At 34.0% G+C, this 72,089-nt stretch overlaps 1 protein-coding gene across 3 annotated transcripts; it reads left to right on the top strand.

Moving 5' to 3' along the window:
* Nucleotides 1-15,045: 15,045 nt before the first annotated feature.
* Nucleotides 15,046-68,026, top strand: LOC124353002 (neurofibromin-like). Of its 3 annotated transcripts, none has more exons than XM_046802785.1 (27): nucleotides 15,046-15,081; nucleotides 15,498-15,631; nucleotides 16,989-17,163; nucleotides 19,124-19,363; nucleotides 20,398-20,589; nucleotides 25,315-25,437; nucleotides 26,388-26,526; nucleotides 26,649-26,813; nucleotides 27,257-27,496; nucleotides 29,321-29,501; nucleotides 29,651-29,834; nucleotides 31,805-31,940; nucleotides 33,372-33,533; nucleotides 35,397-35,655; nucleotides 35,974-36,112; nucleotides 36,531-36,633; nucleotides 48,147-48,270; nucleotides 48,548-48,681; nucleotides 48,910-49,050; nucleotides 49,602-49,689; nucleotides 49,796-49,966; nucleotides 52,235-52,326; nucleotides 54,305-54,427; nucleotides 61,421-61,626; nucleotides 62,488-62,674; nucleotides 64,131-64,317; nucleotides 66,897-68,026. In XM_046802785.1, exons 2-27 carry the CDS (start codon nucleotides 15,520-15,522, stop codon nucleotides 66,980-66,982), a joined length of 4,089 nt encoding a protein of 1,362 aa, XP_046658741.1. In that variant the 5' UTR covers nucleotides 15,046-15,081; nucleotides 15,498-15,519; the 3' UTR covers nucleotides 66,983-68,026. The 3 variants fall into 3 exon arrangements, with proteins under 3 accessions (XP_046658741.1, XP_046658740.1, XP_046658739.1); XM_046802784.1 differs by having other exon boundaries at nucleotides 20,386-20,589; nucleotides 66,900-68,026; XM_046802783.1 differs by having other exon boundaries at nucleotides 20,386-20,589.
* Nucleotides 68,027-72,089: the final 4,063 nt, after the last annotated feature.

Here is a 72,089-nt window from a genome sequence, read left to right as displayed (position 1 = left end):
CTGTAGACCACTCTTTGTGTAAAATTATCAATTCTGCCTCCACACTGCCCTCTATTTTATTTGCCCCTGGTCTGTCTTTGTTAATCATAAAAAAATCGATTTATTCCTATTTTTGAAAGAACCAAATCTCTGGACTTGAGCATAACAGTAAATAAAAAAAGTGCTAAACACAAAAACTCTAACACAAAATTAGGCCCTAATTCAAGGTATAAAAAATTGTTCAATATACAGTGTCTTCGAATAAATAAGTTGACATAGACTTTAATAATAAATTATAACTATCAAAAACCCTTTCTTTGTTTAAATGAGTAATTCTTTCTATCTGGACGATAAAATGGTGACACGCACAAGTTTTTTGTTTTTAGTTCGGCTCTGATTGTGTATTTCCCCTGGTCTTGTGTGATGTCAGCAGGGACAAACTGCGCCACAATCGTCAAGGTTCAGCCGGCCACAGACGACGCCGCGCCCCGTCAGTACGATGTTGACCGTTTATATGCAAAAATCAACAAAAGCACCAGTGCGTTGATTTGGTACGAGGTGTCAAAGTCAAATTGTCAGTGTTCATGCGGGGCTTCTCTTTCGCGGACGAGGAACAGATTCCGGGTCAAACAGCCACCTTGATAACAAAAGCTCATCGCTCGATTGGTTTAAACCCAGGTTGTAGGGAAACAGGGGACCGTCAGGCAAAAACCTCTTAGACACTGGCCGACACAAGAACATCAGAAGAGAAAATTGTTGAGCGTATCCGGCACAACTCTTGTGTTAGGCAGCCCCAAAAAAAAAAAATTCCATTTGGGGCTCGACGAAAGTCCCTTCAACTAACTAAACATTTCCAAAAAAAAACAACAATACATAAAAAATGTACTTTCAACCAAACGGCGCCTATGGACTTCTATGAGTAATTAAAAATTCTCGATATAAAAACAGGCTAAATAAAAAACCTTTTACCGACCGGCCCACACCTAATACGAACTGAATTTGCAAGTTTTATGTTTAAAATGAAATTGAATCTGATAATTCCAAATTTTCTTACAGAGTGGTGTTGTTTTGTGGAGAAGCTTATCGTTTTTCCATAGAATTTGGATGTGTAAATTGTCACACATTGCCGTCGTCCATGGGAGATCGCTAAACAGCCTAACGAGAATCCATACGGAGTATGTGCGTGATTCTCCCACAAACTTCTATGAGTGCGGGTGCGCGGTTTTATTTGCACATTGGACAAAAAGTCTATTGGGACCTTTCTTGTTTTGTAGAAAAAAAACCCCATTAAAACAGGCGGCCTTAGTTATTACCTGGGAACACTGCTTGAAAATGAACTGTTTTGTGTCTCCCCCAAAATTTTAGCGGAGTCGTTAGCGAACAACAGGGACTGAGGACTAGGCGAATCATTTTTTATGCAAGATGGGGCTCTCACTTCCACTACCATCGCGAGGTAACGCGCTTGCACTAAAAAATGCAACGCTTCCCAATACGGTTTTGGATTGGGTAGTGCAGCCCCCTTTTCATGGCCCTCTAGTAGTACCTGGTTCTTACCTACTGGGGTTTTCTTTTTATGGGTGGTAACCATATAAAAAAAATATAGTTTACGCAGAAAAGCGATTGTCGTGGATGATGGATTTGGGGACATTCTTCGGGGATGGGGGCGAATTTTCTTCCGCAAATTCTTTAAACCTGTTTTACGCCAGAATCAGATTTGGGACGCAGCGATGGCCAGGAACGTTTGGGGGACTAAATAGACTTGAGACTCTGCAGCGGAATCGAAACGGTTTGCCTCACATTTGAATAAACTTTTCTTCAAGGTATGAAAAAAAAAATTTTATTTCTTTTCCAGCACATTTTTAAGGGGGTGGACTACATCCAAACCTTTTAAATTACCTTTAATTAGTTTTTTTAAATTGACATTTATTTTAATACAAATTCTAGGCATTTATTTTTTGATGAACCCCTTGTCTTTCATCGCCTATTATTTCAATGTTCTGCTTGGGACAATATGTTCCTAAAAAAAATAATTAAGTTAATGCTGGCTTGGATTTATGCATTTAATGTGTTCACAAAGTTTTTTTGTTGATTGTTTTTTTAATTGTTATTTACTTGGGACACTTGTCCTAACATTGCGAAATGTGGTAAAAATTGGCAATTAAAAGTCTGAAATATATATTTAAAAAAAAAATAATTCTAACAGCGCTAGTTATTTTGGTCGTATTTTTAAATTTCATAACCAACTTTTATAAATGGGTTTTAAATAAATTTACTCAGAGATTAGATCTGTTTAAAAGTGCTTAAATGGTTTAAGTATAAATAACTAATTGATAAATGTTCAGGATATTTCACTCTCTATTCATGGTAACAGGCTGGAATCGGACTGTTACCGATACGTGTGACGGACCTGATATATGAGGGGGAGGAAGAGAGATGGACAATGGCGCGGACCCCCCCCCCCCCCCCCCCCCCCCCACCCCCCCAGAGGCTGAATTGCTAAAGACCAAGCTCTACCAACCCTTCAGGGAATGCAACTAATCCAAGGCCATGTCTAATCACCTGCTGTCACAGCCAATTCTAGGTCCAGTGGGTCTTATGCCCACTCCATAGGGTAAAGTTGAAACAGCCCTTTCCGTGCTCTTAGGTCGGGCTTTTCTGTTCTGTCAGTGTTTATACTGGTGACTGACGTAACTTTCTCAGCTGTTTTCATTTGAGATGATGAGTCTTGTTGATTCCTTATCAGGTTGTCTTTAAAAACTAATTTAAAGTGACCCAGAGCCCATTTACAAAGTACGATTATTAAATAGTGTTTTTGGTTCCTCATATTATATTTGAAATTAGTATTTCATTTAGGTTTGTAATTCTGCCAAGCTGGCCCTTAAGCAGGTTTTTACTTAACATTAACAACATTTTTGTAAATGGACACTATGGTTATTTTCGGACAAAATTTACTATGTTAGTAATATGAAGGTCTCCACGTTTTGTATTTTTTATTTTGTTTGAAACATTAAACATAACATTCCACAAATTTTAATGGATAAAGATCCCAGGTTTTATATTATACCATTAAACAACATTCTATTAGTTTACATTAATTTTTCATTAGAAAAATTTATTCAACTTTTCCCAATCGCGATATAAAATATTCAAAATGCTCTAGTTCGTTCAAAAAATAGCTCTTAATGTTTTAATTTATTTATTTTTACTTTGGATTTGGTGTCGGGAGAAAAAGTAATGTGAAATATCATATTAAATCAAAGATAGAAAAAACTGCTCTAAAGCAATAGTATTGTCACCTGATAAGATGATGAACTGGTATTTTTGTTTTTGGTTCTATTGGTTCAAATCACTGACTTATAAAAATGTTGTTCCTTTAACTAAATTGCTTTTAATGTTTATATCAGTTTTTTAAAAGTAAAAATTCTCAAATTTCAATATATATATATTTTTGTTTGTAAACTAATCTTGGATTAAAAACAAAATGTATTTAAAAAAATAGTCTATGCAGAGAAATTTATATGAGACAGTGTTTTCTTTTTGGTTTAACCCCATATAAAATCGCACCCAGATAGTATCCTGCCATTTTCTTTGAAAATAAAAGATGGGGATTGTTCTAGAAGTTAAGGGAAGCACCGTGATAAAAAAAACAAATTCTAAAGTTTTCCTATTTTTAAAAAAAGTTGAAATAATATGTACATGCGTCCATGAAAACGTTTTGATTGTTAATCTAAAATAGGGTTTACTTATTGTATAAAACCATGTGCACGCAATACGTGTGTGGTGTCAGCACGACCTAAGGGTTAATTTGCTCTCCGCGATTCAAAAAATTCACTAAGTAAATATCTAAGGATTCTCAAAAAAAGCAAATTAGGTATTGAATTATTGCTAGTAATGAATATTGTGAATTGAAAGTTTTGCAAAATGCATATGGTTCTCTTTCAACATCAGGGTATGGACAGTAAAACTATAAGGATTAATAAATTTATACAAATCTACTACAAATTTTAATTCGTAATCTATGAGTTTATTGTACTGTTTTCGCTCGCAGCTGGTTGTTGGGAATTGGACTTGGTATAAGCTGGGATTTTAGAACAGTGGAATATAGTTAATGCCCTAATAGCACAATGATGTACATGATCTTCTAACATTTTCATCCATGTGCTCACTATTTACTAGATTAGTTTTGTCGAGTTTGAGTATGCTGTCCCAGTCCGGGGCTACACTCACCCGCAATTGATCAAGTTCCAGAGCTGCGGCGCTTGGTGAGGTGATTAAACTAAGTTCAACATACAACACGGGGGGGACCCAGAGTTCGACACTCTAGCAGGGACTGTGCGGGGTGACCGGGATGCTGAAAGCCGGGTCCGACGGGGTGCACTTGGTGGGTATATAACAGTTCCGATGGGGGTAAGTGAGGAGGAGCGGCGGGGGTGAAGGAGGGATAAAAGGGGGATGGGTATTTTTTTTTTTTTTTTCTCTTTTTTTTTTCATTTTACTTTTTTTGTTTTCGTCTTTGCTTTGCTATCTTTTTATCTTGTTTCACCATTGATCAGTGGACAAAGGAGAGCTGCCAATCGGCAATAAAAATGGCGTTTGGCCAATGTGGTCCACCCAGCGTTCACCAGATGGTATGGTTGTGTTGTGTAATTTGGCTTAATTTTTTCTGTATCAAATTTATTGGGGGATTTGTGTAATAGCTCACCAAAGATTTTATTTTAAAATCTAGGTAAAAATATTGTGATGAAGTCTCCGAAAGGTCATGGATAACAATAAAACTAAAAATGGTTTGTACATCATAAAACAAAAAACTAAGGAATATTACATGATGGTCCCAAAGGTAGATTTGAATAAGTTATAAAAATGTCCACGTGGCACAAAACAAATACCACTGGAATAACATATCAGTAAAAATAAATGGACCCTTTGTAACCCCACTAAACTCAATTCAATAACAACGGGCATTTTACTGTAATATTTGTGAACGTTCTGTCATTTTGGTTCAACCTTGCGGCCAAATTTTCTTGAATTATTCCAACTAAGTATCCGTTAAGAGAATAACATTTTAGAATCTAAACAAGAAACATAATGTTCATACTAATTTTTCTTTGTGGTTGTTTTATTTTGTTCAATATCAAATGATTGCAGTTATGGCGATAAAGTAAACAAAGTTGCGATATTGTCCTACCAGGACGTAATTTGTGAATTATTTAACATTTAATATAGATAAAATTGATTTTTCTTATGAGGAAATGGTTGATATTGTAATATGTTATCTCTCATTTATACAAAATTAATAAAAATTACAAAATTATTCTGTGTTTTATTGTAATTGGGTATTGTGTGTGCTGTTGATTGCTTGTATCAACTGAACTAATAGGTAAATGTTCCACAACAATAATTTCTGTTCTTCTTCACAATTATTATGTTAGATTTATTGAGCTTCATTATGAGTATTTTGAGTTCAAAAACATGAAGAAGTGGTCAATCAAAAAATTAGCTAAGACATTAAGGCTTTACTAATCTGTTATGTATTTATACTAGCTTTGTTCAAAAAATGTCGTAGTGCAACACGCACAACACATGATACAACCATCATTATAAATGGTTAATTGAAATGTTTTTTTCAATTTTTTTTATTCCTAGTGATGGTTGCTTTATAAAACCTAACTAATTTTTCAACCTTTGTGTACAATCACTTTGTTCCTCTCCAACATATGTTATAATGTATCAGGACCACTAGTCAGGATCACTCAATTTTAGTACCGCACAGCTGTAAAATGTTTAATAAGACCAAGTTAGAAGTAATGCCACATTCATGTGTAGTAAACAAGCTCCTCTCAGATTTACATGCATACATTCATTACAGATATATAGACTTATTATAGCGTTGGTGCATTAAACGGGGTGTCATATCCACTGTTTAAACTATAAAAAATCTATTACTCATTAAGTCACTATAAAATGATATTGTTTGGACCTGAGATAGTTAGGCTACCTATATGAATATGTCATCTTGTCTGAATCTCGTATATTGTTTGTATGCAACTTATTTATTCTATTATCTCGTTGCTATCATGGTTATCCATAAGATCAATGTAAAAATATTCACTAACTATTTTGCTCAGCCAAATGTTGTGGAGTACCATGCACTATCATCAAACTTCAGAGTTCCTCATATAGAAATCAAGTTTGCTTTCTAGATATTGTACAGACAGACAGAAATGAGTTTTTCCAGCCCCAACGAGTCGTTTGACAGGTAGGCTTCAACTAAAGCTCAGCCAGTTACAAATAGATTTTCTTTTCATATTTATCCAAAATATTATAATTTTTGTTGGATTTTTTTTTAATTTGATTTTAAATTTTGATTATATGAAATTTTAAGTGCTTCATTCTTTGTTGATTTGCTTAACAACTCTTTGTATCATATTTTTTGAAATCTCTGTTCTAACTAGAATTCATGGGACAATTCATTAAAAGTAATAGTTATATAATTCATTTATTTGTTTTTTAAATATAATTATATAATTAAAATTTTAAAAAAGGTGTATATTGCCCCCTGTTTGTCCTATTATAAGTATTTTTATTGTCTGGTTAATTTATTTTTTTTAATATAACCTTTTTTCAGTTTACTGAGTAATTAAGTTTCACTTAATATGAGGTTCAAGAGCTGCAGTACTTAAATTAATAAAATACATATTTTATTGTTGCTTTACTCACCCCCTATCATATTAACAAATTTACTTATTTACTTTGCAACAGATTTCTGTAAGAATTGGAGTTTTACTTATAAGTACATTGTTTTGACAACTTTGACTTTATGGAAATATTAGTGTGATTAAAGCCATTTCCTTAAAATCCTTGGTTGGATATTAAAAAAATTTTAATTTGGATTATTATGAGTTAAAGCCCATGAATATTTTTTCATTAAATGGTTAGTGTATTATGTTTTCTTTCCAGTGAATCACTTGTCCGAGATAGAGAAGATAATCAGTAATCATAACATCAACACTTATTTGTATCTAGTGATATTTTACATGGCTTAGTCTAGTTATAGTAATGTTATTTTTGGAAAGCAAGTTTTTGTCTACTAACCGGCTTGCTAGACCTGACGTAGCTTCACCAGAGCCCTGTTAGCCGTCTCTTTGAAGCCATTGCCTGTCCCTCACGACGAGGACGAGGGATTGGACTTTGAGGGACATGGTAAGAGAAGAGAAGAGACTACAAGAAGAGATAGAATAAGAAACGAAGTAACAAGAGAAAAGATTGAAGGTAGTTTCACTGCAAGAGACAATGGAAAGAAGAAGAATACAATGGATGGGGCATGTGAAGAGGATGGGAGATAATAGAATGCCTAGAATAGCACTGGAGAAGGAGGGAAAGAGGAAGAAGACCGGAGAGGAAGATGGGAAATGAAAAATGAAAATGAAAATTTGTTTATTTAAACAGGCAAAGTTAGGGCCTCATGGCCCCTTTTCTTACACTTAACCTGTTCTGATCAATAAGCAGATCAATAAACAACATGACAATTATGAACAAATATTAACCAAATTTAATATTGACACTAGATATACCTTACTACAAATACATTTAAATCAAACATTAATCTAACACTAAAAAAAATTATAAATATGATACTTCTAAAATAAAAATAAAATAAAAAATATAAAGTATACAATCATGACACAAAAATAATACTACAACTTCCACTTCTTTAATAATAACCAAAAACTATAATTAATACCTAATAACAATAATTTATAAATATATAATAAGAATATTTTTGTTAAATAATATATATGCAGTTTGTCTTACTCTCACTCCTCACATCCATAATGCACTGCCACCCACACCCACAGACCCCTAGGACGGACCCGCCCCGACCAAAATCCGTTCATGGTACAAACGTTTCAGTGCCGCCACAAACCGCCGATTCTCCACCTCAATGGAAGTGATTCTTGGGAGGACCAAGTGTGGAAAGACATAGAGAGAAGGGGACTACAGAAAATACAGGTGGAGGAAGAGGAGACCTGGAATGAGACAGACAAAAGTGGAGGAGGCTGTGTACGACGGACCCGTGATAACGGAAACGTCGGATGATGATGATGTGATGATGATGAGTTATAGTAACTGTTATAGTTTCTCATTAAATCTACATTGATGTCAAAAGCGGACTGCAATTGGCATGAGAATTGGAAGAAAGGCACTTTTCAGAAAAACTAATTATGTATAGTTTAATATGGATCGTTTACTCAATTCCCTCTGTCAAAGCCTAACTAACTTTGAGGTTTTTGTATAAACTAACAATTGGATACATTGCTGAAATTTTCATAGAAAGATATAAAATGGGCCTAGCTACTTGTGCTACTCCCTCGCTAGGTACCAAACAAATCTTAGCAACATGGTTTAGGTCCTTCCATCTTGCCTTTCAGGATATTTGACTTTAGTAGGGCTTTCGTTGTTGCAAGTGTAAAATAAATTGGTCAGCCAACTGACTATTGTGTCTACAGTGATCTATTGCTTGGTGTGTGTTAGCATATTAAGACATATAGTGCCAGTATTCACGCTTTTTTCAGGGATCCTCTTCACTGGAATAAGAGAGCAGTTTACCATGTTAATAAAACAGTCTAGTAAAAGTGGGAAAATAGACATAAATTTGATTTGGCTTCAGTGACAAGGAATTAAAACATTGTATCCAGATGTGTTTGTCTCTCAGCTGTGTGGTGTTAGTTCAATGCAATAACAATACCCATACATATTATATTTCAGTTAAAAGATTACTGTTTATTATATTTCAACTTTATTTGGTTTCTTGTAATTCTAATTCCAATTTGTTTTCCCCGCTGTATTCTTCAGTTTTTGTCAGCATTACAATTTGGTTGTAAATATTGCTCCAAAGGTAACTGTGGTGGTTGCAGATGGCTATCCACCAGTTGCGAGGACCTGTATGAGCACAATGTAGGTAGGTTGCAAGAATGAAGTAAATACAAAACTGAAAGATAATTCCGGTGAGGGCGGATTAAAGAAGTAATTTTCAAAATTGGCGGCTCCGGTTGTTATTCATGTTCTTTATTGTGAAGCTCAACCAAAGGTCCCATGAGCAAGGGAGTCCCGTACTTGTTGCCCAGGAGAAGAAACGCAGAACAGACTATGCTCTTGTAGATGTTGTCGTGGCGTGAACCTGACCATCAGACCAGGTGTGACACCGTCGCTCACGAGCTCCCCACAGCTGTACAGGCTCACCAACAGAGCGATGATCATGAGACGAATGGAACAAAAAATTTTTCAACCATCCATTCTTTCTCTGATCATAAATCCAGGCATAAATGGCAGCTTTATATTAGTTTTCATTGTTTTCACTCATATATTTTGAGAAAATTATTAGTCCAAGATTGGCAACTGTAAAGTACACCCAGTGAATTACCATTTCGGTAAAAATTTTTACAGAATAGAATTTGCAGGAAAATTTCATGGTAAAAGAATTTTAAAAATTTGCTATTTCTATAACAAACTAGTATCTAACAATGCTTTAAAAAACTCTAAAGGTACTTTTATATATTTGATTAGTGTTAGCCCTGGAACTGGCAAAGTAATTTATGACGCATTTTTTTCTCCGCCATGAAACTGGCAGAGTCGTAATTTGCGGCACATTAAAAATTTTCTGCTAATTAAAGTCATCTTTTTTTCTTCAATCTTCATTTACATTGTAATAAAGTTATGCCAATGTAATTGGCAGATTTCACGCTTTCTTTTAACCCTTTGACTGATGGGTTTTTTTCTCAGTAAGAGTGCCCTAAAAAGTGAGATTTTAAAATTTTGTATTAGTTTTTTTTAGGTGATTTGGGTTTACTGCAGTAGATGTATCATGAAAAAAACTCAAACATTTTTTTGTATTTATACAGAAATTAATCTAATTATGCAAAAAAGTAATTGTATTTATAAAAATATGAGAATGAAATAATAAATGTTCAGCATTTTATCATAAATATATTAAGGTACAGGTTAGGTACAAGTTAGTAACAGTACACAAGTAAACAGTCGGACCACAACAAGGTGGAACGTTGCAATCCCGGCACGTCACTGCTCGATGACTCTGGTCTATCTGCACATGTGGCATGCTCTCTCTTCGGCTTGTCCTTATCTGTAGCAGGGATGGTGGGTGGGAAAAAAGTCGAGCAGTAAGTCTCAGGGGAGCATCTTAGCCAAAAATTTGGTCTGTAAGTCTTGCGCCAATTTTTACATAATCAGTAGTTACATAAACAGCCACATTTGTCTACTCAAAGTAAACACAACAAATAATTTATAACCAAGGGCAAACAGTAACGTAAAAGTGAAGTTAAACAACTTTTATCCGCTACTCAAAAAGAAATAGAATCAGCTGATTACTTGGAACAACTGACGTCATATGACCTAAATTACTGTCAAATGGGTCTGAAAGAAATAAATAAAATAGTAACTGCGATCTAGTGGGAACAATGAAAACTACTCTTGAAACTTTTCCTTGTTTTATTCCGCTAGATCTCATTCGTATTCAAGCGAGAGATTATTCATCACACGAAGCATTATTATGAAAACGTTTGAGTGTCATAGTGTTTCCCGCACGGGCTATTGGGAATATTGCTGGCCATGTAGGGCGCTCCCACATCTGTTGCAGGATGACTAGTCAAAAGGTTAATGTACTCATTTTTTATATATAAAACCATTTATTTATAATTTAAAGGCCACTAAAAGGTACAGATGTCTGACGTGCTACGCAATTTTGACAGATACTGCAGTTCAAGTCAGCTGGATCGGGTTTTGTTTAGAGTTTTATGTTGTTTTCGTACAGTATATAAGTAGACATTTTCTTGATCAGCACAACAACCATTTTTTTCATGAATGTAAAAGTAAAACTCAATTTGTATTTCCTTTATAATAAACTGTATTTTATTCTGAATAAAATTACATATAACATCTTATGTTTTGAGTAGTAACTGATTTTGTAGTAAAAATTTTGTTTAACTCTGCTCAAGGGGTTAAAAAGCTGTGCCAAGTTAAGGCTAAAAATGCATGCCAGTTCTAGGGTTAATTGTGGATCTGGCAGTTAAACATCCTGTAATGGCAGGTTGTTGTCAACATTAACAGAATTTTCTAAATCAAATCAGTTTCCTCACTCAAATTGCTGCAAAATGGTACTGTGTTGTAGTATTTTCAATAAAACTTCTCTTTCATATTTTTAAAAGTTTTTTTGTCAGTGGAATTTTAAATTAAAATACTGAAAAATTTATAATAAAAAACTGTCCAAAATCATTTGCACATTTTTATCTTCTAGAATTTGAACCATTGACTTCCTATTTAAAGATCCAGAATCTTAACCCTGCAGGGTTTTGTTAACCCATTAGCGACTCAATATTCCTACAGCTCCTTGTACAAATATAATTATGTTTGCATGCCTAGATCATTTACTTCAATTAATTGTTCAAATGTAATTGGAGGGCAAGAATTTTGATTTAATGTAAATGGTATGTGAAGTTATTTATTTTTGTAATTTTGGTTCTCCACATCTTATACCAATATGTAATTATGTCTAAATTCTGTTCTAAGTAATGAGGTGCCCGAACACGATTTTGTTTGGAGTGACAAAACTGCAGCATTATATGGGAAAGTTATAATTTGAGTATGATTGTTCATTTTCTGGGAGGTCAGCGTTATACAGGGTGAACCAAACCATCTGTCCACTGCTTATAGTGGTATAACAAGTGAAGATAGAAACTCTATTTCAACTGAACTCCCCTATTTTGCAGCCAAAGAATTCAATAAAAATTTATTTTGAACCCCCCAACAAATCTGTAAGGGGGTAGTAAAAAACAAAAAATTTGTTGTATTCAAACTTTGGCTTTATCTCAAGCAATTTCGGTTCTGTTTGCAAAAATAACAATTTCAAATTATTTAAAGCATTTTTTTATTCATGCATAAATTGTAAATAAATACAAATAATGCAATTGATAAATTGTAATAGAATCGTTGACATTATTAATACTTTGAAGAACCCTTCATCAAGCCTACCAACATCTTAAAGAACTCAAACTGTTTATCATTGTTGTCAATTCAAAGCTCCACTCGCCCACTGAAGCTATCTACTGAACACTGAATTTCTTCTGGAGAAATGAAACCCACTGCATTTCTTATTTTTTCTGTGTCATATGCTCGCTAGAAGTTTGTTTTGTAGCATAAACCATACTCTTGAACCTCCCCAAAGGTAGTAGTCCAAACAGGTAAGATCTGAAGAACGGGCGGGATATAACCGACTGCTGTAAATTTCTTCACTTTTATTTACCGCTACAATCAGTGGCCCATGTGATCTGGTTCACCCTATACAGTAAGTATAAAAAAAGACCAAGTACAAGAAACAGAGACAAATTCAAGTTATTTCACAGGAACTGATAAAGATTGTTTCAGTCTCCAGTTCCAAGGCCCCAAAAACACTGCTCATTAAACTTAAATATAAAATAATAGATCAGGAGATTGGAATATCTTTTCAGTTTCTATCACTTATGTCAGGAGTGTTTAGAATGTCATATAAAAAGAAATATGCCCATGGTGTCCTTTTTTCAACAGGAAAATTATGTATGAAGATTGTAACTGCTAGTGTCTCTTTTTTATTTTACATTTCATTTCATTATTTCTGAAAACTATTTATAATTATAATTAAATATTTGGCCCAGGTTATAAGTAAATCTCTATTTTATTACATTACTAAATTCTTACTTCTTTCCCTTTTCTGTTGCAACATATAGCACCGTCAGACACTGGTCATAGTCTCTACACAAGATTTGGCTAGCTAGCCAAATGCAAAATTCCTGTTCCATTGTTTGAAATAATTAATTAAAAGACTATATGCTGTTACTTACAAACTTTTATTTGCTTTAAGAGTGTCTTTAGAAAATGCAACTCAAAGTTCCCATAGTTAAATAATATGATCATGGATTTGAATCTCTTTTAAGCTTCAAGACTCCAACTGTAGTTGAAGATATTATTTGGTGAGATGAATATATCATCTTGGACACTAAAACTTATTATTTTTAAGACTGATACAAAGTCATTATATTATGTCAATGCTTGAACAATAAAAATTTTCCCATCTTTGATTTAATTTACATTAATTTGCAAATGATCCTGTATATTTAATTTATCAAGTTTAGTAAACTATTTGAATTTTGCACATAAGACTTTGTTGAACTTAAACATCCCATTGATTCTTTTAAGTTATAATCCTTTGATACTCTTTGTTATAATTCGTTGTATTGGTTTTAGGTATTTAATTTATTGAGTTATACCTGAAAAATTGTCCATTTGTTTACAGATAATCATATTTGACTGTACTACAGGTTGCAGTTTGTGTTACCAATTGAATAGTTGATAAAAACTTGTTTTAACAATCAATCATATTTCCTATGTATGTTTATATCCACCCATTCTCAACACTTGTGACAGGAGAGGTATTTCAGTCACACTTGATGGTCCACCTAGAGCTTATCTAACTCAGGTTTACAAAAATAATAATAATATGATTGTTATGAAAATGTTTTATGATTTTTTTTTAATTTACCTTTTTCAGGACGAACTGGCCCGAGTGTTTGTCACACTGTTTGACGCCAAGCACCTGCTCTCACCTCTCCTCTGGAACATGTTCTACCGGGAGGTGGAGGTGTCCGACTGCATGCAAACACTCTTCCGGGGTAACTCACTCGGCTCTCCAAGATCATGGCCTTCTGCTTCAAGATCTATGGCGCTTGTTACTTGCAGAGTCTGCTGGAGCCCTTGGTCAGGGCCTCTCATTGAAGACCAGGCTCCCAGTTTGGAGGTGGATCCGGCCAGGTAAGGTTGACATGCTTCTATTCAGCTATTCGTCCTTTGTAAAATAATCTTTTATTGTGCTTCTTCTTCTTCTTCTATGGAGCGGCCTACTGCCATGCACTTAAGCCTTAAGGGCCTTTTGCACACACCCCGGAAGCACACCATGAGGCCTACCAGTCTATGATTTCAGCAGTTCCACAAACCGCCGCAAACAACCTATCAGGTCCTCCTGGGGAAATTCACCACCCATGTCCAAACTACCAAAGATGGCATACCACTCCTTTGCTATTGAAGGACAATCAAAGAGCAAGTGTTCAGCAGTTTCATCCTGCTCATCACACATCCTACAGAGAGGATCCTCCTAAAGGATGCTGACTCTGTGAAGATGCTTCCTCAGGTGACCATGTCCCGTGATCAGACCTATAACCTGAGAAGACATTGATCTATTTAGTGAGAGGTCAGACGCCATTCTGGAGCAAGGTGACTGTAGTAAAGGCTTAGTTTCAAACACTAAAAAAAAGTAAAGGTGTACAAGGGTTTAATGTTAAAAAAAATATGTTGGGAGGATATCAATACGGCTGCTTGTACAGTTAGCTCTTGAAGGAAGGAGAACTAGAAATACTGTATTTTATTGCTGCTCTGATTTTACCTCCACACATTTTAATGTTCCATGTTCAGCACTCAAAATATATTTTTGTGGTTCATTTTGTAACCATGATTAGCTCTTGAACAAAGTTAATCTATTCCTATATAATTTGAGTTGACTCCAGATACATGCTACTAATTGGTATTCTATCATCAATACTTGGTCCTGATTAAATATTCTCAGCCCTTCTCCACTCCTTCCTTCACAACAACCAACAATTAGCTAAAAATATTTATCTTGGGGCTTTTTCCTTTTATTCTATTATTATGTACTTCTTGTCAACTTGAGTTCCTCCGCGTTTGTAAAATGTCCAAACTGCCTCTCCCATTACTACTCTGAATACTCTGTAATACTTAGTTTTTTCTTACTTTCCTTTTGATTATTATTCACATATTCTATCCTTTCTGATTAAATCATGTCACTCTTCTTTTAGAAAGGCAAGATTTTCAGTGTTTAATACGTTCACTCATATAATCATGTTCACCTTTAGACATGATTGTATATTTACTTTATTTTATTTTCTGTAGATTGGGAAACTGGAGAAGACATTGAAGAAAATAGAAGAAATCTAATAGCGCTCACACACAAAAAGTGTTTGATGCTATCGTATCATCAGCGGACAAGTAAGTTTATTACTATTTTTACTAACCCTCTGCAAATCACATTACATTTTTCAAGTTATAACAAACAGCAGTGCTTCTTCAGATAAGTTTGAGTAATAACTTCAGAGTAAAAAATTAGATTCCCATTGGCATGTTGTAAACAATTATAACTCAATTAGTACAGAAAATATATTAATAATTTTTCATCAACATTGTTTTACCCTCTTAACTACTTATTTTATAGATAATATTATTATATATTGTAATAAACTGAAATTGAGACAAAAGTGTTCAGTTTTATTTAGAAAAGGTTTGATTTTCAAATTTTATAAGCTATAAAACAAAAATAGTACAATACATTGTGATTTTTAAATAATAAAGAACATAATTAAATTAGATAATTATATTCAGTAACTATATTACGTTTTTTCTCACAGATTTCCACCTCAGCTTCGCAGTATGTGCCACTGCTTGTACCAAGTACTCAGCAAGCGCTTTCCACAGGTTCCACAGAACAATATTGGAGCTGTCGGAACTGTTATATTTCTCCGTTTTATCAACCCAGCAATAGGTAATGTCAACTTATCCACTTCCAGTTGATGACAGTTTATTGACCAAAAACGTTTATTGGAAATGTTTGGACTTATTAAACATTAAATAACTGAAAACGCTACTGTTTAGTGATAATTCCTTAGTTTTGGAGTAATATGGTATACTCTTAATAAAAATGTATTAAAAATGCTTTTTCCATATCAACTTTTTTTGTAACAAATAATGACGCCAAATGTCCAAACTCCTTACTATCATTTCAAATTATTCATTGTCAATAACAAAAGTTTAAACAAAGAATTTTTCATTTCATTTCCCCACCATATACCTTCATAAGTGGATGTGCATCATTGGCTCTGCCCATTTCAGTTTAACATCTCTTGACTGAAGATGGTTCTCCTCAGTGAAGCTTAAATATCTCAGATTGTAATTGGTTAATAATGATTTGAAATGGTGAGAACTGAAAAATGCTTAAGATACAACATATTTGTTCATTCATAAATGCAGCGCATGGTACATTAAATAGTGTCAACAATATGAATAAAACCTTTCATACAGGATATGATAAATTATTATTACAGTTTTAGTCCATATAACCGTTACAGTTATGATTTATCTGTCGGTTTAGTCATTTACAGATAGTCATGGCAATAAAACATTTAAACTTAAGAACTATGATTATTTTTCAATATACTGTAGTAATTAAATGTGTACACAAATATTAAATTGATCTTTACTATTTAAAACTACTATTAAATTATGCAAAACTTTATTCATCAATCTATTATTAATTCAATTCATTCTTGTTATTAAATCTAACATATTTGCATCAAATAACTAGAAATAACTTTCTCCAAAATAGGTGTTTACCTAATTTGGCTACCTGAATTTAAAAACAATTTGTTGAAAAGTACCTTTGCTGACATCAAACTTTATTTTTCTATACAATATTTAGTTTTTTGTAAAATCATTGTTTTTGTCATAATTGTAATTTTGTATAAAAGGAGACAAGGTTTTGTTCTACTTTGTGTCATCCCAATGGCAGAAATCATTGTGTATGCTTTATCAGTTTATGTTATTTAATATATTATTCTATTACACATACAGAATGCAGTATATAAAGTAATAGTGTTTTGGTAAATGAAGATTTTTGTTTAAATTTTGGTATTCCATAAGTAGCTTTATGGGTAGTCAAAAATTATTTGTATAAATAATATATTTTAAAATAATAAAACCTTGTCAACCAATTTCCTTGTGAATGATTTTGACTTTTATTTTTATGCAGTATCCGCCCCAGGAGATGGGAATTGTGGGGAAGGTGGTTACCCAACCAGTAAAGCGAGGTTTAATGCTGATTTTGGCTTTTATTTTTTATGCAGTATCGCCCCAGGAGATGGGAATTGTGGGGAAGGTGGTTCCCCAACCAGTGAAGCGAGGTTTAATGCTGATGTCAAAAATACTTCAAAACATAGCAAACCACGTGGAGTTCAGCAAGGAACAACACATGATACCATTCAATGACTTCCTTAGAGCTCACTTTGAAGTAGGACGAAGGTAATGTATATTTTAATCTCTTGAATATTAATTAACAGACAAGGGATGTATTCTGTCAGAGCATTAAAAGAATTTCAAACTTTGGTGATAGAAAGATTATTGTCAAAATAATGGTATGTTAAAGTAAAAAAGCTAATAGTTACACCAACAGTATCACATACTATTTGACTGGCGCTGCCAAACTGGATAAGTGTATCATATTTTACTGTAGTAAAATGTTTATATACCATTTGTTAAAAGCAATATAGATGCTTTTATTTTCTTGTCTTAAAATATAATATGAGCTTAAAATTAATGCTTGTGCTGAATAAAATTGAGATACGAGTAGGCATTTTTAGTAAAATAATCTTTTCAACATTGTAGTGTTACAGCTATTTTATATTATAATTAAATTTAAATCATAGAAACTTTCCAAAGTTTGGTACATACAGCAAGTAGTGTTTTTGAGCAACCAAACAAAATTAACTCAGTAGTTCTTTTATGCGCTAGTCAAAACTCAATAAAACTAATTTAATTTTGTGTATAAAAACACACATATACAAGAAAACAAATCACAGGTTTTTGGACTTAAACATTGTTAAAACTTACAAAAATGATAATGTAATAAGATTGTAATATTGTAAATAAATAATACTTATATGACATGACAAATATCTGTAAAACTGTTTTCCTTTCAAATCGTCCATCATCAATGATAACTTCAATCAAAGAAAACAAATAATTTTGTATTTCTTCTGTGTGAAATATATCAAATGTCTTGATATTGCTTTCAGTCCCAAGGGACTACTCTCCAGTTAGTGTAAATACCATAATCCTAAATCTCACATGGGACTGAGAGGGTTAATTTGTGGTAAACATAGTTTGCTTCTTCCAGTAACTAAAAATATCTTTTTAAATACAAATGTTAGTTTCATTTAATATAAATCTATTCTCTAAGTTTATAAGGAAACATTAACAATCTGTCTTCCTTTAAATTTATTTTTAAATAAACGGTGTTGTGTAATTGAAAATAAATTGCTCTGATAGAAAAAACAACTCCCAAATAATTTGAGTGGAAAGTGGATGCAAATAATTTTGTAATCCCATGAAATAATACTTTTCACAGATTTTAAAAATTCATCAACACATTCACAATGACGTGTACCCGATTGGGTACACACCAGGCTTTTGGAAAGTGCATTGTGCGCTCAGTGGGGTACACTTAACTGTGCATTTTATTATTGCGTTTTTATTGTTTGACTGTCTTGGTGGTTTGTTAAATTTGATCCCGCCCTTAAATAAACACCTCAGACTATTTTATTACCCGTCAGACTCACAATTGCTTAATTTTTTTAGGTATCCCTTGGGGTACATGGAGAAAAATGAAAAAGTATAGAAACATTGTTTTTGCTAAAGCCTACATACTTTCTCGTTATACTTAAACGTTTAAAGTTTAGCAATACATTTGTCATGTTTGAATTATTCTTAATTTGACCTTAATATATGACCTTTTGACGCCAAAGTTAAAAATTTTTTATGGCTATAATTTGTTATATATCTTTTTTGGATATTTTACCCTATGGGACTGATATTTTAACACTATATATTTTTCATAATTTTACCTTTAATTTAAGTATATATATATAATATATATATATATATATATATATATATATATAATATAAACTATATATGTATATAGTTTGAGGTTAAAATAAAAATTATAAATCAAGGTCAGAAACAGGGCTAAAATCTTGGAAACAAAGTCAAAATGAAAAAAATCTTTCATACATATGATAGACTCATTTAAAACACATTTTACAAGTGGGCTATTTCAATTTCGTTATAAACAGTTTGTGTTTACTGTGTTGAAAATAAAATGCAGTGTATATTATTCTAATATGTTTTATATAAAAATGTTATACTACATAGTGTCGGAACATTATGGCATAAAGAAATTTAATGGTCACATTTCTTTCAGATTTTTCATCCAAATAGCATCAGATTGTGAGACGGAGGACCAAGGTTCCCATTCAATGTCATTCATCAGCGATGCCAACGTTCTGGCTTTGCATCGACTGCTCTGGAACCATCAGGAGCGCATCGGAGACTACCTGAGCAGCAGTCGGGACCACAAGGCTGTGGGGCGTAGGCCCTTCGACAAGATGGCGACACTGTTGGCATATCTCGGACCTCCGGAGCACAAGCCGGTGGACTCACAGTAAGTCTTCAGTCCTTCTATCGTTTTTTAACTACCGTGTTGCATGTTCAGAACTTATTTGGCAATATTTTCATAATGGTGACCATCGTGAAAATTTGATATGAATTTCCTAGAATTTCTTTTAAATTCTACAAAAATATGGTAATATGGTCTTCAAAAATGTATCATCTTTAAGTATATAGTTATAAATACTCCACACTAAGCTTAAAAAGAACTATGTTTTATTGTAAAATGTATAATATCACAATAGTCCCCATTTCAATGTTTACACTGTGCAATAACTTTATTGTGCATAGTACTGTAAAGTAAAACTACTGTGTTGTGCTGTGTTTAATTTTAATTTTCCACTGTGCAATGTAGTGCTGGCAATTTGTTTCCAGTAAGAATGTACACAACCTAGACATAATTGTCTATTGTCTATGGTGCTTTATGCTTTCACTTATTAAACACTCATGGACTGTGTTCCTTTCAGTGCCATCTTGACTCAAAGGAACAAAAAAAGACACACAATGAACTAAATCAGACTTTACGGCGGGTATCCAAGACAGGACTGTTACCCTAAGCCGGAAATATTTTGACAGTCAAAGCTATGTGAGCTCGAGGATTTTTCTTCGTGAAGAATCCCATTAATGATTTTCCCAGAAATCATAGAAGCATATCTACAGAAGTAGAATGCATCTCCATATTTTTGTAGTGTATTCAGAACAGTAATATAGCAGTGTTTGTATCCTGCTTGAAATTCAGACAAGGTTCTGATGTCTAAGTGGTTGTCTTCTCAAATTATTTGAATGTTAACATTTTGTTTTCCTCAATTGATCTGCCAGAATACAGTCTAGTATCGATGTCTTTACAGTCATTTTTAAAAAAGTACTTAAAGCACTCAAATACCTGTGTATGTATATTAGAAAATCATCACCATACAGTAGTTGCAATATTAAAATGGTTTTATACTAGGGCCTCTGTGAAAATGGTGTAAACACTTCCAGCTCTCCAAGTTGTTGACTAACGGCAGGATGCCACATGTCTGTTGACAGTCTGCTGTTCTCGTCTTACGCACGATGGAGCTCCATTGACATGTCCAGCACCAACTTTGAGGAGATCATGGTGAAACATAACATGCATGAGAAGGAGGAGTTCAAGAGCATCAAGTCACTGAACATATTCTACCAAGCAGGCACGTCCAAGGCGGGTCACCCTGTTTTCTATTACATTGCCCGAAGATACAAGTGAGTGGGCATGGCGTAGTTTAACTATACCTCATAATATATCTCTTTATTCTTGAAGTCACACATAGTATATCAAACACATCACCAGATCCTATATTAATATATAGTTATACCCAGAAAAGTCTTTGAATTTTGTTTTCAAAATATTGCAGTTTTAGTCTCTATACTATTAAGAAAATTTTCATAAAAGTTGGTTATCTGCTTATATATATATATATATATATATACAGGGTGATTCAAAACTAAACGGCAATCTCTCGAGAGCTTATTCTATAGCTAAAAACAAGTAAAAAAGTTCATATAACCATATGCCCGGAAACACTTCGTTAGCGAGTCACGCCTAGCGAAAGATTTCGCCCGGATTTCAGAACCCTTGGTGAGGTCAAGCCGTATAAAAATGGTAAAGGTAGTTACAAAGATACAAATACGATTGTTTTTTTATGTTTTTATATCTGACAAATTTATTAAAATTCGTCCCAGAGCTGTAAATGCAATACTTTCAGAGATATCTTACGTAAAACACAAGAATTGGTGCAAAGAAATAACACATTTTTGTGTTTAACGTAAGATTACTTCCATAAATGTTAAATAAAGGTCATTTTTTTCTGAAACAAATTTGTAGAACATTTAATTCTGAAAAGATTCATGTGAATTACTTAGGAAAAAAATTAATAATAGGTATTGAAATTTAGCTTTATTTAAAAATAAAACAGACACACAAAAATGCATATTCTTATCTGCATAAAATATTAACTAATGTTTAGGTTGTTAGTAACAGCTGATCATTTATTCAACACTTTTTATCGTCATATTTTCTTTGCAAAGGTTTGGCAATATCAGCTGATCAACAATTAAGTTCATGAAGTAATATTTGAATAACCTTTATGGAGGTTTTTGTATTGTGGCGTGTGAAGATTGTATTTTGTGAGATCCTGTGATTATTTGGAAATATTTTATACAAGTGTATAAAACATTTTATTAAATATTTATTTTTAAAATATTTTATTAAATATTTTTGTAAAAGTGTATGTAATTATCTTAGTAAATAATGGCAGATAATGTAAATGGTATGTATTCGTTTGAAGAGTATACGGACATGATACTGATTTACGGCAAAGTTAACAAGAATGGTTTAGCTGCAGTTCAGGAATATCGTGATACTTTTCCACATCGAAGAACACCTGATCGCAAAACATTTGAAGCTGTGGAGAGACGACTTAGAGAAACTGGTAGCTTTAAACCGAAGCGAATAGATACTGGTCGTCAACGTAGCGCAAGGAACTATAATAATGAACAAGCAATAATAAATGCTGTAGAATTATCACCAACCACAAGCACCAGACGATTATCACGTCAGTTAAATATTTGCCAGTCAAGCGTATGGCGGACACTTCATGAAGCACAGTTGTACCCATTCCATATAACACATGTTCAAGACTTATTACCGCAAGATCTTAATAAACGGAAGATGTTCTGCCGCTGGTTAAGAAGAAATTGTTTACGACATCAGTATTTTCTTCGGCGTATTCTCGTTACTGATGAATCCTGTTTTACTAGAAATGGAATTATAAATTTTCGTAATACCCATACTTGGGCGTACGACAACCCACATGAAACTGCGACGAGGCATTTTCAAACATACATTTTCAGTCAATGTATGGCTTGGTGTTCTGGGTGATAATTTGATTGGTCCATTTTTCCTCCCTAATCGACTTAATGGAGTAGCGTACTTAAATTTTTTAAGAACAAACCTGCCTACCCTCTTGGAAGATATTCCTGTTCAAAACAGAATAAATGCATGGTTTATGCACGACGGAGCACCTCCACATTTTTCTAATGATGTGAAAAACTATTTAAATGATACATACGGTAGACAATGGATTGGTCGAAATGGACCAGTAAAATGGCCACCACGTTCTCCTGACCTCACGCCAGCAGACTTTTTCTTATGGGGTTGGATGAAGTCAATTGTTTATTCAAAACGGATTAACACCATAGAGGAGTTACGTAATCGCATTACAGAGGCGGCAGAAACTATCAAGAATGCTCCAAACGTTATGAAACGCGCTAGAAAAGAGTGGATTCGTCGTGCGAAAACGTGCATTGCTAACAACGGAGGACACTTTGAGCAACTATTATAGGTGATTATTACAGTTTTATAAAGGTAAATACATTTTATGTTAATGTTCAGTCTAGAATAAATGATCAGCTGTTACTCACAACCTAAACATTAGTTATTATTTTATGCAGATAAGAATATGCATTTTTGTGGTGCGTCTGTTTTATTTTTAAATAAAGCTAAATTTCAATACCTATTATTAATTTTTTTCCTAAGTAATTCACATGAATCTTTTCAGAATTAAATGTTCTACAAATCTGTTTAACCCTCTTAGTGATAGAAGCCGCTCTAGCGACGTTCATTTGTTTAATATGAATGATAGAGGTCGATGCGTCGACGTTCAAACATGCCTTCGAATTCGTCATCGCTGCCCGGCTATCTTCGGTTAAATTCGGCCGTTATTTACTGCATTGTGTACAGAAACGTCTCCTCTTTCCTCTAGATCTGTCTCCAGATGAATTGTTAAAAGAATTAACAAATAGCTGGTATCTGTTACGACGTTGTGTTTTACTCACGGCCGCTAACCGCCGCGCCGCTAACCTATGAGTTGTGTCGGCGTGTTTTATCGGTGTTTTTTTCGTTTATTCCGATCGTAATACGTTCGAAATGGCGGATGATTTACGTTCACAAGATATTAGAAATGTTTTAGAAGAACAAATGAGTGATGTTAGTGACAGTGATATCAGTTCAGACAATTTTCCCGATGATTATAATTCAAATCCTGGTGCAGGCCATTCCCTCCAACGCTTACCAGGAAGACAAGAGTGGCTATGTATTGTATGTGGCCACACAAAAAAAGGGGAAGATCATGATTCTAGTGTCCAGGATGCAATTCTGGTGTTCATAGAGAGTGTTTCCATAAATTGGATCATTTTTGGAGACCAAAGTATCAAGGGAGGAAGAGAAAGCATGATAGTAGTTGTGCCTAAGAGTGAATGGAAGGGTTTTCTTCCATGTACATACTGTATATATTTCCATCATAACAGGTTTTTCAAGTAAAATATTGTACGAAAACTGTATATATTATTTATCTTCATGAAATTTAGAAAAAATTGGCTATCTTCGAATTTTTGTCTAGTAAGTTATGTGGTTTTTGTAGTAAAAAAATTTTTTTTTCAAAAAAACAGTTTTTTTTAAAATTTTTTGAGCAAGATTTAAGGGATATGTACAAAGGTAAGTAGTTTTATTTATTGCAAAATCGTTCTTTATGTTTTTATGAATATTTTGGTATATAATATGTTGTATTTTCAATAAAATTAATAATTTTTATTATTTTTTAAGAAACCCCCAGCGAAACACTCCAAATGCACCTATCATTCATAATAAACATATTCATCACTAGGAGGGTTAAGAAAAAAATTACCTTTATTTAACATTTATGGAAGTAATCTTAGGTTAAACACAAAAATGTGTTATTTCTTTGCACCAATTCTTGTGTTTTACGTAAGATATCTCTGAAAGTATTGCATTTACAGCTCTGGGACGAATTTTAATAAATTTGTCAGATATAAAAACATAAAAAACAATCGTATTTGTATCTTTGTAACTACCTTTACCATTTTTATACGGCCTGACTTCACCAAGGGTTCTGAAATCCGGACGAAATCTTTCGCTAGGCGTAACTCGCTAACGAAGCGTTTCCGGGCATATGGTTATATGAACTTTTTTACTTGTTTTTAGCTATAGAATAAGCTCCCGAGAGATTGCCGTTTAGTTTTGAATCACTCTGTATGTATATATATATAAGCAGATATATATCACCTTTTGTGTATAAAATTTTGATGAATGTGATAATTTTTGTCAACTTATTTAATTTCTAACTGTGCAAAAGAAACGCACTATTCTTCACAAACACATAATATTCCCGTATACAGTATGTTCATCCCTGAAACCATAGATTTTGTAGTTCTTTGAAATATTTATTAGAATTGTTTTAACATAATTGTAATCATTCATTTAAACTATCTGTTTTATGTTACACCACATAAAAATGTTTCTCACTGTCAGCCAACAAGATAAAAAGACTGAAAGTCTCCGTTTTCAGTCAATCATGGAGCAGTACTCATATGATTGGCTGACACTGATTTTATTTTTGTTATGTGTCTGATAGTGAGTATCAAGTGAATCAAACTAAATAATTTTAATCTTAGAAATAAATTATCATTTCATATTTTGAACCCTTTTGTGATAACCTCTCACTTCGACTCCTACAAAAAAAAAAGAAAACAAAAAATAAAAACTAGTACAACTGACAATCAATTTCTGTCTTAAAAGAAACTTCTCTATTAATTTCACAAAATGACTGTAATAGGCACTTAAATAATAAAGATACCCTTGTGTCACCTGAAGCAAAATAACATCAATCAAATTTTATTAATGTTATTGTGTTTGTTGTTATTCCTGAATATTTTTCAGTTTATATCTACCATATGACAATCTCTGCTTTTCACCTATCTTTCGTGAAATACAAAAAGAATTAGGTTAAAATCGATCAACTCATTTTAGATAGTCTGTTATAAAATAAGTATGACTGTTCAGTATCACAAATTATTATTTTTTTCTATGTAACATTTTTGTTTAGTATTAATTTGAAACTGTTGTTCCAGGATTGGTGAGACCAATGGAGATCTACTGATTTATCATGTAATTCTCACACTGAAGCCTTTCTGTCACTCACCGTTTGAACTGGTAGTAGACTTCACACATACGTGCTCCGATAACCGATTCAGGTACAGTTATCGGTATCAGACAGTCAATATTCTTACTAAGTTATATCATTTAATAACTTTTTGTAATTTGTAGTGGTGTAAGGAAACATTCTGTAATTTTGAATCAAATATTAGAGAAGAAGTCTATTATTTGTTTGGGAATAAAGATTATTGTTTTGCTTTATTGGATTATTCATATGGAGCCTAATATCAAATTCAAAACCAAGCAAAGAAATGAAATTACACGGACCAGTCTGATGTGTAACTTACTAAGAAAATAAAAATTTGCTATCACTTTATAGATCAGCAAAAATATTTGGTAGAGAACATGGCAGACTGTTCTCACAGCCACTTATATGTTTACACTGTTTTCCATTGTTTCTTCTTCAAAAATTCATTATGTCTAGATTAATTTTTCACAAATATATATCAGTAAATAATAATTAAGTGATGACAATGTTTTGGCTGACATCTGGCTGTAAGTTAATAAAATTAACCAATGTTAGTAACTTCTGTATATTTAATAATAAATAAAACTATTATTGTAAAATTTAGTTTCAAATTTTACAGATATTGTGTTACAATTCACTTATTTATCATTGTTAATATTAGATCTTTCAGCTTTTGGTTAGTATTATTGATCAACAGGATTATTATTGAATAAGTATATGTTATCATTGCATTAACTTATGTTCAGTGTATATTAAATTTCACTTTGTAGTTTTTTCAATAGAAAGTCACATGATAATAATTTTATTTATAAATGTAGACAAAAAGTTGCCTATTCAAGATTAAATTATTATAATTACCTCCTTTATTGATGAAATTGGTCCAATATAGGACTTTTAATGTATAATAATCTTTGAACTTTAATTAATTTAAATACAATTTTAAGAGTCATTTATATACATTTTTATACATATTTTCATTTGTTCAAATATTTTTATATTATAGATTTGTTCTATTTCTAGGACTGAATTTCTTCAGAAGTGGTTTTATGTCCTACCTGAAGTGGCTTATGAGAATATCCATGCAGCCTATATCTATAATTGTAACTCATGGGTGAGAGAGTATACAAAATTCCATGACAGGATGTTGATACCTCTTAAGGTAAGGTCTAACTATTTATAAATAAATAATTATTACATAATGAAAATTACAGTCACAATTAAAAGTATTATCTTTATTAAATGATGACATGTATTTTAATAATGGCATCATTGTGTTTATAGGGTAATCGGTCTCTAATATTCATAGAAGCTCCAGCTCGTTTGAATGACGTTATTGATCCAGACCAACAGAAACTGCCAGGTGCTACACTTTCGCTGGACGAGGACCTGAAAGTCTTCAACAACGCCTTGAAACTTTCACACAAAGATACAAAAGTTGCAATAAAAGTAAGTATTTGTATTTTATAGATAACTAGCAGTTGCCCTTGGCTTCGCATACAATTTCCCGTTGAAAACAGCACACTATATTCACTTATTCTTTTTCTATCACATTCTAAACATTGCTGAGATAATTGATAGTCGTTCCTTCGTGAGCCTCTTGGGCGCATTATGAAGGTATGTACCATATTCCTGCCTCTATCTTTCGTGGTTTTTGCTAGGTGTTGATAAGTTATTCAGAACAATTAATGTATATGGATGAATCTCGGTAAACTAATTAGGTTATAAAGAATCAAATTCGGTCTGTTAAAATTAGATTTCTGTCTAAGATATTTCCAGTATTATTTAGGAGTGTGCCTTCAAGAAAATGTATCAAAGAAACCCAATTTCGATCATACTCTATGTTTACTGTTCCCCCCATTTTTATATACTCACTTCTAATTTGTTTCCAGGTTGGTCCAACCGCTATCCAAATAACATCCTCGGAGAAGACTAAGGTGCTGTCACACTCTGTTTTACTGAATGATGTATACTATGCATCAGAGATAGAGGAGGTCTGTCTGGTGGATGATAACCAGTTCACACTCACCATTGCCAACGAGTCGGGTCCACTCTCGTTCATTCATAATGACTGTGATAGTATTGTGCAAGCCATAGTTCACATCCGCAACAGATGGGAGTTGTCTCAACCGGTTAGTTTTCTTTTACCTGAGTTTGTTTTTTATGATAGGAGGTTTGTGTAGGCAATAGAATTTTTTCAAACTTTTGTCTCTGTTTAAGGAAACAAAAATCTGAACACTAAAAATTAACACTACATTTTTAGATCTGCAATCTGATGTCTTCATCACTAACCAAACACTTACACTACATGCTAAGTTAAAGTAAACAAATAATACCTATGCATTGTGGTGTTCATACTAAGTGGTAACAGTGGACCTGTTATTGACAACTCTAGTTATACTACTAGACTCAGTATTCAACAGTATTTGCGATTGCCTAAACCAAACTGTTCTTTGTTTCAGAAATGTTTTGTGTTTTAAGTTATAAGTTTTTAAATTTAATTCCAAGTGAAATTAAAATTAATAGATCTATATTTATTTTTAAAAAGAGGCTGAAGGTTTGGTTATTGAGTAGAAGTGTTAAAGATATTGAAAATTTATATTTAGTTGTTCAGTAAAAATATTCTGTTCTTATTTTATAAATTGTAAATGTATGTTTTTATATTGAAGGTGAGTTGGATTTCTCTAATTAATGTGTGTTAATTTTGATGGTTATGAGTAATTTTAGTTTGTTTATTATTATTTGTTTGTATTTTCATATTGTTATTATAGAACTTGGGTTTGCTGCTTATTATTAAAAAAATTAAATTAAGAAGCTGATGATGGCTCCCACCCAAGTGCAAGATTATTTTCTTTTTGGGTTGGTATATTTTTTCTCTGTAATCTGTATATTGTTGTATACTGTATTTACATGTATTTAAAAAAAGATAAAAACTAAACGCATTATTTATTTATTTGTGACATGCTGTAATCAGTAAATACAACAGATATGTTGTGTGACAACTCCATGCACATTATCTCTTAAAATAAATTAAGTGCATGTTTCAGGGATAGTGTTCATGGAGTAGATACGCAATATGTTGTTGTGATTAATAATTACTGCATGTAATGATGCATTGGTACGATTTGTTTACTTTAACCTAGATTGTGAGGTTATGTATGAAGTGAGTTATTCACCTGAGGAGGAGAACGTATTGAAGATCTCGAAACATAGTGTTACTGATTTCTTGTATCATTGGATGATGTCAAGTCTCTAGTTAGATTTTTGTATGTAGTTTAGTTGAGCAAACTATGATAAATCATAAGGATAGTTAACACGTTCACAATGACAAAATTTTTTATATTTGTTGAATTTTTTAATAATAATGACAAAAACCGTAATAGTTTTTTTTAACTTAACACATCGCGTGCGGCGGGGTTACCGGCGACCGCCACACTAGTGGTGTTTGGCGGTCGCTAGTGACTGCGCCATATGCAATGTGTTAAACGTCTAAGTGTAATAAGGAAAGTATATAAGGTTTGCACCAAAAAAATTATTTCAATGTATTTTATTTCAATGTTTCTCCATGTACTCCAAGTGGTAACTAAATAATTAAGCAATCATGCGCCCGATGAAGTACACAATAGTCGGAGATATTTCTTTAAACACGGGCTCATATTTAACAAACCACCTGGACAGTCAAACAACAAAAACGCAATAAGGAAATGCAAAGCAACGTGTATACCCCATCGGGCGCACAATGCGCTTTACGAAAGCCCACTGTGTACCTGTACATGACAGCAGTTATGAAATATAGTATATAGCCGATTGAGTACATGACTTTGTAAACGTGTTAAATAATTATTTACTTATTTGCCTGTTATAAATATATACTCTTTATAATAGTTTTTTTTATTTTCCTTCTTTAAAATTATATTTTAAAATCAATTTAGTCTGAATTCAAATGATTTTTCTAGGATTCAGTAACTGTGCACCAAAAAATAAGACCGAAAGACGTTCCAGGAACACTGTTGAACATGGCTTTATTAAATCTTGGCTCTTCAGATCCAAATCTAAGAACTGCAGCTTATAACCAACTTTGTGCTCTAACTGCTACATTTGATCTTAAGATCGAAGGACAGCTATTGGAGACTTCAGGTGAGTCTGAACATACCATCAAGTGTTTGTTCACAAAATCAACAAAATCAAGTGTTTGTACTGCAAATTCATTGTTTTGTGTATGATTCATGTGGTAAATTTTGTAAACGATTTGTCAAATGATATAAATGCTGTATGAATGTTGACAGGGTTGTGTATTCCATCTAACAACACAATTTTCATCAAGTCAGTTAGTGAGAAGCTGGCCACCAATGAGCCCCATCTGACCTTGGAGTTTCTTGAGGAATGCATTCAAGGTTTCCGAGTTTCAACCATAGAGTTGAAACATTTATGTCTCGAATATATGACACCATGGCTGGCAAATTTAGTCAGGTATACCTTTTATGGAATTCATGTCATTTTATGGTTAAAGAATCTGTTATTATTGTTATAGAGGACCATGTGGATTATACATTAATAAAGACAAGAAAATGAACAGATATTTCAAAATATTATGAAATATTTAAAAAATTATTATGATTTTATCCATTCTCACTCTTTATTTGCATTAGTTTGAGAAAGAATATTGGTTAATAATTTTAAGTAATGTTTTTTAGACCAATTTTAGTTTGCTTATTGGTCCCACTTAAAGTATTAATAATGCATTTCAAACATATACAGGGTGAGCCAGTCAAACCGGCGATTTTTAATGAGGTGTAATGACTTGACCTGCATATTGGAAAAATCATTTAATACTAAAAATCTAAAGTACACAACTGGAAATTTAGTTTAAACTCACCCAAACGTGATTTACAGTTTACTTTTTAAAAATTGTGTCACTTAAGTGATGCCCATTAGAATTTAGACATTGATCCAGTCTTGAACAAAAGTTATCCATAGTGTCTCGGAGCATTCTCAAAGGAATAGCATTCACTTCATCACGAATTCGTTGCTTCAGATCCATTACAAATGCTGGTCGGGTTTCAAAAACTTTTGCTTTTAAATAACCCCACAGGAAATAATCGCATGCGGAGAGATCTGGCGATCGTGGTGGCCAAGAAATGTCAACATTCCTGCTGATAACACGATTCGGAAACAAAGCTGACAGTTCATTCATAACCACTCTTGCCGTATGACTGGTAGCTCCATCTTGTTGGAAAAACGTTTGTTCATTCACTGGAAAGTTTTGAAGTGTAGGAACAAAAAAGTGTTGCATATAAAGATAACGCTGTGAGTTAACTGTAATTGCATTCCCATTATCGTCCTCAAAGAAATATGGGCCAATTATTCCTCTTGACGATATCGCACACCACACAGTGACCTTAGCTGAGTGGAGAGGCCTTTCATGCATGGACTGAGGATTTTCTGGTGCCCAATACCGGAAATTTTGTTTATTTACAAACCCGCTCAGATTAAAGTGCGCTTCATCACTCATCCAAAGATTATGGATGAGCTCTGGTTCATCCTCAATCAACTGTAACATTTGCTCACAAAAATGCAACCGAACACCATAATCTTGTACGTTTAGAGCTTGCACAATTTGTAATTTGTAGGGATGATAATTCAAATTTTTATGCATAATTCTTCTTACCGAAGTGAAGGAAATCCCTAATGCTGTGCTATGGCATCGGGCAGATCGACGTGGACTTCTTTCCACTGCTGTGTGCACTGCATTCACATTCTCAGGTGTTCGCACTGTTTTCATTGATCCGCCTTTTTTTTGTTGTTGTTGAACCTGACGATTCAAAATTCTGAATCCAGCCTTTAATAGCGTGGGCTGATGGCACAGGAGCACGAGGAGGCAGGCGGAAATGACAGCGAAAAGCACGTTGAGCACTGACGTAACTTTCACCGCCAGTGTAAAAGGCTTTAACAGCGAACGCACGCTCTTCACCGGACCAACGCTGCATGGCGACTAAACTTCCCAGTAGGGAGGACAAGAATAGCGGTGACCTTCACTTCTCCCCCCTCCCATCACGCAGCCGGACTCGTCTACAAATCGCCCGTTTCACTGGCGCACCCTGTACTACTAAATCTTTAATGCAGTTTAATTCAAAAAGAGAATTATTATGTGACTTTTTATCTGGGATTTTAGTTATATTTTATAAAACTTAATTGATTCAAATCTCACTTATATTTTATCATAACCAGATTCAAACAGATTGTTATGGATTTAAAAAATCTTTAACTTTTAGATTTTTAACTATTTTTACTTTGTCAAGATCTGTACTAATAATACAATTTGCTATTAATGTGTGTTAAGAGTCTTTTAAGGTTTTGTGTTTTTGACACATCTTAAAAAGAAATATTCATAATTTTCAATCTGTATAGAATCTTTTATTATATTTTCATGTACTTTTTAGGTTTTGTAAACCATCAGATGAAAGCAAACGGCAACAGAAAGTGGCTCAAATTTTAGAAAAACTTATCTTACTCACAATTCAGGAAGAACAAATGTACCCATCTATTCAGGCTAAAATATGGGGATCCATTGGTCAGGTAAGTCAATTTAAAAATTTATTATTAGTGATAGTCCATTGTAGAACTAGAACTCAAGACCTATTTTTAACTGAAGAGTTTTCCCGTACTAAAAGCCCATATTTCATGCGAGATTCAAATAGAGGGATGCTGGCTTGATACTGTCATGAATTTGTTTGAAGTGTTTTCTTCTTTTAAGAACATATACTAGAGTTAAGCTTTCTTTAAAAATTTTCAATATCTGAAAGGAAATGATTGTTTCATATTACTAAGGTGGTTGACTACGTCTTTAATTTATACTAAATAAACCTTGAGTCTTATGGCTGGTTTTTACATGTTTCCATAAGGCCCGTGTTACACTGGACCGCTGAGTTTCACAGCTGATAAGTGAGTTGCATTGCTAAAAAATTAGAGTACAGTGATGAATCACTTCTTTAAAATTTCTTGATATATTCTAATATAATAAGCTCCATTTTAAAACAATGTCTAAGAATGTAGTGGTGCAACTTTCAGCAGAGCCCCATAGCTGATTTTTGATGTTGCGCCACTGGTTTTCCAGCTGCTGTAGTGTAATAAGATCCCATACATTACAAACGACAGTAGAATGCTAGCAGCACAATTCAATTGCCTATTGTATTGAGGGCGTAAGATATGTTGTGTTTTGCTCTTATTAAGCTATCTATACAAGTAAGGTCATATTTTGGCATATTTGATATTTGCGTTGAAAAGGGTTATCATATTTGTATATCATAGCTTGAGCCCGTCATGCATTTTGCTTGTAGCGGGTGCTGATATTTTGAAGAACAATAAAGTATTAGCATCAAAGTCTTTTTTCTTGCAGTTGACATATGTTACATGAGAGTTCTCAGTTCTTGCTGATGGTTTTGAGTTCTGGGATTAAATTATACACAATACATGCACAATGATACTCTTTTCTATATGATTAAATGAAGAAATCAATTAATTAGGCATATCACCATAATCTTTTCGTATAGGCAGTTGGGCATGTCTTATTGAGTATGGTATATTCTTTTGTTTTAAAGTGACAGTTAAAATTCGCAACCTCTTAGATAGGTCCCTGCACTAAATTTTCGTTAACTGTGTTTTTGTGGTTCATTTTCTTTTTAATTGTTACCCCTTTCGTAATATGTTAGCTCCTAAATAAAACATGCGAATTTCAAGTAGTTTTTTTAAGGAAATTCGACTTTCCTTAAAAACCTGTTTAAGCTGAAACAATCTACTAGTTTATGGAGATTATACTCAGCAAATTAAATCAAGTGGTCAAAATTATCAAAGGAAAGGAAAGTTATCAAATTCTGGTAACGTTTATTTTTCTTCTATTTTTGTAGCATTAATACTGTATAAAGTTACCCTAATGATCAGGTGTTAAAACTTATTTACAACTGGAAAATTAAAGATTTGTACAGACTCCAAGAATTATGTGTTGCCTAGGTGCCTGAGCTCATAGACATGGTGCTAGACAGTTTCATTAAGCGGTCAGGAGAGGTGGGGGTCGGCTCTCCTGTGGTGGAAATACTGGCCGACACAGCTGTGGCTCTTGCCTCGGCAAACGTACAATTAGTCGCTAAGAAGATCATTGGAAGACTATGCAGGGTAAGAAAATTTCACATTGTTTTAAATTATTCATATAAATGTTATGCAAATGTTTGTTTTGTATAACGGCTTTGATGAGATACCATTAGATGTGAACTTGGTTTAATATTATGTTAAATGTGTATTTTGAGTGTACTAGGTATTTTAAATTAATTAACAGTGTTGACAAGCAGAATTTGTAGGTAAGAAACGTAAAACAAGAAAACATAGGATAGTGGTAATTGGAAAAATAAGAACTGTTACAAGATAAAAACATTTACCTCAAGCAAATTTCATTTTGACATGCAAGATCAGACTTTATTTAATGTAATTTATTTAAGTACTTATTGTAGGGTAGGCATAAAAACAATGCCAAAGACACGGACATTTTAAGTAAAATATTGAGGCTGGAGGACAGAAAAGTGAAGCCACTGGGAAAGTTAATGTATTCTAATTATAATTTTATATGAATAAAGGAATTTTGATTTAATTGGATGATAACTTATCAGACCTTCTTCAGAAACTTCCTGCTAGTGATGATACAATAGACTTTCTCATCATGTAACCTCAGATGGTCCACACAGTCTGACAACAGAAATGAGGACAGCTTATGGCAGAAATCGATAGAAGCCGACTGGTCTGTTCAGTTTCCGGTTATAATGTTCTCTTACTGGTGTTAGCATAGTCTATACGCCATTAATATAATACAGTATCTGTTAATGGAATGACAATGATTCAAGATATAGGTGACAATATAACTTTTTGAGTGAGTAACTTTATTAGATTGTTTAATCCTTTGATCAGTGCATTTAAGATAGCCAAACAAATGAGCATGGTATTTATCACTTGATTTCATATGAGAGAGCATGGCAATTGTCATAGGCTACAATTGAGAACTAATATTTTTTGTAACATACTGTATCATCTAGCAAAGTTTTTCTTGGGCTCATCAAGTTATTTCAATAGATACTGTACGAATCCTAGTTCTGTATGGTGGTGATTGTATAGCTAAATTTTATGTGTAACAGTTTGGCACGCCATACACTGTAACAGCCATATGGACTCATGTGCAGCCATCATAATGTATGCCGTACACACTTGTGGAAAGGTTAAACTGTCTTAATAGTTGATTTTTATGTAAAAGTATGTAATTTTTTAGTGGTATATTACATTAACAGAATACCTCTGAGGCATTTTGTAGTCTGGACGGGATCCAGACCCAAGGTGACTAGATTAGAGAGAGGCTACCATAGTCACGATTTCACATACTGTCAGTGATTATTATCATGAGCCCTCATACCACTAGTTATGATTGTCATGATTCCAAATACTGCCAGTGATTATAGTCATGATGCTATATCTTACTAATCATGATTCCACAGTGTCTTTCACTTCAAAAAGCTTTTGTGCACTTAATTTGCAGGAAGAATTGGCAGTTAAAAAGGCCCAGGTCTAGACTGTATGGTAGGTGATCAGTCTGCTTATGATGAATTATCTGTAGAATCTCATCAGCAGCAGGGTACGAGCATTGTCATGGAGCAACACAATTCCTAGACTGAGCATTTCTATCCATTTATTTTAAATTCCATATCAAAATTCATACCAGTCCATCACTCTTGGCATTTTCACCATAAACCTCTCACATCTGTCTATAAATAACAGTTTGCATTAGCGTTTATTCATACACCAGATAGCTGAACGAATCTTATAATAAATGGATTCATCTGATATACAGGTATTGAAATTATTATATATGACTAAGCAAATCAACTTTTATTATATAATCGTATAAACAACATGAATGATGGTGTCAGAACAAAACTCTCCCACCTGCCCTATCTTACAACTTACAACTTTGTATGACGATGATTAACTGATTGACAGGTGCTGGATAAGACATGCACATCGCCTACTCCCACACTGGAGCAGCATGTGCTGTGGGATGACATTGCCATCCTGGCCCGCTATCTGCTCATGTTGTCTTTCAACAACTGCCTGGATGTCGCCCGCCACCTGCCCTACCTCTTCCATGCGGTCACACTGCTCGTGTGCTCCGGCTCTCTCAGCATGCGTGCCAGCACTCACGGTCTCGTCATCAATATCATACACTCTCTGTGCACCTGCACCATGCCCCAATTCACCGGTAAGTTTTTGATGTTTATCTATAGTGTTTTTAATTTCTACGTTAAAAAAGCCTAAAAAGTGATTTATATAGGAAGTTTTTATTTTGAAAAACCATGTTAAAAAGGACTAAATGTCTGTGGTAACATGAGTAATTTTGAATTGCTCTGAACAATCTTAAATTTTGATTTACACAAGTGGATAGAAACTTCATTAGTTCTCTAATACTTTTCTGCATTTTACTAATGATGAACATCAAATAATAGAAAAAATGTATTTTTGTTTAAATGTTGACATTTAAAATATGATGTTTTATATAAAAGCACTTAATCCTTTGCAGAGGAGGCCCAGCGAGTGCTCCGCCTCAGCTTAGATGAGTTCTCTCTGCCCAAGTTCTATCTTCTGTTTGGAATCAGCAAGGTCAAGTCCGCTGCCGTTACAGCCTTCAGGTCCAGCTATCGCAACCCTACTGACACACGGTAACAACCCATCACCTCCACATGTTCTTCTAAAGTAAAAAAATTAATTGAAAATCAAGAGAAGATTTTTTTTCTAGTTTAGAAATTGATTAATATCCAAAATAGCTGAGGTGTATTGCAAAATATATTGTGTATTACACGTTAAATTAGAAGTTTCACTTGAGTAGGTATCTTCAGTAGTAGAATGAGAACCAGTACAATTTCCTTCTCTGAATTTGAAGATCAGCTACAATCTGGATTAGGAAGACTGAATATCATGCTTTCTTAAGTAAAAGTAAGTTCATATAGAAATATTACAACGTTCAAACAAATTGATGTTGTTGTACGTTGAGTGTAGTAAATTATCTACTTGCTACTTAATATTAGTCCATTAAAAAAAACACCTTTCACAATTCAGCTATTGTATGTTTTGTTCCAGGCTTGGAAATGAGAGGTATTTTACAGGACTCCCAACTGACAGGGAAAGACTCTCCCTTACTTCACTGGAAGTGATAACCGATGCATTGCTTGAAATAATGGAGGTTTGTTTTGATATTATCAGGTTTAAGAATGTGAACCTAAATGATCTGTTTTCTGTTATTTCAGAAATCTTTTGTTTTGGTCAAACATTTAGTATAAACCATCTTCTGGATCATTAATTGCAGATTTAAATTCGTGTTATTATTTTTTGGAATTGCTACAACATCAGAAAATCAGAAATCTTTATTCCATGTAAAATATATATACAGTTACATAGTCAGTATACATATAAACACATTACTCGAACTGATAAGCACTGTAGAAACATAATAATAGACACAATACTATCCATAATAATAACAGTAATACTATTAAAACTACAAAATAATATACAGTGTTATCATAGGGCATTAATAATTTTACATGGTTGACACCTCATTAGCCGCAGCTGCATTGAGGTGCCTTCGTTACCATTTAAACAACAATAAAAATTGCAGAAGACATTTTTTTTTTTTTTTTTAACAGAGGGCCAGGTTTCCTAGGCCTGGTAGTTGCCTCTCAGCCATCCGGCTTATTGTGCACCCTCTCCCAGGTTTTAAGCTGTATCAAATCCCAGGCCTTTACAAAACCATGAGATCTTCTGAACAATGCTTTCCTGTTCCAACCCCTCTTCCGTATGCATAAGAACACCTAGGGATCTTGAGCGTTTGCTCTGTAATGCCGGACATTCAAATATGACGTGCTTAGCTGTTTCGTCAGCCTCGCCACATTTCCTGCACAGTGTTTCCTGAACTGGAATACCTATTCTGTTCAGGTGACTTCGGAATATCCAATGACCTGTAATAAAACCAGTCACCTTTCTGATCTCCGTTCTACTCATTCTAAGGGCATCTGCTGCAATGTTCCTTGATGGTCCCTTGAGCATCCGCTTTGCCTGTACATTCCCCTCAGTGTTTCTCCAATGTTGTAGGTGTTTGTTAGCCATCCACTTGGTAACTGATCTACGTGCTAAGTTATATGAGACCCCACACATTGGTTCAGGACCGGTAAGAAGACGGTTGGCTCCCAAGTTAGCGGCAACCGTCTGCCCCTTCATTTCCTGTGATTCCTCTATGTCCAGGCACCCAAGTTAGAATAACTTTATTGGTTTTCGCCAGCAATTTCAAGACCTTATGGCATTCCCCAGACTGCCTTCGAATTACAGTCATGGTTGGCCAAGGCCTGCAGAGCAGCCCTGCTGTCCGAGTTTAATGTAGATGTTTTTGCCTTTGTAGCCCCTTTCCACATTAACTCTTGCACATTCTGCAAGGGCTGTAACTTCAGCCTGAAAGACAGTTGCCAGTTTACCTAGGCTAAAAGCTTAAGTTAACCCTCGGTCTGGCTCCCCAGACCCCCTGCCCCAGTACCCTTCAGAGTCTTTTGACCCGTCCGTGTACCAGGTTAGAGCCTTCTTCATGTAGTCAGGCTCACCTTTTGACCATTCCTTCCTCTCAAACAATGTTGACTTGAAATGGTTTTTCCCAATCCGTAACCTTTGCCATTCTGTCAGACATCATTTCTAGAATATCCAGTTTGAGAATGTCAACGATCTTGGAGTGCTTACTAGCATGGTGATAATGCCAGTTCCCATTGCACTTCAGTCTGTAGGCAGCCATCCTAGCCTCTCCTATGACGAATATGTCTAGGGGTGGGAGATTTAGCACTACTTCCATAGCAGCGTTGGTGTTCCTCTCATGGCACCCGTTGTCCCCAAGCATGCCAACCGCTGTACCTTTGACAGGTTTTTTGCGGCAGTCACCTGTTGGACTTTTGGCCACCATACCACTGAGCCATACACCATCATTGGCCTAATGACTCTGGTGTACAGCCAGTGTGACATGTCGGGTCTAAGCCCCCATGTGCATCCTACTGCACGTCTCACCATCATCAATGTAGTCTGAGATCGTCTGATTATGTATTCCAGATGACAATTTCCAGGTGAGTTTATCATCCAGTTTGACACCTAGATATTTGAACTCCCTGCTTAACTGTATCTGGCCCCCACATAGGACTGGCTGTGTGATTTCCAGTTTCCTTCTTCTTGTAAATGGTATCATGACGGTCTTTCGAAGGATTTTACTACAAGTCCTTCTTCGTCACACCATCGCTCCACAATGGCCAGTGCTCTCTGCATCATTTCCAGACACGTTACCATATGCTTACCTCTTATGAGTTATAACAACATCATCTGCATAGCCTTGAGCATACATACCCTGTTCATTCAGAGTCCAGAGTAAGTCATCCACAACTATGTTCCACAGGCTTGGTGATAATACACCTCCTTGTGGACATCCTCGCTGCGTTTTTGACCTCTCTTGTGATTCCGCACAGAGATGCCTGTGCTCTTCTGCTCTTAAGCATGTTACTTATCCACCTAACAACAGTTTTCTCCGTACCCCTGGATGTAAGCTTAGACACTATAGAGTGAGTACTCGTATTATCAAAAGCTCCTTCTATGTCCAGGAACACTGCTAAAGCTATTTCCTTTTGTTCAATAGCTTGCTCAATCTTGCCAACCAGACAGTGTAGGGCTGTTTCACAAGATTTACCTTTCTGATAGGCATGTTGATTTGGATGTAAGGGACGATTGATGAGGACTGTGTCCCTTAAATGCCTATCCAGAACCTTCTCCATGGTCTTGGACAAAGAAGGATGTTAGGCTTATTGGTCTATAAGCCTTTGCAACTCATAGGAGGGTTTGCCTGGCTTCGGGATAAATATAACCCTAGAGGTCCTCCAAGATGAGGGTATGACTCCTGTCACTAGACTAGTTCTAAACAGCCGTAGGAGCAGGGGTATCACCAAGTCCCCACTCTCCTGCAGTAAAGCGGGGAAAATGCCATCGGTACCTGGTGATTTGAACGGCTTAAAAGACTCCAAGGCCCGTTTTTATCCCTAAGTAGTTGATGACAGTCTTTGCACAGTTTCCAGTCCACCTTAGACGAGCTATCTCTAGGTTCTCGCCGCCATTCACTAACAACTGTTTCACTGGTTTGAAACGATCCTGGGAAGTGTGTATTCAGTAAACACTGAAGAGTCTCCTCAGGATCCTTGGTGTGAGTCCCATCTTCCCTAAGTATAGTACTCACCGCATTTGTGGGGCTTCGAGCTAGGACTTTTTGGAGTTTTGCGCAGTCAGGAGCCTTATCAATACTCTGACAGAATTCTCTCCACGAGTTTCTCTTAGCTCTTCTCACCTCTTTATTGTACTCTGTTAGGGCAGCAGAGTACCTATCCCAGTTCCTGCACGTTTGCATGTATTATATGCTCTGCGAAGGTTTTTCCTCAAGGTTTCCAGCCCCTGGTTCCACCAACATGCTTTTTTTCCTTGAGTTTTTCTCTCAATCACGGGGCAGGCTTTGTGGTACGATTCTATCATGGCGTTTTTTCAAAGAGTTCGCCATGTCCTCGACCCCCTTGCCCCTGATACCCATTTTCCCCTTACTAGATTTGTTTTTTAGCTCTGCATTGAAAGCTACCCAATCTGTTTTCTTTGGGTTTCTATAGGTCTCCTTTATTTTATACGACCTCATGTCAAAGGAGATATACTTATGATCTGAAGCAGATGCTTCATCTAGCACACTCCAGTTTAAAAACTTTAGTTGCAATATAGTTACTAGTCAGAGTTATATCTAAGACCTCTTCTCTTACCCCTGTACCTCTTCTTTGTACAAAAGTAGGTTTACGGCCTTGATTCATAATAACTAAGTTAGATTCTACTATGAAATTCAAGAGGCACTCACCCCGATTGTTGATGTTGCTGCTCCCCCAAGCGGTGTGGTGGGCATTCGCGTCACAACCGACAATCAGGTGCCCTCCGCGTAAGGGTTCCGAACTTCACAATCCGCCTCATCTCCGCAGTTGGCGGTGGTTCTGGAGAATCGTATAGGAGGTAAACTGATGCAAACAGGATTCTGATGTTGCCATCACCTGTCTGCAAGTGAACCTCTGTCACGGCTGTGTCTCTAGAACACATTTGTGCCATTTTTAGTGATTTGATTTTGTTACTGACATATATACATGCTCTAGGGTTGTTACTGCCAGAATCATATATCAAATTACCTTTAGCGGTGCTCATCCCCATCACACGGCTGCCAATGGTCCATGGTTCTTGGATCAGGACCACGCCTATGTCGTCAGCCAGGATCTTCTGGCAGAGTGTTGCCGTAGCTGCTCTGCTGTGGTGTAAGTTTATCTGGAGCACCGCTGTCATCCACTATTGATCATGTTACCTCCCTGCAGCTTGAAGGTGATCCTGTCACTGCCCAAAAATGGCGCATCGCCAGAGTCTTCAGCTTCTTCAGGGAGTCTTCGTCCACATGAAGGACCAGGAATTCGCCGTTGGTACTCAGATTTCCCTCCAACAGCAGTCCATTGATCCGTGTCAAGGTCATTCTGGTTTTTGAGGGCTTCGAACAGCTCTTGCTTGCTGTCCACCTCGATGTCCTTAGGGATAAAAGGTGGATACTTTAAACATCCTTACCAGACTTTTAGCTGGGCCCATTTTCAGCTGAACCCCTTCGAAAGGACTCAGCTCCTGGACCTGCTTCTCTAGCCACACCTTTGTTTCTGTGTTAACACAGCCGACCACCTATCGCTCCACCTTCAACATGACAGCTGGACATCCTAACGTTTTTGCCCTTAAAGGCGCATTTGCCCAGCACTTTTCTTCAGGTTGTTGGCTTCTTCCGTCGATAGCTTCACTTCTGGGTGGTCGAGCCGGACAATAGCCAGCTTCTCCACAGAGATCCTTTCGGCATATGTTTCGGGTGTCTTCTTAGTGACACCTCCATCATGCCCCTTTCCTTCTTTTCTCCCCTCCCTTTGCTTGTTCTTCAGGTGTCAGCTGCGATCGCTGCCTCTTCACACCTGGCCTAGCTTGGGGTTTGTTGTTTTTTTGGGCTGGTGCGGAATGAGTTTTTCCCTTGCTCTGAGGCCCCAACAACAACCAAGTTCCCTTTTGAGGAACCGGCTTCGTTGTTTGGTTTCATCAGAGCTCGGTTTTTCTCTTCCCACCTCTTCTGCCTTTCTTTTCCGGGGGATTATCGGCTCACCTTCTAGCGATAGCCTCTTCTATCCTCCGCTTTTGTAGTTCGCCTCTCGAGAGAGCCGCTTCTTTTTTGGCTCTTCCGGCCGAACTTCGCCTTCTGACAAGAGAAGTCTGTCTTCCTCCATTGGGGTCATCTCAGACACTCTTAGTTTGTTCAATCGGTAGCTCTTCTGGTTGAGTTTCGCTTACCTCTTGAGTTTCAGTTTTGGTTTTGTTTTGGTTTAGTTCATTCTCCATTCTGATCCCACGAGAACCGGGTATTTGCGGTCCATCTTCCCAGTGACCCGATTAGGAAGATAAGGGTAATTACGACTGGGTGTCCCCTGGTTCCCAGAAGGCTCCGTTGTAGACACTGAATATACCCCCAGTGCCACGAGACTCTCAGCACGGGTCGCATAACACCTTAGTCTGGGGTTGTTGGTAAAGTAGGGTGGGACCATCAGGAAAGGAAGGGATAGGTAGCTACTCTCAATTTCAGGGCCAAACCAAGAGGGGGAAAAGGTTTTCTACCCTTGTCACTGGAATAGTGACAAGGGAAGGTGGCTTCCTCCCCTTGCCTGCCACTCCCTTAGAAGTTGCAGCACAAGACGAGGATGGTACATCACCCACGATCCCATCTGGGACAGTGGCTGATGCCGATGAGGATGCCATTCCCCCACGGAAACGGCATGCAGAAGACATGCTCAAATATATTTTGTAGGTTTAAATTTAAATGTATAACTAAAAAGATACAATTTGAGTTTTCATTTTATTAAATATTCTTCAACTTCATCGATATTAAATGTGAACAACCACTCTTCAAGGTATCTAGAAAACGTTGTAAATTCAGTAGCATTACTGATGTTAATAGGAATTTTGTTAAATACTTTAGCAGACATGTAAGAATAAAACCGCCTAAATGCTTCACAAAATGGCATAGCCACTTGAACTCGATTTAGCTCTTTTAACCTAACTGAATGTACAGATGAGTTTGTGACACTTTGACCGCTTCTCATGAAAAACAAACGTAAAAACCTTAAATATGTAAAGATGTCTTAAAGGAAATATTTTAAGTTCCTTAAAAAGGGGAAAAGAGTGTTTAAATTTTCGGACTTTAAAAATCTGTCTCACTATAGCTTTTTGAGTAATCGCAACTGGATTAACGGTAGATGCATATGCACCACCCCAACAACTTAACCCATACTGAATTTTACTATAAACAATTGCAAAATAAATTGATCTTAACCCTCCTAGTGATGAATATGTTTATTATGAATGATAGGTGCATTTGGAGTGTTTCGCTGGGAGTTTCTTAAAAATTAATAAAAATTATTAATTTTATTGAAAATACAACACATTATATATCAAAATATTCATAAAAACATAAAGAACTATTTTAAAATAAATAAAACTACTTACCTTTGTACATATCCCTTAAAACTTGTTCAAAAATTAAAAAACAGTTTTTTGAAAAAACAAATTTTTTACCACAAAAACCACATAGTATAAAACTCACTAAACAAAGATTTGAAGATAGCCAATTTTTTCTAAATTTCATGAAGATAAATAATATATACAGTTTTCGCACAATATTTCACTTGAAAAAAACTGTTATGATGGAAATATATACACTATGTACATGGAAGAAACTGTTGCATTCCCTCCGAGGCACTACTACTATCATGCTTTCTCTTCCTCCCTTGATACTTTGGTCTCCAATAATATCCAATTTATGGAAACACTCTCTATGAACACCAGAATTGCATCCTGGACACCAGAATCGTGATCTTCCCCTTTTTTTGTGTGGCCACATACAATACATAGCCGCTCTTGTCTTCCTGGTAAGCGTTGGAGGGAATGGCCTGCACCAGGATCTCCTGCAGGACCAGCAACAGGTTGCTCATCTTTACTGACCAGGCTCTCTACCACCACCACTAGGAAGTTATACCTAGACATAGGCTTGTCAGTGTTTTTGCTGTATAATACATAAGCATTATACAATGCAATGTCGACTAAATTAAAGAAAATTTTCTTCCAGTATTTGTTTGTCTGCCTGTTACATGAGTTATGATAAATGGCCTTATCACTTACATCAACACCTCCCATAAACTGATATATTTGTGGATAAGGAGTGGTTTCTTACCTTCCAGGCCTTTTTTACTTTTCACTACTTTATCTTCAGCATGGCATGCTGTTGTGAGGACCATGACAGGCTTCCGGGAAACAGTTTGACGATAACTTACTAACAACAAAGCTCCTTGTCTAAAGTATATACTTTCTCTGGCACCTAAAACTGCTTGCTTTACAGCTTCTGGCAAATGTTGAGACCTCTTGTTGATTGTTCCAGTGAGAAATATATTCCTTTGTTGTACATTTTTTGCCAGAGGTATTTTAGTATAAAAATTGTCCGTAAACAAATGATAGCCCTTATCAAGTAGATTGCTTTTTTGTAAAACTTCCATAACCACTTTTTCAGTAAATGGAACACCATCCCTATCCCATACAGCCAAATAATCTTTCCCACTATATAATTCAATATGATAAACATAATTTGTCCCACTATCACAAACTTCAAATTTCTTTATTCCAAATTGTTTGTGTTTTTTGTTTCTCATATATTGAATGAAGGGGCACCTATTTTTCATTCCAATCAATGATTCATCAATACAAATTTCCTGGTTTGGTGTGAAAAATTTCTTGAATGAATTATTCAGGTGGTCTATGAATGGTCTAACTTTTTGCCATGGGTCATAGCCTGGTTCGCCTTGAATTTGTTGAGCCGATGTCAAGTGGAAGAAAGAATTTATAAATTGGAATTTATTTACAGAGAAATATTTAGAAAACCATGGTGTGTTTTGGGATTCCCTTTGGTCCCAGAATGTAGTCAAATTTTTTTTACCAATGATTCTCATATTTATTATAAAGGCAAAATACCTTTTCATGTCAACAACGTTCAAGTCAATCCATTTTTTTACCCTGGAGAACCCAGAAGTGTATTGTCACTATTTCTTTTTTCCAAATTATTTTTTGCATACAAGTTTGTTTCCCTGACAAGCCTAATCCAAAAAGAAGCTGTGAAAAATAATGAAACATATTCAATGGGAGGGCTATTTTTGACACGAGGGTTTCTCACTTCAAAATCATTACTGATGTTCTTTTCTGGCTCAGGGTGATAGGCCCTTATCCATGGTTCAATAGGCCCAGGTACCTGTCTTTGTCGAGGTCTACATCTAGGATTACAAGCTCTACTAGTACTAGGCCTATGTACATAATTAGTTTCTTCATCAGAAGATGACGTACCTAGGTCATCAGGATCAGGTTGAAACTCCTCGCCACTGCCAGATGAAAAGTCTTCAAGATTTGAATTATAATCATCGGGAAAATTGTCTGCACTGATATCACTGTCACTTACATCACTCATTTGTTCTTCTAACACATTTCTAATATCTTCTGAACGTAAATCATCCGCCATTTCGAACGTATTACGATCGGAATAAACGAAATAACACCGGTAAACACGCTGACACAACTCATAGGTTAGCGACTGCGAGTAAAACATAAACAACGTCTTAACAAATACCAGCTATTTGTTTATTCTTTTAACAATTCATCTGGAGACAGATCTAGAGGAAAGAGAAGACGTTTCTGTACACAATGTAGTAAATAACGGCCGAAGATAGCCGAGCAGCGACGACGATTTCGAAGGCATGTTTGAACGTCGACGCATCGACGTCTATCATTCATATTAAACGAATGATGAACGTCGCTAGAGCGGTTTCTATCACTAAGAGGGTTAATATAGGTATTGGACAAATATATTTGAGCATATAGAATTTTCTTAACGCAATTATATACATACTTTTTCACAGATTGCACATGATTTTTCCAGTTACAATTTTCATCTAGTACTAAACCTAAGTACTTTATACTTTCAACTTCTCCAATCTCCATACAATTGTTACAAGTTACATAATTATTACTACTTAGACATTTCTTGCATTTAAAATATAATGACCTATTCAACTGGTTCTTATTTTTCAAAGAAGACTGTATAAATTTTGTTTTGGAACTTAGAGCAAGCTATTCATTGTAAACCATAACTTTAATTTACGCAAATCATGCTCCATGTCATTGTAGAGTACCTGATGACTTTTACTGGTATAACAAAAGGCAGTATCATCAGCAAAACAGGTGAGGGTGCCCCTAAAGCTTCCCAAACACAATTTATTAATGTACACAATAAACAAAATTGGTCCCAGAACTGAGCCCTGAGGGACGCCACATGTTATGGGTAAAAGTTCGCTCGTGATTTGTTTGATTGGAACGCACTGACTTCTTTATGATAAATAGCTTTTAAAACAATTAAGAGCAACTCCTCTGACTCCTGCTTCAGATAATCTATTTATGAGTATTTTATGATCCACAGAGTCAAATACCCTTGTGATGTCAATAAAAAGACCAGAAACATGAGATTTAGAATTTAAAGCCTCAAAACACCTGAACAAAAGCATCTTCTGTTGATTTCTTTTCAACAAAACCAAACTGTTTTAAACTTAAAAAATTGTTTGAATTAAAAAACTTCATAAGTCTTGATTTTACAATTTTCTCTATAATTTTTGAAAAATTTGACAAGATTGATATAGGTCTGTAGTTATTTAAATCCGTTTTTACGCCCTTCTTAAATAAAGGAATAACCACTGCTGTCTTTAAACATCGTGGAAACTCCCCAGTTATAAAGCTTAAATTGATCATATGAGTCAATACGGTACAAATATATCTACTTGAAAACTTAATAACATGAGCCGAAACACCATCTACTCCTGGAGACTATTGGTACTTAGTTTTCCAATAATAGACTGAACCTCATTTTCACTAGTAAGAAACATAAAAAAAGAATTCAATGAATTGTTTGTAGGAAAGGTACTCTGATATTCAAGCAAATCAATCCCATCATCCGTATCTAATGTATTCATCAATTTCTTAACTACTCTGATAAAGAACATGTTAAATTCACTTGCCATAAGGCCTGGGTCCTGTATTTCACCATATCCATCCATCTTTTCAATACAAACTAAATTATTCTCCTTATTATTCAAGCCCAAAACACTATTAATAATTACTAGCCATTGTTTTTTCGTATTATTTTTATGTTTAACAAATAAATTGTTGTAGTAGCTGTTTTTTTTGATCTGCCATATCATTTTTCAAACACAAAGAATAATCTGTAAAGGGTTGTATGAGATTTACATTATTAGGATTTCTTGTAACTTTCTTGTATAATTTGTTTCTAAACTGTTGCCTGCAACATAACTCGTATGTCATCCAAGGTTTCAATATTTTAACAGATTTTCGGCGACCACTTACATATTTTATTCATCAATAATACTCCTAAATATCTTTAAAAACTCGTCAAAGGCCTCTGAAACATTGTTTTTTTAATAAACCTGCCAATTTTCTAAACCTAACAAATATTCTAAAATCTTAAAATCTATTTTTATTGTAGGTTTATCATTATCACCCCCACTATTCTGAGTTTTTTGAGCAAACAAATTACATAAAACTACATCATTTTCATTTCTACCAGACTTTAGAACAAAAGACTGAAAATCGATGTTATCTCTTGATCTAAAATAAATATGATCTATACATCGGTTTCCTCTTGAAGGTGAGTTTATAAGTTGATTCAGGCCATTACTACTCATTAAAGTTTGATACTCATCTACAATATTTTACTTCTCTAAAACACACAAATTAATATCCCCGATTACTAAAAGATTTTTTTCTAATGACAAATTCAAAACATCCTTTAATTCATTTAAAAAATCTCTAACATGGTACAAGTGAAGCCTGTAAATCCCTATAACCGTGAGAGACCGGCCAAGGCCAATGTCCACCGTTATCTTGACAGGGTCAGCCGCCATCATATCCACGGAAAACCCATGAGACATAAACAACTCAGACACGAAGACAATAACCCCGCCCGACCGATAAGTCATGTTACATCTTGCAAACTGATTATATCCAACCAACTGATAAGATAACAGTTCCGAATCAGATATCCATATTTCAGTCAGCACAATTATTTCTTGACGTTTATTTAAAGAATCTAAGTAAGTTAAGAAACTATCGAAGTTTTCTTGGAGACTTCTAATATTCTGATGGAAAATGCAAAACGACTGTTTATTATTATAAAAGTTAAACTCTTCAAAAGATTCATTACTCATTGGCTATATTTTTATTGATATGTGTACTTATTGATCTCTCTCATATGAGTGTAGTGTGATTTTTCCTTATGATACTTAAGTAAAGACATTATTAAATTATTGTGTTTTGTCGGATCATCAGTTTGAATCAGTCATCAGAGATGACATCTGACTTGGTGTATAAAAAAAATACAATATGTCGATTGAAATGTAAAAATAATGGTGAATCAGTACTGTGTTTTTTTGGTGTGTAATATTAGTCCAATCTGTTATATAGCTTTTATTCATGACCTTGTTTGTGCAGGCTTGCATGAGGGACATTCCAGACTGTGATTGGCTGCAGACCTGGACCTCGCTATCCAAGTGTATAGCGTTCTGCTTCAACCCAGCCCTCCAGCCCAGAGCACTTATTGTATTTGGATGCATATGTAAGTAAGATTCATTTGTCTTTTGAAACCATTCATTTGAACAATTTCAGCATCGATACAGTTAGACAATATTTTATTAAAAATTTATTTAAGCCTATATTAGAGTGAAAGCTAAGTTATTAATTATGCTTATTAATGATTTAACAATAAAAATGTATTTTTAGCTGTATTTGTTTTTTAATGTTATATCTTTTGTGTATCTTTAGTTTATTTCTTTCCCTTGTAACATTTTTTACCCAGTTACAACAACAAGGTAAAATATTGGTTTACGTTTCAGCCAAAACTATAACTGACCTGGACATAAAGCAGCTGCTGCGTATTCTGGTGAAGGCTCTAGAGAGCTTCAATGACATGATGCAACTGGAGGCCATCATCATGTGTCTAACAAGACTTCAACCTCTTCTGCGTCCAGTAAGTCAGATTCAATCTATGTTATCGTCTTCTGAAAGTTAATAACTCTTTCTGAAGTTTTACAAGAATTGAAATGATATTTTGTAACTCAGTCTGCTCTTTTCTACATTCAGATGTATAGTCATTTATAAATGACTTGTATCGGTATGAAAAGCGAGTCCTGTTTTAGTAGACATTTTAATTTCTGCATCTATCTGATGAATAAAACACTTTGTCATATTGTTTTAGGAATCACCTATCCACAAAGCACTGTTCTGGGTAGGTGTATCAGTGCTGCAACTGGACCAGATGAATTTGTACCACTCAGGGCTGGCCCTTCTCGAGCAGAACTTGCACACTCTTGACTCCCAAGGAATATTTGAGGACAAGGTAGGGCTAATTTACAATCCTGTTTACCCTATACCTACCAAACAATAAATCAATGTATTGTGTATCATTTTGTGTACCTACCTAAATGTAAATCTGCTTCATGGTTATTGTGCAACATGTTAATTCAGTGCTCCAATTTTATAAGGAATATTCCTCATACATACGTTCACTGTTTAATATATTTTATGTTACGTATCTTGAGTATGTTTCATTTAAGCATTTGCAAGGAATGTTTAATATTCAAAAAATTACTATTAAAAAAAAATTAGAAATTTATTACTACATACTTAAAACAGACAAAAATAACAGTTACATTGCACTCTTGTGTACCATAGCTTTCCAATTGATAGAAATTACAACTAACATATACATTTCTGGATCACACTGTCAAAACATTGCTTTAAAATGCAATCACTTTAAATGATAACATAAAGCCACTAGTAGATTATTGCCAATAATAATTTGTTATGTAAAAGTATTTATCAAGAGTAATCTTGTAATTAGAATCAGACAATTCGGTAGCCTGCTGACTGACAATGTGGTTGTTACAGCCTCTGGCCCAAGTGATGATGTCAACCAGGGAACCTTTGGAATGGCACTTCAAGCAACTGGACCATGCCGTCGGTCTCAGTTTCAAAGGTAAATCTTTTCTACGAACGATCCATGTCAATATTTCCCTTATTAGCATTCTTGAGATGTGGGGAATTTCAGTTTAGTCAAACTAACTTTATTTGTGTCTTTGCAGCCAATTTCCATTTTGCTCTTGTGGGCCACTTGCTGAAAGGTTTCCGTCATCCTACGCCAACTACAGTGTCACGTACATCGCGCATTTTGACCTCACTGCTGGCCATTGTCGCTAAGCCCCATAAGCGTGACAAGTTCGAAGTGACACCGGAGAGCGTGGCTTACCTGGCCGGTAAGTGTTACTTCTTCGGCTATGCCATCTCCCATATTACTTGCTAGAAAGTGCCAACAAGTGCATCATTTTGGCAGGAAAGATTCTATGAAATAGTTTTTTGTTGTTAGTTTCCTAACAAAATAAAGATGAATAATAATGATTCAGGAATTTTACGGAAAATGGCACATGCACTACATTAATTTTTATTATAGATTTTAAGTCGTTGAGTTTGTATAGTGAAAGTACGAAACAGATTGCAATTAATATAATTTAAATCCAAAACGAAAGCAAAACCTTTTTCTAATTCACACGCTCAATGTGATTCTATAAAGCTAATTACCTGGTTGGAAGAAAGTACATAATTATAATGTCCCATGTAAAATTTTATTTCTTTTAACTTGTACTACTATCTAATGTATTATTAGACAATAGAGAATAGACAAATTCTTTATTTACAAATTCTTTGAGAATTGTAACTCGTCAAAATGTGTTACAGATCATATAAATACAATTGCGTAGTTTACAAACAATGAATTTACAGGTAAATGTCCAGTTTGGTTGTTAGTTTTGCTCTCTGTTCAGGTATTCTTCTAACGAGTAGAATGGATTTTGCAGCAGCCACAGCTTCACCTCCTTCTTGAATTTTGCCGCACCATGTCCCTTCAGGTCTTCTGGCAGGTGGTTCCACAGTTTTAAACCCATGTAAGAGGGCTTCTCCTCAAATAGAGAAAGTCGATGCCCAGGAAGATGAAAATCTGTCGCTCGTCTTGTGTTGTAATGATGTGTGTTACATCCTCTGGGAAAACCTCTCTCGTGCACACAGGTTACTGCCTCCAGCACGTACAAGGATACAACCGTCAGAATTGAGAGGTTGATAAAAGCTGGTCGACAACTCTCTCTTGGCTGTAAGTCAGCAAGTGTTCTCACTGCTTTTTTCTGTGTTACCAGCACACGTTGGAGATTTCCTGCAGATGAATTACCCCAGACCAGGAGACCATAGCGAAAGTTCGATTCAAATAAAGCAAAGTAGGCTGTTTTTGCATCACTTATTGATTTTATTCTTTTAACAACATACAGTCCAGTACCTAATTTCCTGCACAGGTTGTCAATGTGCGTTGTCCATTTGAGATCTTCATCTATTGTCACTCCCAAGTACTTTGCCTCTGATGCTGCTTGGACGTTAGGCAGGTGCACAGTTTGTTCCTTTTTTGGGCCCAATATGAGTTGCTGGGTTTTAGCTTCATTAACTACCAGGTTATTAATATGGCAGTACTGTACCGCCATGTTCATTGCAGTGAATGACTCTATCTCCAGGTTTTCTGGGGTTTTATCGGCTAAAAGTAGAACGATATCATCTGCATACATCAGAGTTGTAGCAAATTCATCTAAGTACTTAGGTAAATCGTTCGTAAATAGAGTAAAGAGTACAGGACCCAGGACTGAACCTTGGGGGACGCCCCTTAGAACTGGAAGTGGACTGGATCTGATGTGTGCAATTTTATTGTTTTGAGTATGCCGGATTTCAACTACCTGTTCTCTGTTGGTTAGGTAACTCCTGAACCACTCAGCTTCAGTGCCCCGTACTCCCATGGTATTTAGTTTGGTCAGCAGTTGTTCATGGTCAAGGGTGTCAAAGGCTTTGCTTAAATCTAAGAATATTGCTGTTGTTGTATTTTTAGCTTCTATTTGATCTATTACGTATTCAATAAAACTAATTAAAGCTGTCGATGTATTATAACTGTGTTCAATGTGCTGTTGCTAATTTGTTACAGAGAATTATAAATTAGGGATATCCTATGATTAATGTAATGTTAAAGCATATATACTGTTATTTTTATAAAGATTAATATTTTGTTTACAAAATCTTATGTGGCTAATAATTTTTATAATACCACCATATCTTAGAGCCTAAACTTCGAAAAATTAAATGTTAACAGTATTAAATAACAGTGGATAGTAGTTATTATAACTATTCACTTAATAATTTATATCTGTAAGAGACAAATATTATACTACTCTGTAAAACTTGGAAATTATCAGGACTATAATGTATAATGTACTAAAGTCCGTACAGTGCTTGTGTTAATTAAATCTGTGAAGAATGTGGGAATAACTACACATATTGATTAAGTGTGTTTAAAAGGCTTGTATTGATCACTAATCTAATGAACAATGGTTGATGAGAGCCTGAAGTGTATTATTGTGGTGTTAGATTATTTTAAAAAGGTGATTTTTAATTTAGTTTCATGAGTGATTTATAAAATTTAATCCTGATGTTCATTCCAGCGTTAGTGCCAGTATCTGAGGAAGTGAGAAACCGATGTCATGTGAAGCACACTGCTTCTCGCCTGGACATCCACCTCAATCTTCTACCACAGGTTTGTAGAATGGCATAAAATCAAAATTTATATACAACAATTCTACACAATACAATACAGAGGTGACTTATTTGCGTTGTGAAGGAATGTGCTAATAATGCATTGTTCACTGTCATTATAGTTGCATTATCCAAACAATGTAGTGTTCTGGTTGGAGTAAAGATTCTCTCTCCCTGCACATGTTATTCACGCATACTAGTCAGTTCTTATCAGAAAACTAATAACTTGTGAAATTATTTACTCAAATTTTCTCCTCTATGTTTGCTATTTTCTACACCATTTTTCTTAATTTTTAACTTTTGAGCATTGCTAACCGTGCGTTAGAGGGTTTATAACCTGAAGATGGAAACAGATTAAAGTTCCATCGTAATTTAAGGCCACCTATGCCGGTGAGCATCTTGGTTTTAACCCTGCAAGATTGCTAAAGGAAACATTTATTGTTTCTTTCTTTGTAACTAATAATAAACATTACAATATAATTTCAAAACTTTCATACATTTTTCAATACTTGAAGTAATATTATTCAGGTATTATAAATTAAGGATTTATAATATTCAATCAATAACACACAATGATGTTATAAGTGAATGATATAATGTATTGATAAGGTTCTATTACAATATAGACAAAAACTCTTATCTTTATTAGTCGGCTTACAACCTGTATCCAGTCTAGACCATAACCAAAAGTGAGCCACTTTTTAAATTTTAATTGATTATTTACTATTGTCACAATGGTAACTGGTATAATTCATTTTTCAAAGATAAGGCGTCTACTTAGTTTGTTTTAACCCTTAAAGCGCTAATTTAAATTACTGTCAAACGCTAAGACATAAAAAAATATATTTTTGTTTTAATTTCCCAATGCTAATTTTTGTTTCATATTCCTTGGTATTACCTTTATAAGAAAAAAATAATAAACATGTAATATTACATATTTTTGAGAATTTTATACGCACAAAAACATTTGAAATTTTGAACAAACTGCATTGCAGGATAATGAACATAGGAACACTATTTGACAGATTACATTACATTTATACAGGTTATTTATAATAAGTAAATTGTAACTGAAGTTTCTGTATAATTAGTACATAAAAATAAATAAGTTCAGTATAAGATTTTGAAATGTAATAATATGAAATTCAACACAAACTTATTTATACAATAGCCTACAAGGGAAATGAAACAAATATTGTAGTTATAAACCTTAATTATTTAGAATAAATAAACTGGACTAGTATTGTGAAACTTGTATAAAATACAAAACAAATAATAGAAAAAAAATATTACACATAATATACCAAAAATGCGCTCAAACTACGTTGTTCGTAATAACATGATAAAAGTTGGATTAGCCATTATAACAAAAAATTATACTAAATGTTAGTACAAACAAACTAAAACACTATTAGAATAACAACGGACTGATTCAAAACACTTTGTCTAACAATATAACCAACATGCGACCAACACACACGTAGTTAAACGGCTGAATGAAATGAACGCGTCTGTAAGCGTATGCCGCGTCACAGGCCATACAAAAATGGCGGCGATTGCTTTCAACCCGAGTAGATACCGTTACAACGTCCACCAACGGTGACAAAGCCTTTTGTCTAGTCCCGACAGTCGAAAGGAACATCGATCTGTTCTCTTACGGAAGTTTTAACAACTAATTCTTCGCCATTTCGAAAGTAAAGCTTTTGCGTTTGTAGACGTTATACGCGTTTAAAGCATCGGCAGTTCCCCGTCTATAGGCGTTAGCCGCGTTGGAAGGGTTAATCTTATTAATACAAAATTATTTACACAGGTATATTCATACTGAATTCTTAATCAAAAACCACAGAATAAAGTTTTGTACCGAACCATACAATCTTAAAGATTTAATATGCTTAAATCAGGTTTTTAGTGTCAGAAGTGAAAACATATTCTAACAGTACAGTTTCATGGAGATTGAAATAAAATCTGTGTTTTCCCAGGTAACAGCATCGCTCGCAGGCAACAAATGTGAGGCCATGTCATCCAGCCGCAGGCAGAAGTCTTGGGATTTGCTGGACCAATCGGCCATTGCTCAGGCTCGCCAACACAAACAACAAACACAGGTATTCACTTTTACTGTACTAACATTTCTAAGAAATGTTGTTTCTTTTGGTTGGATGGAATTTAGTAAAATTCAATTGTCATTTAGATTCCCCTCATTTTATTGAAGGTTGTACAACACAAGATGTGGTTCATGTCAATACATGTAGCAACAATTCTATGCTGTAGTTATTGGTAGTAGGTTCATGGTATCCTTAAACTTTAAGTTTGGAAAGGACAGAACCTTGGCTGTAGAGTAGGTGTTGATAGTTTTTTTTCTTTGATTAATGAGTGTTGGTGAAATTTTCATGGATCAGTAGAGGATTTTTACCACCAATTTCTTATCACCTAATAGTATGAAGTTAACTAAGCTCTTGACATTGATTGATTTTGGCCTTGAAAAAAATTGTACATTACTCTGTGATTCCATTATTAATAATCATATGCTCGCTGTGCTAGCTTGTTTCCTCAAATTGTTGTCACAGAGTGTTTAGCTCGTTGAGTCACATTAGTGCTCTGTCCCTACATTTTTATTCCTTTAGCTACTGTAAATTTGATGTTCCAGAATGTCAAAAGAAGCTAATTGTGAGTAAACAAATAAATAAATAAGAATTTGATTGTTATTGAGCTTATCTCACCAAAGTAATTATTTTTCTATACAAAATTGTTTTATTAGTTTATCTACACTTCTGTTTATAGCTTTAAAATTATATAATGTTGACTTTTGGTAAATGTAGACAGGAGATACTTTCTCAAATTATTTTAAAAATAGTTTATTAAATCGCAGTTCATTAAAACTTTAAAATTCTAATTGGCATTCAGTAAAGTAATCTTGATCCAATATTCAAAATGGTAGATTTAATCACCAGTTGGTTACATGACCACTTAATACTTGACTCAAAATTTAAAAAATTAATAACACTCAAATTAACTAAAACCTTTCTAAATATAATTCATAATAAATCAACTTATTCTCTCGTGTTAGCGTAACTAAATCTAATTTAATTTAAAACTGTGTTGAAAACATCTTTGTGTCTTGTGTTCAACTTCCTGTTTCAGTTGGCACAGATTTAAAGTTCAAACTTAAATTATACTATATTCCTTAAAAAATTATTTACTCCAATATTTGAAATCTTGATTTGTTACTTTATTCTTACTGTTGAATATTAATTTCCCATTGCAAACTATTTTTAAATAATATTTAAATTGAAAACTACTTGAAAAAATCTTGCTTAAACTGGTAATATCTTGAAATCTTACATTAATAATTTAGTGACACTTATAATCTGTGATATTAAAAGTTATTAAAAATAATACAAATTCCGCAAAATTCCATACAGAACAAAAAAGTGTTTTGGAAGTTTTTAGTATTTGGAAACTAAAAAGTTAATTACAACCAAATAGTATGCCAATGACCTGAAAATGCTGCAAAATTCGTGAGTCAAGGCCTTAAGTACTGCCTCTTCCCTAATCTACATTACCTCATAACTGAAGCTTCTGATTGGTCTTCGACCATCCAGTCAGTATAGTCGACCGTCAAGTTGTATATATTTTCTCCCATAGTTATTTGTTTATTAAATGTATAAAACAATATTTAGAAAACACTAAAATATACATACACACACATAATAGAAAATATAATTCATATACCGAGATTACAAAAAAATCCTTTTTTATCAAAGTAAAATTTATTAAATTTCAGTTTTTGTTGCTTGTGGTCTTATAACACTGCATTCTTTCATTAATCAAAATTTCTCAAATGACCTTAACTGTCTTCATAATAGATTTTAAAAACTACCGTAATTCAATTCAAAAATCAATTATACATTCACTGTATGCATTGTACATGTGCCAGATCTTTTTTAAGATGACGCCAGGTACACAATGGACTTTAGTGTAGTGTGACTTGTGCCCAATAGGATACATGTTGACCATTTCTTCTTAGTGTTTTTATCAGTTATTTGTTAGTTTTTATCAGTTTATTATTGTTTTTATCAATATAGTTTTGTTTGTTTCTAGAGAAGTTAAATCTCATTCATCCTGTCAAACACATTAAAGAAAGTAATTTTTAAAACGCTATTAAACACTCTACGTGCATTTGGTAGTTAAACTATTAATTTTTGTTCGTAACCAAATAATGAAGTATAAGAAAATGTATATCTCAAATGAACAGCATAACATTGAAAACATTGTATGTACAACTTGGAGTACATGTAAAACATGATTAAAATACAGATTAATAATATTTGTTTGAAAAGTAAGAAGCTGATATATTTTCATTGTGTTTTAAAATAGTTTGTTTAAATTTTTTGCAAAATATTAAGGCATATAAAAATTGGAAATTTGTCAGGTATTGTAAACTTGTTAAATTAAGATTCATCATTTGAACTTTTGTAAATCGTTCATTTGAAAGTAGCAATAACCACTAGAAAGCGAAAAACATGAAGTTATGTGCATAATTAACAAGCTTTCAAGTAATTTATGACATTTAGACTTATGTAAACAGCAAGGTTTTTTATGACGCAGATTTTTATTGTTATTTAATAAGCTGCTAGGTTTAATGGATGCAAAAATGAGTATAAGTGTAATGATGAGACACTATTTTCATCAACTTTGTTGAGTGTTTCAAGCTGGTACTGTGTAGTAGTAAACTTATGAATGTTGTTGAGTGTTAGCGTGAGTGGTACTGGTTACTAGGTGGGTCCATATGGGGAGGCTAGTTGTAGTAATAAAGGGTGGCGGAGTTTGGACCTTGCTCCACCTCCTCCCCGCCCCCTGTATCGCACCCAGCGCTCGTCATCCGTCCCCGCCCCCTCGCCCATCGTCTCTCCAACGCCGCAGAGTGCCAAAGTAAGCTGCATGATGGTCTACTCTCTCTCACTCTCTCCTCATCCTACCTCTTCCTGCCCTTCTGGACCACACCCATAGCTTGTCATTGATATCAACCTATTCCTTCGACTCCATCACATGTTCTTCCTGAGCAATGAGCAGTGCTCATCTTCCATCCTTATGTAGTAATAAAGGGTGGCAGAGTTTTCCATGCCTTGTGATTTTATGGACTACCACTATCATGATCCAGTATTCAGTTCCCACCCTCTACCTCAAGTGCAGCTGAGTATCTGATGTGCAATAGACAACAAATTCCTTCCCACCTTGTAGACATTTCCCAGTCCTTTTGTCTCTACAATACCTCTGACTGCCTGAGCTGCATGACCTTTCCCTCTCTTTCTCTCCTACCCCTTTCCTCTCCACTCAACCACACCAAGGGCTTGTCAACGAGGCCGAGAGCTGCATGATGGTCTACTCTCCTGCCCCTCTGCTTTACCTTCTGCACAGCAAGATTCCCTCTCATGGCATGAACATGAAGAATTCATCTTCATATGATGACTGAAACACTGTGGATTCGTTTGCGTTCATTTATTCAGATACGTTTAATTGTTCCCACTGATTTGTTTTGGACTTTATCGAAACGATAAAGAAATCGATTTTAAATTCTATTAATGAGTTGAATAATTTATTCGATTGCTTCCCCTTGGACTTGCATGAGCACATTATACTTAGGATGTTCTTCGTACTTAACACCTTCACTGCTGGTCTATATTCAGTGATCTTGACTAGCAGTACACACAATGCGGCTACCACAGTCAACGTATTAAAAAGTTTGCACATATTTTCAACAAAATAAACTTGGTAAGTGTTTATTGAGCAATGAAATCAAATATACATATATAATTAAAGAAGTAATTTAGTGTTCCTCTTTTTACAAATCTTGTCATAGAAAAATAACAAGCTTCTTATGAAGAATTTGAAGTGAATTTCGAACTATATTCTAACGGCATTATTATCATATTGTACAAAACTTACACTTTAGTTAACTGGATTTAACCCTGGAACTGGCAGCCATTTTTTCCTTATACGGCAGGCCATGTTTTAGTGTTTTTTACCCCCATTAAAGAATACATTTTTAATATAAATCTACAATGTTTTCAGGAGAATGTGGAAATAATTATGGTATAAAATATTATGCATAAACCATAAAAAACAAATGACTACACAAAACATGGTTTTAAATGGTGGGATTGCACCTGGTAAAGAGCGATAATATGATAAATATTAGAATCTGAGATAGCCAATTTACTCTTCATTTTATCTAGTTTCAGAACATATATATAATGGTATCCACATTCTTTTGAAATAAATTTAATGTATTGCAAAAACTACAAATAGTACACAATAGATCAAATTGTTTACCATGGGGTGTGTGGTTATTTCAAAAAAATATAACTCTTACGCTAAATGTTTCCAAAATATACCAAAATTTGGAGAATTATATGCACTACAAAACAATAAATTAATCAATTAATCATTTTGAAGCAGGTGTCTGTCTGTCGTAGTCTTTAGATTAAGTCACAAAAGGTATTTATTTTGCGAGATAGTGTTAATTACTTATAAGCAAGTTTATTATGGATCTTTTTAAATCGATATGTAGTGTTTTTGTTAGTAATTTCATGGTTTTAATATGTGTTATGTTGTATTAGTAAGCCTAGGTCAATCTAGACTGTTGTGCAGTGCAGTGAAAGTGTTTGGGAGCCTCAATATTATGTTTGTTTTCAATTATGTTAGAGAACTTGTTGACCCAGGCTCAGACAACCTAGGCCTTGGCAGTGCCACCTAGGATTTCCTTTATGCTTACTAGAACCCCAAACTAAGCCAATATTTAGAGAATTAATATGCACTACAAAACAATTAATTAATCAATAAGCAATTTCATATTTTTTTTTATTTTTGGAAAGCAGTGTGACATACCTAACTTTGTTTCATGGTTACATTATTTTCAAAAATTAAGTAAATTTTGATATGGAAATATTTCACTGATTATATTCATTTTACAATAAATAAACACTAATTTTGAACTTTTGCTTAAATATTGGCTTAGTTAAAATAAATACCTTTTGTGACTTAATCTAAAGACTAAGACAGACAGACAACTGCTTCAAAATGGATAGATGAAGCTGATTGGTCTGACAAGATTATGACATCACTGTTGCCAAAACAGCAGAAAAAATTTCACCATTGTAATCAGCAATTCTTTCTGTTTGAAATGGTATATACATAGTGTTGACTTATGTATTATATGAACTATCAAAACAGATGGTTGTCAGATTTACATTAAATGTCCATTTTCAGTTCCAGGGTTAAAAGGAAATAAAAAGAAAAACACATTAAAATGTTCTGTTAGAAATGTGCAAGCCTGACTTTTTTACTTTTAAGTTATTTTTCAAGCCAATTAAAAAATCATAGCTTCTTCTAGGTAGTAAAAACTATTGTTACCAAATATTATTAAGATCATTCTAGACTTTAGTTTTATCATATATTGAACTTTATGAAAATATTGTATGATTCATAAATATACAGAAATTTTTTGTTGCAATATTATGAGCAATCATTCAGCTCACGTGTAGACAAAGCAGAATTTTTATTTCATAGTTTTATCTCATATAGAAGAAAAGTTATAAGGGCAAAACCAAACTCCTATATGTTTAATTGTTAGCACCAGGCCTATACAGGACTAAATAACTACAACATCAGTGGGTTGATATATCTCAAAAACTGCTTATAGTTTTTTTTTTCAAGGCCTTAAATTATAATAACCTATACTCACAAAGGTTGAATTCAGAATTAGTTAGTTTTTTCATAATTTTTTACTTTGTTTATTCTTACTGCATTCCTTATTATCTCACTAACAATAAATAGTATTGTTTTGTATTTTCACACATAATTTGCAAGCACACATAATTAGTACATCACACACTATAGTATTCTTGATTTCAGTAAATGCTTACAGATTTGCATTTACTTTCTGAAGCTACTAATTCTGTCATAGTGAGGCAAATTTAACCCATTACAAAAGAACTCAATCCCTTCCAAATGTTTTTACATTTAATCTAGTTATAGTTATAACAGGATTTTAGTTCTTGTGAACAAGAGCAATGTCAAAAACCTAAGCTCTGTTTATACGCCTAATAGTTTCTAAATCTATAATTGTGTATTTTTTTATATGTAATTAAACAGTATCACCTGCTTACCATTATTGTGGACTTATAAAATATATAACACAGTAAATTATTGAAAAACTTTTTCAACAAACAAGGGAATTTTTATAACAGAAACTTGTATTTGTATAACAGATATTTTTGCTTCCTCATAAAAATGTGTAATTTTTAATTTGTTTTTGTAATGCTCAGATCCTTGTTTTCCTTCTATAAACAGCAAGTATTACTATTAATTCATACCATTACTATTGAGTGACATTTTGTCATTTGAAGATTATAATTATCTTCAACTATGATTATTTTGTACTTTTTAAATTTGTATTTTATCCATAGTTTATGTCAATAATGATATTGGCTGTTTATAAATATATTTTAAGTTCCATTTACTACCAAAGTGGTAAAATTTACAAGTATTTAAAACAAAAACAATATTATAACTATGACAAAATTTGGCTGCATAATTAGATTATCTGATTATGATTTTTTATTGGTATATTCAGTTATGTAACAAATGTAACCTTGTTTGCTATCTATTATTGTGTTACCTTTCTTGAATTACTACTCTTTTCAATGATACTGAATGGTTTAAAATATATTATTTTATTTCAGCACAAATGACAAGGAAATACATTTTAAAGTAAGATAAAACTGTATGTGTCGGTGGACATAATTATAGGAATATGCGTAACAATGCACTACATAAAAATAAAATATTACCACAAATATAACAGTATTTTGGTTATTGTCAATATTCAATTGCACTTTTTGGCTTGTGGTAACATTTTAAAAGGAATGGTATATATATTGTTAATGAAATAAAACTTGTTTAAATATTAAGTGTTAAATCATTTATGGTTTTGCTTCCACTGTCCACATCCACATGCTAACTACTGTTATGTGACTAAACACATCATAGACTATGGGCTATAGCTCATAGGTGTTGATGAAGTTCTTGTGTTTCAGAATCGCAGTGCACGAGTGTCAGTATCCAACGAGAACAATGTGCTGCTGGACCCAGACGTGCTGACTGATTTCTCTACACAGGCACTAGTACTCACCGTGTTGGCAACCCTGGTCAAATACACCAGTGATGAGGCAGAGACTCGTATTCTCTACCAGTACCTGGCCGAAGCATCGATCGTTTTTTTTCCCCGAGTCTTCCCTGTTATGTAAGTTCTTACTATATGTAGACCCTCTTCGTGAAAATGGCAAACTGTTCTTTTTATACATTGAAATCTACTTTTTTACCCATCTGTTTCTGCAGTCTAGCTGGTATAACTGAGGCATTATGGATAACAAATGTGGTAGTGGAAAATTATTATTATTTAAAAATATACATTTATATTTATTCATATGGTCCATTTTTATTCTATTTCCAAAGTGTGGGGATTTTATGGTTGTGGGGATTTTAACATATCATACAAGGGGTATCCATTGGTGAGAAATCGCTTTCTTTTCTCCTGCATAAAAAGAAAAGTGCTTCTAAATTAATGTGATACTAGAGATACTTGATGGATCAAAATCAAAGATGATCAATGTTTCAAAAACTTGGGAAAGAGTGATGAGAAAAGCAATATACAGTATTTTATTGAGGAAATAGCTGAGGGTGAATGTCAAGTATCCTTGGATCATATAAAGTTTTGAATCGAGTATGGCTTGGAGTGATTAGGAATAAAGAGGAAAATGAATGAAAGGCATAGTACCTCAACTGAAAAATATTAAATGATGAAGAGATGTAACATTTAAAGAAGACAGTCAAATTTATTTATCGAATTTTACAAATCAATTTATGTCCTTAAGGTGTTTTACTCCCGAATAAAAATTCAGTTTTTATCCAATCAAAGTTAAGTGCCCTATGACATTTTTATGTTTATCTATGCTGTAGCTATTGATTGTTAACCATCGTGTAACGTAAGTGTACAATAAAATACATTACAACATTCCCTGGTTTTTAGCAGTTACATAATCATACTAAAAAGAAAAGTATACCAGACTTTATTAACTCAAATGCTGTTGTTGTCTGTATACAGACACAGCCTGTTGGACGCTCGACTGACCAGTGTGCTGCAGATGTGCCATGACCAGGTGATACTGAGTGCCGTGCAGAACATCATCCAGAACATGATAGCCTGCGAGGACACCAGCCAGCAACAGCTGCACTACCTTCAGTCATGTGGCTTCGGAGGGTTGTGGCGTTTCTCTGGACCGTTCGCTAAGGTCTGTACATTTTTATTGAGCCATTCAGTTCACCTAGCGAGCGTTTGAATGAGCAATTCACCCACTATTACATATTTAACAGATAGCTGCCTAATTACCTTTTATGCTCATGATATTTTTAGATCATTTACTTATTTGGTATATACATTTAGCTGGATAACAAGTTATAGTTTAAAATTTGTTTAAATGTTGCACCAGAAAGACATATACATTATTGTGGCGTTTGTATACAAAGCTGACTGCTGCACTGCGTATGTATAATTATCTAATCGATCATTGTTCGTTACTGTTTATATTTCTTTACAACAGTTGCTTGATTGTCATGAAAACTCTGACAGCCTACTTTATGTCTTAATAATGACATAATTTACTACGAGCCATGTTTCTCTTGAAAGAATGTCGTAATTTGCTCTGCAATGATGTGATTGCTTTCAGGTCCTATATTGTCTATTTGCATTATTCCCATTGCGTTTCTTTTCATTGATGTTCTTGTTTAATAGTTTGTCAATATTGAATAAATTAATATTGTAACTAGCCAATTTGTACATGTTTAAATAAATGCTACGTGTTTGTAGTGTTGTAGTTAATGTTGTTTTATATATGTGTTTTTGAAAAAATTGTCTAAGTACTTGAAGTTGGAAAATTTTGAGTGCTGCACATTCAACAATATTATCTTCATCTTCTTAGACATTTATATAAAGTAAACTATGGATAATCCCAGATTTGACTGACAATGATATTGTGGATAAGTGAATTTTGCGATTGATCCACAAATTGCATAGTCGCTAATTGCATTGAATTTAATGGACTAAATATGGTGAACGGATTTAATTTGTTTAATATCATAGTAGAAGAACATACATGTAGTAATATACAATTTTGAACTTGAATAAGCTAAAAGTACATTATGTATATTTTTTTTTCAGCATAAAACCACCAACTGTTATTTTTTCTTTGTGATAAGCACTTCTTTACCTTCATGTGATTGAATTTCCTTCAAGAACATTTTTTTAGAAAATGGTGCACTGTCTTGTTTTTGAAATAATGCTACTATAGCCTGCAGTTTGTGCAAGCATTAAAACGTTCCCAGTATTTTCATTCTGTTATAAATTATCAACTTTGTTAAACGTTTGTTTTTACTTTTAGTTAACATATTTGTTAGTTAATTTTATTTATTTTGATATTTTAATTAATATTAATATAGTTAAAATTTTCAATTCAACTAAATTTATCATCCAAATTGAAATATGTTATTATTATAATTTTATTGACATTCAATGATAATATGTTCAATCCATGCCCGTAAATTGATATTAAATAATAATTGATTAACCCACTTCAATCGTAGCTGAGTTCTTTCTCTGATACAAATGTGTCCTTCATGGAACTATTTCATAATAATTTTTGAATGGGTGTAGAGTTAAAAATAGACTTGCCAAATAATTGTTTGTTACAGAGCAATGCTACAGCCGAGAGCGCCGAGCTATTTGTCAACTGCCTGGAAGCGATGGTAGAGACTTGTCTACCTGGAGAGGAGGGAGAGATGGAGCTAGTCCAGTATCCCTCCATGTTGTCAGTGTCATCCAACATGAATTTATCATCATCATTATCCAGCCTTACACTCGGCTCTCCTACTGACAAAGGTAGGTTGCTAGTTATCTCTGCTTGCGTTACTGTTGGCATTATATTGTGATTCTCTGTAGTAGCACTTTTAGTTTCTTAAGGATTGGGGAATTTTATTGTTTCAATTTATTTTTTTAGTACAAAGAGATTGAAGAAATAAAGTGAGGTACTTAACATTGATATTTAATATCTCGAATAAAATCATAGAAATCTATTAAGTACATTAAATTCTGCTGTTTTTTATTATTTTTACCACATCATTATGGTAATATTTTTTATCAGAGTTTGAGTACTGTTTTAAAAGTTGTAACCGAATGTGATAAAAACTAGGAAACCTACATTCTTTTTGTACCTACACAGTTGAATTTTTGTATCAATCATTCTGTTCGTTGTTGTCATCACTACAATCCAGGTCATCGGTAGTGATGACATAAAAATTATCTGTACCATCAAATTGAATTTTACCTGAAGAAGAGATCAGATTGCAGATCTCGAAACGTAGTGTTAATGTTTTTTTGTTTCACTGAACAATGGCAAATGTTAAGAAAAATCCTGTTTCCTTCATCATGTATGTCTTATGGTTACATGTTTTGAAGTTATTTCTTTATTGTTGGACTTTTGTAGGCATTATCGTGAATGGTTTCAATATAAAAGTTAAAATAACATAACTCAGACACGTATAAATAACAATCACATTCAAAACACTACATAAAACATGATCCTGCGCGATAATGCATGTAGGAGGCTGTGGCCCGGCAACAACAGGTGGATAAGTAGAGTACTGTTGGCCTACTGTTGGTGGTGGCCTGCATGCATCAGTGTTATCATTCTGATCAGCTGTTCTAACTGGGTGGTTGTCGTTTTCATTGCTGATAGCAGTATTGAAGATATTATTTTATTTGAATTGTAATTTGTTGTATAACACAAATAAAACATTCTGCATATTCCCTGTGACTTATCTGCCAACTGGGGGCAGGTGAAATCTTCCTTATGCAAAAAACAAGTGAGCAGTGAACCATTTCAACTGGAAAATGTCTTTTGTATTGTCATCTGTTTGGTGTGATGGACAATCAATACTGGTGAAGTCAAGGGAAAATGGAATTGCCCGAGCCGAAGAGAGTTCTTTGTAATGTGTAGAGTGAAGTCATTCCGGAAGAGTAGTGATAGATCGTACCATTGATTATATTGAAAGTTACAAAATAATTAGTTTATATTAATTCGATAACTTATTTTGATAAGAGTCCTTAAAAACTATGTGTTGATAACCAAAGTAAGGAAATAACACAGATTTTGTTAACAATGACAATTTTTATAATAGATAAGCACAATAATGAAATATTGTGGTTTATAAATAATTTTTGGGTTGCAGTCCATATTTTCTATGTATGTTTTGATTCATTACTGTACATATGCTGCATTTATACTTGGAAGTCAGCTACTTAGCAATAAACGAACAGACGATAATTCGTTACCTGTTAATTTGTATTTCTTTAAATATATCCTCTATAAAAGTATTTGTATATGTATTTTTGTATCATGAGTTGAGATGGTTTAAATTATTAAAAAAAAATATATATTATAAGCAAATTACAAGGAAGATGGTAGATGGGGTGAGAATCAGTGGAGTTTGAATTTCTCCAAAGGATCTTATGTTAGATCATGTTGGCCGTGTGATAATTTTATTGTGATGGATGTTATTACCATTGTCCTTATTACCTTAGTAGTTGCCATAAGTAGCTTTACTTTGTTGTAATTTATGTTTGTTAATGTTTTTACATTTAGTGTAATTTTTTTATAGTCTTGATGCACAACTTAGGTGTGGTGGTTCTCGACTCTAGCATGTCACAGCACTTTGGTATGAAGTTTTTTACTTCATCTGGTTGGTTTTTTTTTTCATTAGGTTAATTTATCCACCTAACAAAGACATTTCAGAACGGTTTGTTTCTATTTATTTGTATTTCTTCGTAATTATAGCAAATGTTGATAAAAATTGTAGTAAAAGCCTATTGGCTGTTCAAAATTTCCATTTTCAGAAAAATTCATTTTCCACCAATGCTATCTTTATTTTGTCAAATGTGATTCCATCCAATAAAGCTGAGTTTTGATTGGTGTACTAAATTGTATAGCATTTCAGAATAACTGTAGTATGTTTGTCAGAGTATTAGATATACTTCTCTGTTGCCTATTTGTATCCTTGGATTCAATGCCTGATATGACCATTCAAGCCAATACAGTAGTAGCACAATTTACTTATGTTTTTTTGGTTACAAAGAGTGGGTATTATGAATTTATGGATGTCAACTAGTAGAGTTCAATGCAGTTTAATATTAGTGCAAACTGTGGGATTTCTTGTTTTACTATACTGTTTGGCTGTTGAAACCCAATTTTCAGTGTCACTATGGCTACGCAAAGATGATCTAAACACTAACAAGATTCTTCTAGGTTACTGAATGAAGTCACAGAAAATACAATTCTAATACTTTGCCTCTCAGACCTATTATTTTAGGTTGTCAAATTATAAGATCACATTACAGTCAAATTGGTACAGATCAGTGTAAGCACAAAGAGCGACATTGTTTCAGCCATGTTGATGTTTCAGTAGAGCCGCTGCTCGATGTGGAAGGCACCTCCTCGCTGGGCCGCTCCTCCTACACCAAGTCCCGCAAGTCCCCAGCCGTTGAATGAGACTCGCTTTGCCTCCTCAGATCCGGGTCAGACTTCAGCCTCAACTGGCTCTGAGGACTGCAGAACGTGACGCAGGCCGCAGTGTTACCAACAGTGCTCTGCAGCGTCACTGGCCCGACCAATCAGAGGGTGATCGGCCGCGGCCGTCCACGCCCCCTCCGAGGATGTCATAAATCACTTGACTAGCTTGTGTCTACGACATACAGTTGAAAATATTAACCAACTGATTCTATTGGAGTAGTGAACTGTTGGTTTCCAACCATTTAATGAATTAAATGTTCAATGAATTCAGAAGAAAGATATCAAATATTTGTTGGCCAACTAAAAATACTCTTTATAGTGTAACTTTCTAGATCAATACATTATGTTGTCTTTGATCACTCAGTAAGTTAATCTTGACAGAAGAAATAACAGATTTTAAATGTGCACTAACTTTATCACATGTCAAATACTGCAATGAACTATAAACTGTCTAGTCACAATACCAAAGGCTAGGTTAGAGAACACCATTTAATTTAGTTACGAACGTACGCTAATTTGGAACCAATAACGTCAACAACTTGTAGAAGAGGAGTGGCTTTGTACAAATTTTGTGTGGATCCGATAAGTAACTGTTGCCTACTTTACAAGGTCCTAAAGTGGTATATTTTTTATGATAAAAAGATGTGTGATATGGAGAAAATGTATTTTAGCTGAATTTTAAACTTATTTAATTGTATTATCTGTTTATTAGTGCTGTGACAGTTTACATTTTTGTTAAGACCAGTGCTCGATTTCTAGATCTATAAGTGGCGGAACTGTAACCTCAGGGGTATGGAATATTTCCCAGAAAACATCGGTTTTCGGGCCCTTTCCTGGAAAATGTTGAAAATATAAGATTTCAACACAGTGTTTTTATGCATATCTGGGGTGCAGGGAAGGGTTCTTACACAAACTAAAAGTCCTAATTTTTTCAGGGAGAGGTACCGGAATGCCGTTCCGGTGCATTCTGTCTTAAATCAAGCACTGGTTAAAGCCAGAATTAAATAACTAGATTCTTTGATACATATTCACTGTCCTTGGTTTGTTTTAATAATTGCAGGACACTGTAAAACCAAATATTCTTCTAAAATAAAAATATTTAATTAAAAATAACTTGTGTAACAAGGTTCAGACTGTAACACAGGCCGGAATGCTGCCCTCCACCGCTGGTTAGTACGTCACTATCCGTTTGGCCGGCCATATACTCCTCACGTTATAACGCAGCTGATTGATTATAAACGTACAAATGATCTGTTATTAGTTGTCTGCTACAGAAGATTACAAAGTATGTATGTCACTTTAATATCTAATATTAAAAGGCAAGATACTTTATTTCTTGAAAAAATGTTCTCTAGCAAGAACAGTATTATGATTATTAAAGAAAAACTGTAAAATATTAACAACTATGAGTTGGAGTGCTCGCTTATTCCCATTAAATGAAGTTGAAGTGGTCTGGCGGCTCTTGTGACATCACAGTATCAGGACTCCGGCCTGTAAAATAACCTTAAATAGTCTTATAAGTAGTTGATGATGTTTGCCAATGGCGCAGTGTAGTGGGTACAACGGTTATCGCAAGATAACCAGATCAAGCAATGTCAGGCGTGGCTGCTGCTTGGATGGTTGACCGCTGAGTGTTCCTGTCTTTGCAAGCAGCCTGCCTGCCTTGCCATTGGTAGTGGTTCAGAAGTCACCTTTAAGTTGTTGGTCCCCAGGTTAGGTGTTAGATAGAGCTTCTTAGCCCTAACTTCACCTGGTAAAATAAGACATCTTTAGTTTACTTTACATCTGGAATTGCAGTCCCATAAGAACAACACTATTTGAGATGCATCAGAATCAATGAGTCAATTTCTTTATTTGTCACATGTGCTATTCATAGTGGAACTATAATAACTATATATGACTGTATTTTAAAATACAAAAACCTTTTTAAAATCTTGCATACTTCTTAAAAGTATTTGTTTTTTAAATTAAAATTTATATTACACTTTTGTACAACTTAATAAAGATTTTCTCTTAGATATTTCACTGTAGTTAATTTTTGTTACCGTTATAAGTGTTTCACAGTGTTGTGGATGTGACAAGTTATATGGACTTGATGCATCAGTTGTTTTTTTTTCAATCATGTTCTTTGTTTGTTCATGATAAAACAAATTTCCTTCTTTTTTTGAGGAAAAACCAATAAGTGTCTGTTGTCTGATTAACCGTGTTTTTCTTTCACATTTGAAGACCATAAGGTAAAAAATTTTAGGTCAATAGTCAGTACACTTTTTATGATTTGTGAAGGAAACAGGATTTTTCCGGACATTTGCCGTTGTTCAGGATACAAAAAAAATCAGTAACATTTTTTTTGTATTAGGTGTTACTGATTTTTTTGTGTCACTGAACGATGGAAAATGTCTGGAAAAATCCTGTTTCTTTAACAATCCTTCCATCGTCAAAAACAAACTTCAAAGAATTTTATGATTTGTTACAAAGCTTAATTCCTTATTACTAAAAACTTTTTTATCACCCAAAATGATGAAGTATTAATCAACTCTAATCAGATTCAAACTGAAATTAAGTACTTTTGACTTATATATATAGATTGGTCTGTATTTAATCTAAATCTGTACTTTTATGATAGTAAGTCACTAGTTTCAAAATTACAATGTTTTATTGAATAAGTCAAATTAATAACATTATTTTCCCAAATTATCTTCTTTCAAAGTACATTGATTTTTAGCATTGATCCATTGTCATACATGTTAGTTGGGGTTGTTTAAAACAAAGCTTTTAGTTTTTTATTAATGAGGTAAATGGATAGCCAAATAGAATCTTAAAGATGTTTAACCCTCGAACCAGGGAATAATGGAACATCCATTGATTTACATTTTTTATTGTTCCCACTTATTGTAGCACTCTTATGAGTGAAAAACCACATGATTTATCTACTGAAACATCTGAATAGTAAGATGCTTTTATTTGCTCCTTTATATTGATTGCAACGTGAGTGATGGTCACAGAAAACCAGGGTTCCTCCGTGAATTGTAAGTCATGATGTTTTTAATGGCAGTGGTTTTTGATAATCTTGTTGCGTGATTGTTTTTAGGTAAATATACCATGTTTATTGGTTTAACTTTAAACTATCATATTAATTTCTGAATAGTAATTTTTTGTAACATAATGTGTTTTATGTTATAATTTTATATGATAAAATTTATGTTTCAAAGGTAACAAATTTTTATTTTCAAGCACTATTCATTGTTCATGTACTAATAAGTCATATATTTTTCAAATAAACCGTATAAAGTTGTACATTTTTAAAACTAGAATAAACTTTAATGTTTTGGTTATCTTGGAATTTTTAATTTATTTACATAACTATCTTTCCTAGGTATGCATACACTTTTACAACCGGTTTTTATAACTTTGAGTTATAACCAAATTTGACATATTTACAAATTGGATTTATATTATACATCATAGGCTTCTCTAGTTTATTGTGAAAAAAATTATATGGAATATAAATTATGTAGGTTTACAGTAAGAAAACATCTTTTACATGGTGCGATGTCATTTTCGGGGCAAGCGAAAATATCCTCAATTTGCCAGAGAGCTAGTCCAGCTGGATTAAAATTTCCAGAGTTCAAGAATTTAGTTTAACTATTTTTTTATTGGCAGGAGTCGAATCAGGTAGTCACTGCAGAAGAATCGAGCTTACCTAATCACTGCAACTCCAATAAAATATTGAAAAAGATTAAAAATAAAATTGTCTTGTTTAGTAAAACTATTGATCTAATGATTTCAAATTTAGAAAACAAATTTTGGTATTAAAAATGCTACGATTTACTATAGAGTTACATTTTTCATTAGTTAACCAGCAAGTGTCTATGTATAGATAGTATCATTCTCAAATTTTGATAGAGTAGACTCCACTAGTATCTTGACAAGGGGAGATGTGTATGGTATTAATTGTAAGATCCCAGATCGGAATGGTTAATCAGTTTAATAGTGATAGTACAAGCAATATTAATTTAATGTAAGTTCAAAATTAAAACAGATACATGAATAATAATCAGATAAAAGAATTATGATTGAAAGCTTTGTATTAAAAAAATAATATCGACTTAGCTTGAGATCAATTTTATCAGGAAGGGGTCAGCGGGAAGAAAGTATTTGTAGAAAGAAGTTGTAAGGATGGGATGCCACGACAAAATTACAACTGTATCATATAAATTTATCATCTGTTTAAATGGTCCACAAGTGTAAATTAAGTTGTTTATTATTTGCTTTTGAGGTTACACTGAATATGGCTGAATACCGAAACACGTTTTTGAAAAAAGAATGTTTTTTTTAAAAGGGCTTTAGATAACTATTTATTATACTAATATAAAGATAACCTTATAATCTGGAGTTAATAACATACCGTTAATTAATTGTGTGTACTAGTTTTGCAATTCAAATTATCTATATTTAATTTCTTATATGAAAAAGTAGCATGTTATTTTTAAAACGTGTACAAATTGCCCAAAAATAATTAGCCACTCGTAAATCAACTGCCAGTTTGAGGATTTATGCTAGTGGAACTGACTGAACAAATAACACATCTTCTGTGTTAAACTATCTACATATTTAACTACGTGAAATATTCAAAAACTTTGGTTGAATATATATAGCAGCACTCTTATATTGTGGTGATATTTTATTCACTAGTTAAAACACACAGTAGTTAAAGCTATAATTATAAAGTGACTCTTATTGTGTTTCTAGTGATCACTAGAATCACTTTATAACTATCATCCTGTTATTATTCACGTACCGTAACTGTGTTTTCTGTCAATACTGTACAGTACATTTTACGCAGATCGGAATAAGACCAACCAACATCCTGATGGAAATCTTTTAGTGTCTTGAAAGATGATAATTTGAAATAAACCATTTTTGTAACGTTCTCAATTTGTATTTCTTCAAGTGTGAAGTCCTCTTTAAATTTTTGTCTGTAAATTTGAACTTTTGACCTGTACCAACTTTGTACCATTAATTAATGTTGTAACAAACCGATTACAGTTATACACGTACCATATTGAGTATCACCAACAGTAAATGC

The sequence above is a fragment of the Homalodisca vitripennis genome, chromosome 1 (assembly GCF_021130785.1).
Source record: "Homalodisca vitripennis isolate AUS2020 chromosome 1, UT_GWSS_2.1, whole genome shotgun sequence".
In the NCBI taxonomy this organism is placed as follows: domain Eukaryota; kingdom Metazoa; phylum Arthropoda; class Insecta; order Hemiptera; family Cicadellidae; genus Homalodisca; species Homalodisca vitripennis.
The sequence above is the reverse complement of the archived record's forward strand: the minus strand, read 5'-3'. Positions and strand labels throughout refer to the sequence as shown.

Coding starts and splice junctions, on each gene's coding strand:
- LOC124353002 (XM_046802783.1), top strand. CDS start 15,520: ATGTGCCACTGCTTGTACCAAGTACTCAGCAAGCGCTTTCCACAGGTT. Junction 36,634..48,146: donor CATTGCTTGAAATAATGGAG/GTTTGTTTTGAT, acceptor TTGTTTGTGCAG/GCTTGCATGAGGGACATTCC. Junction 62,675..64,130: donor TCTCTGGACCGTTCGCTAAG/GTCTGTACATTT, acceptor TGTTTGTTACAG/AGCAATGCTACAGCCGAGAG.